Raw genomic sequence first — 71,250 nt, 5'->3', positions numbered from 1 at the left:
AAAAAGTTCGATTACCGTATTTAAAAATTTAAAGTCGATTTACAAAAAAACACCTTTGATTTGGATGAAATTTTGTTCCAAGATAGGTAATTATGTTCCATAGCTACCGTCAAAAATTCAAGTTGGGCACTTTCAAAGAAAAAAAAGTTTTTTGAAAAAAACTTTTCCTTGTCCAAACTTAATTATTTTTCAGTGTATTTTTATCGAAAACTAAACCAATGAAAGTCATAATCATCTCAGAATCCAATAAAATTTAGTTTGTGAGAAAATATTGTCAAATTTAGCAACTAACTATATTTTTTAATCAAAAATCCCATTGAAAAAAAAATTATGTCATTAAACAAATATTCCATTAGGGACCGTTCATAAATTACGTAACGCTTTTAGATGGGAGGAGGGGGTACGGCAAGCTGTGACATGTTGTGACATGTGGAGGAGGGGGAGTAAGCTAGATCGTTACGTAACGTGTTTTTACTGAAGAAAAAATAATTAAAGCATTTGTTACGTAATGGGGAAGGGGGGATAAAGAAATTTGTGACAATTTGTTACATGTGGGGAGGGAGAGTCAATTTTGGGCAATTTTCGCGTTACGTAATTAATGAATAGTCCCTTATTACTTCTGTATTTTTTGTTTAGTTCTGAGAAAGGATCACGTGACAAACCCGTTAACGTACAAATGCTTGACCCCTTCACGACCACCCACGGCACCTACACACGCGATCTCGCAAACATGATTACATCACGGTGATCAGGTCAACGTCTCAGCGCTTATAGATTTTCAAAGGCTGTCTCAAGCGTGAACCTAACAACTCTCGTGCTCGTACGTCATGAATTGGTCACTTCCGGAAGTTTCTATTTGTGGTATCAGCAGACTAGGTCCATGCCTTCAATTAACCCAATTAAAAAAGAAAGCTCTCATATCCACTGGCCAACACATGGCGATATGACCGAGAACTTCAGTGATATGGGGTAACTCACTCCCTGTCAGAATGTGAATTGTACACCATAAACTAAATATCAGAATGACAGTCCGCGTGACCATCCAAGAGCGCACACGAATATGTGAATGGCCACAGGGTTACAAAATCGAGGTTTGTACACACGAAGTCACATGCACGCGAGCACACGCGACAAACACGTTAACATACAAACGTTTAATCCCTTCTCGATCAACCACGCACACCTTCACTCGCGATCGCACAAACTTTATAATACCCCGGTAATATGATAAACGTTTGAGCACTTACGAAATGTCAAACGCGGTCTCAAACGCAAACCTATAAACGTCCGTGTTCACGCCAACATGATTCGGTCACACGCGAAGGTTTTGAAAGTTACATACATGTTAGCACACGCAACATACAAACGCACACGCGATTAAACACGTTAACGCACAAATGCTCGAGCCTTTCGCGGTGATACACGCGATCACAAAATCTCTACGCCCTCACATATCTGAACCTTACAATGAATATCACATTCAGAATCACGGCCCGCTGCAATTAGCCGTAGGGGTTACATACCTTTTGGTGCGAAAAATGTCAAGAAAGTTTGAATTTACGTAAAGGCATAAAGCAATGATTTCATTTCATCAAACTTACAGTATTATGGTAGTACATTTTTCAGTGAAATAAACAAGCATAAGTTTATAAAAATATATTGATCATTGGCAGAATTATGGTTTTTCCCCGAAACCCGTTTTTATTTAAGAAGTTTGTGGTGATCACGATTGAAGACCAATAGATCAACTAAAACCCAAAAACACAAAAAAATCTATTAGTATTGAGTATTCCTCGTACGATTAGTTGAATAAATAATTGTTGTTTCCCGCATTCGGGAACGTTTCGGGAAAAAAGCTCTAAAAATTGTACTAAAATTCTCATCTACAAACAAAAATTTGTGCAAAAAAGGAAATCGTTAAGGTACGAGAAAAATTAATTACGATCAACTGAAAAAAAAATTGAAGAAAATCGCTTGAGTAGTTTTTTGGCAATCGTGATCATGGAAAAACAATTTTTGGAAAAACGACATTTCGAGAAAAGAGAGTTTAAAATTTCAAATTGCCACTGCTCTTGGTAAACGAAGCGCTGTAACTTTCGATCTATTTCTCGGATCTTTATAAAAAATTGGGAAAATATTCTCAAGGAGTTGTACTTTCAGATAAAGTAATAAAAAATCGATTTTTTGAAAAATCAAAAAGGTATGCAACCCCTTAAGCAGTGTTTTAGTGGGCGACGTTGCCTGTCTCGTCTGCATTTCTAGTGTGTGATTCTTACGAAGAGCCCTTCCGAGAACCTAGCTCTACAGCTCCAGTAGGACAATTCTAAAAAAAAGATTTGTAAACATTTCAGTCCCTCAAAATTCTTACCATCAAAGAAATAAACCATTTTATTAAATCGTATAATTTGATATATCGAACAGTTCTTGAGTTATTCTCAAGAAATACTAATGAACGTCTGACAGACAATTGTTTTAAGATGGGTATTAAATTTCGCCTCGATAGTAATGCATCGAGGAAACCGAGAGAGCTTATGGGCCTTTTGAATATGTGGTGTTTTTTCATACTCCTGCTCAAACAAACGACCACTGGTCTGTGTGCGCAGACGTGGCTGAAGTGGTTTTTGCATTATTTTTATTAGGCGTTTGGTTCTTCAAACCAAAAGACAGTTTCGGATCGAAGTCGTTTTTTTTCAATATATTTATTCAAAAAATGGCTAATTTCGTGAAAGTCACTCCGACAACATTTTTGTAGGATTTGTCATTTTTAAACTATAGCCATTTGGAAAAAAATGGTTTCATCGAAATCTAAGATGGTCGATCACGATTTTTAAGATTTTCGGACGGGTCTTCGTGGAATTCCTCTTCAGTTCTTAGCTCTCAGTCGGGTTGGAAATGTAAGGAAACGCTATTGAGAGTATGCACTTCAAACAGATTTAAAAAATCGATTGTTTAGGCCCAGCACTTTAGGTATTCAGTTTTTTCTATGCAATGCATTGATTAAAGAACTTAGATATGTTATTAACACAGCATTAGTAATAATTTGTTTCTCCGTCTATTTTTTGGACCATTTTTCCGCTTTTCCATTGATTTGGTTTAACCTTTGAGATTTCTAGTACTGATGTTATCTTATGCTGATTTTTCTGAGTTCTGCCATTATCCCATAGAGTATGTGTTATTAAAATATCGCGAAACACTAAGTTCTAAATGTTCTCTATCGATATAATATCCGCAGAGAGTGATAAGAGTTATAGGAAATGTCTGATCACACTGTTACGTGGATTAAAAGCGTTTTCAATACTGTAATTTCAACTTTATGAAATTCTAACACTAGGATGTAGATGGTTGAATGATACGTGGTCGGTGTTAAGTCAGACCGGACTAAGTTGCAAACTCTTAAAAATTGAGGATAGCACTGGATAAAGAATTTCTTCAGCTACATTCAACTTTTTTTGAATTCGTTTGTTTGGCACGGCTCAAGGCGTTAGCTTCACGGAGCCGTGGGTCTTATATATTTACATGATGTAAAAGCAGAAAGCACAATGGTATTGTGACTGATGGCTTTGGTGGTTGAGAATAGACTGACATTAAACTTTTGCCAGAATAGTAAAATAATTGTAATATGATGAATCATGGCAAACATAAATTTGGAATTACAATGTGATGGATGCTGTGATTGAAACTTTAAACTCGCTTTTCTCGATATCAACACGATGTCACTTAGTCTGGTCTGTCTTAACACCGACCACGTTGCACTGTAAATTTAATTTTACAAATTATTTTTTAATCAAGAAGGAACAGTAATTGCATCGGGAAAAGTCAATAAAAAACCATATCATGTAAGAAAAATTCGTTAGGGATCTCCAAAATTTATTAAGTGTTGATTTTGCACATAGTGAGTAGCAATTTACTACTAACTCACTTTGTTCATCCAATTGGCGAGGTCATGTAAGTTTTGGTCGACGTGCTCAAGGGTATCATTTCAATCAGTTTAATCAATAAGAACACGTACCAAACTACCATGGCAACAATATTACAAAATGCACTTTGAAACAAAACATGACACTAAAACGATTAAAATACCACCCTACATTTGATCCAGTTTTATCAAGAACGGTGAGTAGTAAAGTCAAAATAGTGATGACTAATCTCCAAAACATACAACGTCTATTCTGCTATTGGTGGGCGCAGCGCTACGGTAATATTCTTATTTCCTCCCTATCAGACAGACTGCTGAATTATTTGCCCAAACTGCGAGTGTTGTTTGCCTTCAATTTCTGTTATCAGGAACGAGTTATACCAGACCTCCTATCTTACTTACACAAGCCCTATTCATTCAGGTCGCTATCAACCTGACGTCGTCGGTTCCAGTGCAGTAGAGTAGCAGCTGCAAAAGTTAAACTGATAGTAGTCTTGTTTGCTTATTTATTTTTGACCATATCTTGGATTAGTACCGACTGAGATCGACCTACCCTGATTGGCGATAACCTTTTTCACACCTGGTCGAGTTTGAATCGGTACACCGAATTTCGTTTTTTGTATTATCTCAAGTCGAGCAATTAGTCGCCAGTTGTCAAGACTGAGCAGTGTGTGTAGTCGAAAAAGGTGCTACATCTAGCGAGATGATAACAGATCTTACTACCCACGAAAGAGATGATTCAGCAGCGAAAGAAGTAACAATTCACAGAAGCAAATAAATGTCATTCATTGCCGGTTATTCTGATCGGTGGTTTCGAAACAATCAGCGGTGACGTAGCATGACAAGTACTATTTGAGTTACGTTATCTAGCCACAATTCGTCACCTGCGAAGCAGTTTGTGCCTTCTGCTATCACATGTAACACATTTACCTACATAGAATACCAGCTGGATCAGTTAGTACAGGTGTAAAACTTACTGCAGACGCATTTCTGTAGGTGTGAAAAATAATTATTACCAAGTTCAGGACGTGCGACCTAAGATTACAAAAATAGTGTAAGTGCCATGAGATGATTACAAGGTCGAAACAATTGTTAACCGCGTGTAGCGTCAAATAAATCTGTAGCATACATATGAATAGTTGAATGCAAGGAAAAACTGCGAAACTGGAACGGATTGCATACAGCGGCTCGCAATTCTAGTCGTCCACCTGCTTTAGGAAAAGATGGGGTAAAACTCCGGACAAAAATGTATTATTAAAAGTTGCTGAAAATCTCCGGAAACACCAGCCGGAAGTCCGTCATAATAAACCTACAATATCAAAGTTCAATTGCAACCGAGATATAAAAAAATAACATGTTCTACTAGTGTAATTATTGTGACTCGTGTTAAAACTTTTAGGATTGTTTAGAGAACAATAAAAATATAACGGAGTCAGAATTTCTCAAACCAATCTTTTTGTAGAATTTGGCATTGTAAAACCAAATCAAGATTAGTTCAACGAAAAATTTTTTTTGATCAAAATATTGATATTTGAATTTTTTAGCCCGTTGATTTTTAAAAACGGATTACGGACCACCTAATTGACCGATTCTAGTGCACTAACCAGCAATATGAAATTGTCGTAGACCTTTCGTGATTTTTTTCCGATCTAAATAGTTACTATATTGTATATTATATTTTGTGCTCTTCAGGCGCAAAGACGGTTTTAAACAATTTTCACCCTAATGGAGAAAAAATAGTTTTTTGAACCTTAGTAAGTTTCCAAAAATATTAAGAATATATCTTGATTTGTTTAACCTTTTTCGCGAAATTTTCATTTCTTAAGAGTGTGAATCTATGCTTAATTTCTTTTGTAGATCCTGATATACATTTCGTTGCAGGATCACGAAAAGATTGTCGTTGATAATAGGAGTATTAAATTTTATGTATTGTTGGTACTGATAAATTTCTAGCATCAACTATAGAATCACTTAAATTTTGTAATGCCGTATCAATGTGAGCTTTATTTGGTAAATCATGATCATGATTAAAAATTATTAACAGCTACTTGAGAAAGTGAAAAAGTTACTGGAAGGTGATTAAAATCTACAGTGACACAATTTTATATTCGTACACCTCTAGTGTATATGTTTAAGATTGTTTCATAAATGTTTGCGATATTTAATACAGGTATTGTTTTGTAAATGTGGTAGTAGAATCATCATCTGTCATTTTCTTATTATTTATAATCTAAAGTGTGCAAGTTTCCCTACACCACACATAAAAAAATCATTACTTGGTGTGAAAATGGCACAATTTCATATTCGTACACTTCTGAAAAGTCAATTAATTTGTAATTTAAGCCCTGTTCTTTCTTCATTTTTTTTATTTTACATAGAAAAATAAATTTTATGACTACAGGAAAGTGTTCATTGGCACAGTTTCCTATACACTAATTTAAGACATTCCCTCAAATTAACGTAATGGTTAAAAAAAGTAAACTAACTGCCATTATGGGATGGAAACTAATTATTACTCACCAAAATGAAGCTAAATCACTTCATGAAATCTTTGAAATTGTTCAAAGGTTGCGTCCAACTATTTAACATGTCGTTAAAAACTTTTATGTGGCGAAACGTAGAGCAGATATTTCTAACAACTTGAACTGTAAAAAAAATTCCATGAGGGATAAAAGAATTTTTTTTAGAAAAATTTGGGAACATCGATAAATTAATGTTATTTACATGGTAAATAAATTGAATCATAGCATTTAAGTATAAGCATGCTCTGGTACGGTACGTAATGTATGGAGTACGGATAATTACAATGCTTGTGTTCTGAGCAAGAAGCCGTTCATCAATGAGAAGAACAAAGAATTGATTTTTTATTTATTAAATAATGTTGAAACATTTTATCGCAATATTGGAAAGATTGTAAACTTTGTCTACGAGTCCAAATTCAACATCTTTGACTCAAATGTCTGTTGTTTCGAATGGAGAAAATCGAACTCAGACCTTATAACAGCAGCTAAGCGCAGGGACAAAGGGAGTTATTGTATGGGGTATTATATGTCCACTAGAAGAGCTAGAAATTTAGTCTTCATTGATGGAATGATGGATCAGAATGTGTATTTTAATATGAATATCATAAAATAAATTTTAAAGCAAAGCTTCCGTAAAATGGTACTTTCACTAAGAAATGGTGGATATTGAAAATACGATCAGGAGAAAAGCATTATTGAACTTTAAATTTATTATAATTTATTATAATTTTGTTAGCAAATTCCCATTCAGATTGAAAAGCTTCAAAGATGGAGGTAGAATTTGACATTTCAGTCATCAGCTGAAACATTGAATGCTGCAAGAAATTAAATTTTAATTCCATTATACTACCTAGATCCATTGGGGCAAAGGAAACGTTGTATAAAAACGAAAATATCGTTCTTTTAGCCGTGCTACCAGCCACTGAAGCATAAGATGACATGCCATTGTAGGATGGTGTGACGAAGATAGACGTTCCTTGCACGGTAGAGAAGTTTTAATTCTATTTAGAAGCGGATTAACACGTTTAAACTTGTTTTCTTGAAGTGCACCTGAAGAAGTTGGTAAATTTTTTATCTGTTGCTTTGAACAAGAATTTATAATTTTTTCTCGAATAGAACATTCCCAGAAATTCGATTTATTGTTGTTACTATAATTAGCGCATTAGAAACTTTCTGTGGTTTCTTTCGCCGGACAAGCGTCCTTTGTGTGCAATTTATCACAGCAGATCATACACTATTTATTTGTGCCGTACCCAAAGCCTTGGCATCTACAACACTGGGTCAGATTTTTAATTCTGCCCCCATGGCGTCTATAATGTTCCCACTTCAAGTCAAGTGGAATTTTTTAAAAGGGCGTTGACGTTTCAACGTGGATAATTTTCAAATATGTTTTGTTCGTTTACTGTATTTTATAAAGCAAAATTTCATGAGAACAAGGAAAGAATATTTCTGTACGCTACAGGGCTACAGGGAAAGAATATTTCTGTACGAAAAAATATACATTGAAAAAAAATGTTTTGTAATTCTTCAATTCAAATTGCAAAAAAAAATTTTCTTAATTTTTAAAATTTCGTCAGCAAAAACCTAAAGAGAAAAGAAACATTTTGAATGTGATTGCATGATGGAGAACTTATCGGTGAAAAAGTTTTTCTAACAATAACTTTATATATGTTTTTAAATGGCATACTAGTTGACATACAAAACTGCAATTTCATTACAGAATATAATTCTAAGTATCATTTTAAACCAAAATGCATTTAACAAATCTTCCAAAATGCGATAGTTGTCGAGATATTTTGAATTTTGCTCCAACAAAAACAATTAATGTCATCATGGTGGTGGTGAGCGTCTAGAAAATATCTGTGTTTTCACCTAAACAAAAATCATTCCAGAAAATAGGAGCCTCAAGGTTTCCAAAACACTCACCTGTTATTTTTTCACTTTTATTTGTTGCTTTAACAACGCAAACAAGTTGCAAAACAACGAAACACGTTGTATCTCCTTTTTACAAAGAACAAAGAATCAAATTCAGCTCTCAAAAATATTGTTTCAGAATAGCAGTTCCACGAATATGTACGATAGTCAGAAAGTCTTGCTATTTTCTGAGAAATCGAGGGGGTCCGAATTACCCCCACTGTCTTAATAGCCCCGGATTTCTCTATTATTTGCTGTCAAAAATTCAATTTTCGTTTTGAATTTTCCCATCCCACAGAACCAAAGGAGTGACATTAACCTTCTTAGCCAAGTCACTCCCAACGATTTATCATACCCCCTTTAAACTGAAACAGTCCTCTTTTCTTCCTCCTTCAAGATTCAAAAACGATTCTTTAATAATTTAATTGCCTTATAATTTTGAAACATCTTTGAACCAAACTCTGCACAATAGACCTGGTCGTTTTAATATTTGAGACATATTATAATATGCCTCAAATATTATTGTTGATAAGAAAAACACTAAAGAATAACTGTAGTGTCTTTCAAGATGCTTTTCAGTACTGGCTGCGTAAGGGTAAGAATAGAATAGAATTGAATTAACATAAATTTTTATTTTTGCTAAAAAATTACATAACATTTTCTTCAATGTATTTTTTTCGTACAGAATTATTCATTCCCTGTACGCCTACGCCCTTTTGAAAAATTGCTCTTGGATCAAAATATTGCGATTGACGGAAAAACATGTAGATTCATAAACCGAACACAACTGCAAAGTTTCGTTCGAATCGATGGTCATATTTTGCGGTCGACCGGTTTCTCATGGAATCCCTCTCACGTTACGTAAGTTCAACTGTATTTTCTCGAAAATGTATGAAGGTTTAACATTTTCACAACACTGTTTCAAAAAGTAGACTCAAAGTAATACGTAAATATGTAGGTTATTCTATGCAAACTGTTGGTGTGGTCCAAAAAACTTTATCGAATTTTCGATCTGTCACGTTTACTTCTGAATTATTATTATATTAGAACGGTTCTTCCGGAATTTATGAAAGTCTACAAAAATCGGAATTTATATAGTTTTTGGCAATGAGAAATAATTAAAAAAAATTATAGATTGTTGCTGTAAAAAGGGCTTTTACTTTTAATAGTGGGTAATTGAAAACTTTCTTCATCATCTAATTTACCTGTATTTAATACAAAATTTCTGAAGGTAGTAACAATTGCTACATTCGAATTAACAGACTAAAGTGTATTATGCTTCACTCCAGTTATATCTGTGCAATCACACACCTATCCTTTTATGTTAGCTTACATGCTACGGGTGTTTAAAGTATTATTATTGCAATGAAAACAAATAAATTTGCTAGACAAAAGGATAGTAAAACTACTTCACAGTGAATTTCCTAACAAATCGCGATAGTTAAAGTTTGGTCAGGATAAAAATTTTAAGAATTTATAATTTAATTTTCACTTTCCTTAAAAAGTTAGTGTCGAGCTATGGGCAATAGAATAACAATTATAGAAATATCGATTTTTTCCAGTTTTAACCACTTGAACCAGAGAAAGGTCCAGATTATGCATAAATAAGTACTTTAAATTACAAAATTGTTAAAAAGAAGAGTTGAGTAACAAAATAAAAAAATCCCGCATTAACATTTCTTTAGTAGTTTCTTTGCAATCAATCCTAAAGAAAATTCGTGTTTTCCATCAGAAGACCCCTTAAACTCATTTAACCTTTGGATCATTCCACGCGAAGTGATCAAGGCACGTGTAATTGACCTTCACGGATTTGAACCGCCGGCATCGGCGGTAAAACATGATGATGAGTTATGTTCTACCATAGACCATGCGGTAGACTTGGGTGCAACGCCCAACTCCTACTTAGCAGAAGGCAAAGAATTCTTCACATTCCCTTTCGATCATGTCCATATGAGCCTGCCTAGTCCTAGTTTTCCGTTCTAAGTTTATAACTGATTCGCTCTAGAATAGATATCCGTCTTTCATTTTCATTGCTTTCGATTCTCTTAGTCTCAAATTTGCCGAAAATAGCCAACAAAATCGATACAGTAGAACCTTGCGGCAATTAAAACATAGTAACATAATCAATGCCATTACGTACGAGTAAAATATGTAATTTAACCAAGGTGCCTAATTTCCAAATATGAAACATATGGTGTATCGACGAATAAACAAACAAGAACCTATTTTTATTTTTATTTAAAGGGTTCCTGTAAGCAAGATAACTGCTTAACCTAATTGCAAACAATATGGGTCCACGATGTGTTCCTATTAACTCATTTTTACAAGCTCTGGGACACGTTTTCCCATCCACACTAGTTTTGTCAAACTAAATCATTGTATTTATAACCTCATGTAGCTTCAAATCACGAATACGGCCACTAAATATAGTATAATCTGCGATAAGATATCGCCACTAGTATCCGCTTCCATGTAGTCCGTTATCGTCGCTGTGTCTTATCGCTGCAGTATCTAAATAAATTAATAAAAATCGACATTTTCGCTCGTCAGATTTCGTACCATTCAGCGCAGAACACCGGCACAGTGCAGCCCGATCGTTTTATCGTACTTCTCGCAAGATGGCCTCGCTTCGCTTGATAACACCGGAACTGGCGGAAAAGGCTAGATTGGAGCTGAATGAAGTTCCCAGCAGAATCCCGGAGGACATTGCTACCCTGAAAGCTTGGCTTTCAAAGCAGCCGCATCTTAACCCACGCACCGACGATCAGTTTTTGGTGAGTTTCCTCCGCGGATGCAAATATAGCCTGGAGAGGACCAAAGAGAAGTTGGATAACTACTATACCGTGAAGTCGGCGATTCCTGAATTTTTTGATAACCGTGACCCAACGAATGCGAAGATTCAGGAAAATGCAATGCTCGGGTATGTTCAGTTATTTGCTATTGCGAGATAGTTTACTACTAAGGATTACCTTTTTCATCAGAGTGAATTTACCACTTCCATACACGATAGGGGTAGCGGGACCTCGTATCATGCTAGTGCGAATGGGATGCTACGATCCCAGTAAATATTCCATCGTGGAAATTATGAAGGTCTGTTACATGATCACAGATGTGCTCCTAGTGAATGATGACATATCGGTCATTGCTGGCCACATGGTACTAGTTGATCTTCGAGGATTATCCTTGTCTGCGCTGTCTCAGTTTAGCCCAACTTTCATCAAGTAAGTGAAACAAATTTGACCAACTCGAATGTTGCATATTCAACTGTTCTATTTGATTACAGAAAAATGACATCAGTGATTGAAGCGTTTCCTATTCGAACGAAAGGAATCCACTTCGTCAACCCATCAACAGGATTCGATGCTCTCTTCAAAATGTTTCATGGATTTTTGAACAAGAAAATTCAGGAGCGAATAGGCGTGCACGAGACATTCGAAACACTTCACAACGTGATCCCAAAGTCCTATCTCCCTGAGGAGTACGGTGGGAGTGGCGGAAAATTGGCAACGATTATTCAAGATTGTAAAAATGAGCTGGTGGCTTACCGCGAATTCTTCCTGGACGATGCTCGGTACCGAAATGATGAGAGAAAGCGACCAGGAAAGCCACGAAACGCCACTACTCTGTTCGGTGTGGAAGGTTCCTTTCGATCCTTGGATTTCGATTGAGGTGTGATTGTGTGTAGTAAAATATTTGATGCTTTCAACGTGCAGTTACAGTTGACAAATGTAATCGAAAGAAATCAATGCGCCTTTCGGTAGGCAATGTTTTGAAACACCTACTGTTGCTCATTAGCTTTTATTGGTACTTGACATTTTTGTCGTGACTATAACTAACCTTTCAATATAGGGGTCCCTTTTCAAAATTTCGGATGAAACGGGAGTGATATTTTTTGAAGCTTTGTAACTTTTATTATACTGAACGTAATTGCACAATGTTCGCAGTTATCAATAGGCAAAATGTGCACCAATTTAGTATTAAATTTCGAAGTATGTACCTTCCATAAATAAAGCAAAAACTTTTAAAAATCTTGTTTTCGGCATGTGAAAGAACCGAAATTTTTAAACCTTTCAGGCAGAGCTGTTAACTACGAGACCCACTCAAACATTGTAAGGTTGCACCCAACAAATAAAAGAAAGAAAACCTAATTAAATAAGAAAATGACTTAGATGAAAGAAAACAAATACTTTGAATTATCCGGTGTGTAATTCCACACACGAAAAATTTTCAGGTGTAAAGTTTACTCCCAACAAGTCTTCCGCTGGTGCTGATTGTCGGTCTCGCGGATTTCGGAACTGAGTTATTTGGATAGTTTGAATAATTTTATTTGTCATTTATTCAATCCAGCTCCAACTTTCTAAATGAACCGTCAATGCCGAAAAAATCATTTTCTCTAAAAGATACCGACTGTTTCAGCGGCAATTGTATTCTTTGCGCTTCCTCGGCTTGACTATCCCGCAATTCGGCCATCTCAAGTAAATAATCTCGGTTGTTTCTGAGTTTCATCTCCCAAAAATCCAAACATGTTTGAATAGGTCCAAGCAGTCCGTCGTACTCCGTGGGCAAAATTTCTCTAGGGAAATGCTTGTGAAGCGAGCTCAAACTAGAACCATGAACGAATATCTACGGTCATAACAAATGCGATTAAACTAACATTTGATGTTCGATTATATTACACATTACTCTCTTGTCCTGATTCTTTTGTGAAAGTAAGCTGTTGAAAATTGCCATCACTGTGTGCAGTCCCGGAGGTGGATTAAGAATATGGATCCCCCGCATCCTGAAAGGACTTGCGTCTTGATATAAAATGGCTACCTGCCTCAAAAATTCCATTTCGAATTGAAACAGATGAGCGGCCGTTACTCTTGCCAGGTCTATTATCAAGCACATTCCACATATTACCACCTGATCGTCATCTCGCATCATAATGTCGTTGATCATTGTTCCGATCTTTATCACATCGGCAAAGGAGCATTTCTCCAAATCAAATTGGGCGACGCGAATTATAAAAATTCTTGGATCTATTGGGCTGGCCGTTTCGGGCAAAGGAATCCCAACTCTACGAATAATTGATTCAATATTATATTTTTAAGTTTAGGTACTAAAATACGATCCAATCTAACCCCAACTTTATAACTTGTAGTACATGTTTATCAAATGGATCCCGATTCTGTACTACCTGTCGAAGTATTGTTCTGATCCGGTAGAATAGGGATAGTTTCTCTTTTGTTTTCACTAAACTAAATTTACACCCGCGTAGAAACGATAGCAGAATCTGATCGTTCAAAGTGCCACACAGCATGGCGCATTCATTCAACCAGCTATTCAAAACTTCTAGCTGACTTTTCAATTGATACGGATCTTCATTTAATTCTGTTTTAGCAACATCAGCCAGATCAGACGAAATTGGACGAATAGTTAACATTTTGTCTATTAAACTTAAATCTTGCTCAGTACGCACTGCACTGAACTGGAAACAGTTGCAGCTTATTGACTACCGTTACAATCTATCACACGGTAGGTTAATGCGCCGATTATCTTATCTGAAGTTGTGATGCGTACAATACTTACGTATCGAAGTGGAATTGTGCACACGACAGTTGCATTCGATGCACAAATTGTCTCAATCGCATGTTAATGTATTTTTTTTTTGGTCGACAATAAAAGTGTAAGCTCGATTTAAGTTGATATATTTTCAATCGGAATTTGTTTGCGACAAGTCAAGCAATATTTGAGATTTTTTTGTGGAAAATGAAAAGTCATACGATCTTCTACTTTTGATCTTTTATTCCTTATTTATCGATATTTAGAAAATGATTTTTTTCGAAAATTGAAAACATCTGCTTCAAAATGGCGGATTTTGCGGCCTCTGCGCCCGAATCATCGTCCTACTTTATCTAGTTCAGGGCTTCTCGTAGTTAATTGATATGTAAAAAGGGGTATAATTTATTAAAATAGATACAATCAATATTAATTCTTCAAAAGGGCTAGATAGATTTTTGTAATAAACTTATAACGCTCATTATTCCGCAGCCGAGGGTAATTTTTGAAAAATACAAATTTGAAATGTTTTCTGTGCTTAAATTAAAAGAAATCAGCAAAACAAAAGTTTGTTTACAAATCTTATTAGCCCTATTCCAAAGTTAATATGGAAATTTCCTATGACTTATACCTAATTTCAATAAATTTCAGTGAGAAAAAATGCAATTTTTAAGACGTTATAGAAAAAGCGAAATTTATCACTATGCTATATTTCACCCTAAGGAGGAAAATTTGGTAAAAACCAAAATTTCTCACTAGGGTGAAAATTTGTTGGTAAAAACCAGTCTTTGTACAGGAGGGCACAAATCCTTATTTCATACTATGTTGCGTTTCGGCTTCGCCTCATCAGAAACCGACACTAACACATTGTCGGAATAGATTAGCGCCGGCTTGACGCAAATCCCTTAAAACTAAAACACACTATGTGTTTCAATCAAACGACTGATCAAACGTGATGTCCCGTTCGAGCAGAAGTTCTGTTTATGCCGATGAGACACAAGTGAAGCCGAAACTTGTCTTGGCTTAGCAGGCCTATGCGAAAGCACTATGCTATATTTCACCCTAAGGAGGAAAATTTGGTAAAAAGTGTCGGTTTCTGATGAGGCGAAGCCGAAACGCAACATAGTATGAAATAAGGATTTGTGCCCTCCTGTACAAAGACTGGTTTTTACCAACAAATTTTCACCCTAGTGAGAAATTTTGGTTTTTACCAAATTTTCCTCCTTAGGGTGAAATATAGCATAGTGCTTTCGCATAGGGCTGCTAAGCCAAGACAAGTTTCGGCTTCACTTGTGTCTCATCGGCATAAACAGAACTTCTGCTCGAACGGGACATCACGTTTGATCAGTCGTTTGATTGAAACACATAGTGTGTTTTAGTTTTAAGGGATTTGCGTCAAGCCGGCGCTAATCTATTCCGACAATGTGTTAGTGTCGGTTTCTGATGAGGCGAAGCCGAAACGCAACATAGTATGAAATAAGGATTTGTGCCCTCCTGTACAAAGACTGGTTTTTACCAACAAATTTTCACCCTAGTGAGAAATTTTGGTTTTTTCCAAATTTTCCTCCTTAGGGTGAAATATAGCATAGTGCTTTCGCATAGGCCTGCTAAGCCAAGACAAGTTTCGGCTTCACTTGTGTCTCATCGGCATAAACAGAACTTCTGCTCGAACGGGACATCACGTTTGATCAGTCGTTTGATTGAAACACATAGTGTGTTTTAGTTTTAAGGGATTTGCGTCAAGCCGGCGCTAATCTATTCCGACAATGTGTTAGTGTCGGTTTCTGATGAGGCGAAGCCGAAACGCAACTTAGTACGAAATTTATCTCTTTTACGTTTCTCACAAAAGAAATGTATAGAATTCGCTCAAACTTTGTAAACCTTTCCCGAGACCCGGAGAGCCGAGTCTCATATACCAATCGACTCAGCTCGACAAATTGAGACAATGTCTGTGTGTGTGTGTGTGCGTGTGCGTGTGCGTGTGCGTGTGCGTGTGCGTGTGCGTGTGCGTGTGCGTGTGCGTGTGCGTGTGCGTGTGCATGTGTGTGTGTGTGTGTTGGTGTGTGTATGTGTGTGTGTATGTGTGTGTATGTGTGTGTATGTGTGTGTGTATGTGTGTGTGTATGTGTGTGTATGTGTGTGTGTCTGTGTGTCTGTGTGTCTGTGTGTCTGTGTGTCTGTGTGTCTGTGTGACTGTGTGTCTGTGTGTCTGTGTGTGTGTCTGTGTGTGTGTGTGTGTACAAAATGTCATGTAATTATCTCAGCAATGGCTGAACCGATCTTAATGAAACTAGTTTCAAATGAAAGGCCTAACGTTGTCATTTGACACTATTATTTTTGTTTTTCGATATGTTGTTTACTTTCTGAGATATGGGTCATTTTGTCAAAACATTTCAGGTTTTTAGTAAATAACTTTTGAAAAAAGCGATGTTGTCCCACAACCTGCGCATAATAAATATATAAAACTTATTATAAACTTAATAACGCATAAATAATAAAACTTGTAAAAATACCTTTCGAACAAGCTATATATTGTCAAAATCCGTTCATGAGCGACGGAGATATTAAACATTTTGTATTTTATTCCTCGCTTACCAATATTCACTAACTAAAAATGAGACCGTTACATACAGAGTATTGCTTTACTGGTGTTGTAGGGGCTAAACTAAACCGATTTTGAATATCAGAGTATGAAAACACATCTATGTAATTCGATTTTGAAAACATTTTGTGAATTACATCTATAATAACTTAACTATTTCTCAAAAATCAATATGTAAGTTCACTTCAAAAACAAAATAATGTGTTAATAGTGATTTTTTTTCTAAAGTTCATGTATTTATCCCTTGGATTAGGCGTTACGTTCAATCGTGAAGTAATGGATAGTATATTAATAAATAGATTATCAAGTAATTCACCTAGTAGTGAGATAAAAGATTTCTCATATAATTATACTCGTGGCATCACCGAAAGAAACTGTATTTTTGAATCCCAAAACTCTAGCGAAAATTTAGCTCTTTGCAAGATTTACGTTATATTGGTTATGGCGCATAAATTACTATTTACATTTACAATATATCACATAATATACCTATAAAAATATGGTCTCGGCATGAACCATCATTTGCCATTCCTCACATTCCCTTTCCATCTCTATCTCTCTCTCTCACTCTCTCTTCGTGTTCGTGTTCGTGGCAACTGTCACGACTCACATCTATCTTGCTATTTCTCTATCCATTTGTAAGTTGTGTGATAAAATCCTCTGCTAATCTTTATTAATATTAAAGCTAATTTCAAGTGTGCGATGTAATTGTGAAGGTTTAAGAAAACAAAACTATTTTTGTCTGCTTTTATTCTATTATTTTCTTTGCATTTAAGTGTAGAAGAGACTCGCGGAAACAAGTTTAATAATATGATGCGTCTGGTGATAGGACCCGATAAAATTACCACTTCTAATCGACACGGACGGTTATAACAGGAAAAAAACAATGAACTGCTGTATACCATCCGCCGCCGGCGGTGACTGAGATGGACTGACAAAATTGAAACTTTATTCAATGCGTATTGTAGGGTTCAATATATCACAGATGAAATTATTTCACATATTGTTGCGTGGTTGACAGTGTTGAGTTTAGGGGACGGCTATAGAAAGCGCTCTGCCGCAACATAATACATCCTACGTGGCGAATTAAATATTTGTAGTCCTGAGAAAATTTGCAAAATATTTGCATTATGAGAAAACTATAGCTATTTTCAAGGTGAAATAGGTATCCTTTCGAAACGTTGCACTATGGGTAGACAGGTGACCATCGAACACTATATCAACTCAAATTTAATTCCGTTCTATTCAAAGCTTGTATATACACTAGGGGAACTGGTGGTAAAATGAACACGTTAAGCAAAGTCATTATTTTCTAACTAATAAGTGATTGAGATACTACAATCACCTCATACGTTTCTTTTTAGACATGTTTTGTACATATTTGGTGAAAATATTTCGACATAAACACAAGTTTTCAAACATTATTCTTGATTTCAAAACATGTCCAAAAAAGAGACATGTTTATAGCGTGTGGGTAAAATGAGCATGTGCTGGTGGTAAAATGAACACCTTCTAGTGACCTGCAAAATGTTCTGTATGTATGCAATGCTTAGCGTTGAAAAGCAATTTCCGAGCAATGCTGATGTCCCAGCGACTCATGAGCATTGCATAAACACAGGGCATTTTGTAGACAAAAAACCTTGTTACGGAAAAATTAGATTTTCATGTAATACTAACCAATTTACAATTCTGTGACATGGAAACACATCTACAAACTTGGGGTTATCCATAGGTGTTTAAAATTTAAGGATCTGTTAGAGAACAATGAAAATATAGCAACTTGAACTTAGCGATTAACTTTGAGGTTTGGTACTTGGAGCAGCAAGATGGTTCATATTACCCCCACTCCAACCTGTTCATTTTACCCCCTAAGACATTTTATTTACAAACAGCCGTTCCGATTGAGCCGATTTGTCCTGATCCCTACTTATTGCTGTGAAATATCTGCAAGAGGTTCAACTACTGTCATGTAACACCATTTTCACAATAAAATTAAAATTTCACCACAAAAGACCTTATATTCTACATGCCGAATTTAATATCAGCGACAAACATGAATGCCGATTTTGGTTTTCATCATATTTATTTCACATTCGACAGCTTTTTATCAAAAGAAATTATTTCAATATCCTTTGAATACTTGGCAGGTCACGTTTCTGTGAAGTTTGTTCTAAATGACTTGATTTGGCTACCTGTTCATTTTACCCCCCCCCCCCCTGTTCATTTTACCCACAAGTCCCCTATAATTAAGGAAATTCATGGCTTTCTCAGAAAAATATGTGGCTTAACTGGGTAATATGGATGCTTGACGATGAAAATTTTCAAAAGAGACATTCCACGTGCGATATTTCAACTCTTCGTATCTCTATTGAATTTTGAAGGAAACATACGCTCAAGTATGTGATGTGAAAACTGTGAACACCTTTTTCGTGATGATATTATTGAAAATGCACATAGGGGAACGCGGGACAAGCCCGACACCTTAAGCGCAATAATTTTTCTAAAATTCCACAAAGCTCCTAAAATTCTATATTCTGTGCATAATCTTTGTTTAGGTGGTTCTTTAGAAAACATATTTTTTTTGGAGTTTCAAAAAATTGAATTCATTAAAAATTATTGGTTGCCACAAAATGGAGAAAAATGACAGTTTAAACCCCCTTTTGAACTTTCTTTTTGTCTATTTTTTCCATTAAAAATGTATTGTGTATGTGTGATAAAGCGCAATTATATGTATATGAGTATGTGTGATGCAAACGCATGCTTTCGGTAGTTTAATTGTGTAGCAAGAGGAAGAGCATTCGAATGCGTGGTGTTATGAATAAATAATGTTTAACGCATGGTTTATATTATGGTACGGGTTTCTCAAGTAATTCTTTTGAGCTTTATTGCCACTTGTATAACCATTCTAACGAGGAAGAGCTGTTCTGCAAGCAGATTATATACGCTGTTACTAGGACTCATTCACTTAGAAGTGACGTTCGCTTCGTAGTAAGCTATCCGGTTCGTGTTGTGATTTTTCGGAACATTGTTAATCAACAATCCGACGGTCAATGAAAATTTTTCATCAATATCATTTCAAAATCTCATATTGGATTATACTTTTCGTTTCTTTTTGTAATGTAACTATGAATCACGTTCAATTTCAGCTTGAGACAATACTGATAAATAAAAGCAAAAAACATAGTTTCCGTGTATTTCAATTATTAACATGACGTAATTATAGTATAATTAAACACAACAAATATACCCAGTCGTTTGTATCGAATCAAAAACGAATCCAATCATCTAAACACCATGTCGGTCTTACCCCACCCAAAAACTGTCGGTCTTACCCCAACAGGGCACATTTTTGTTAAATGCTCAATTAACCCTTGTGAAGGCAAGCTAAAATCCTAACATTAAAGGGCAAGCCGGGCTCTCAGGCCCATCTAAATTCAAGTTCCTTTTTGTCGTTCTCAAATAGAAAGGTTATGTAATCGGTCGAAATTTCGACTTTTTAACCGAGACCCACAGGGCCAAATCTCTTATACCATTCGACTCAGTTCGTCGAGATCGTAAAATGTCTGTATGTGTGTGTATATGTATATGTATATGTATGTATGGATGTTTGTATGTGGCAAACAATCTCACCGATTTTTCTCAGAGGTAGCTGGACCGATTTGTACAAATTTAGTCTCAAATGAAAGGTACAGCCTTCCCATCAGTCGCTATTGATTTTTTTATTGATCCGACTTTCGGTTCTGGAATTACGTGTTGAAGAGTACAATCACCCAGCAAATTTCCATAGAAACTGATACCACCATGATGTCCAAATGATGCAATATATATTAAAATATGTGCAACACTACTTGGCTTTGCATGTCTAGATCATTAATGACCCACCGAAGGCACTTCGACCACATTGGCCAGCTATGGCGGTTCTTGATGCCCCGGGGAACTTACTAAGTTCCTAAGATAATGTCATACCTATTTCTCAGCGAATTCTTTACCGATTTTTACAAACTTGGTTTCAAATGAAAGGTACAGCATTCCCATTGGCTGCTGTTGAATTTCGAATTGATCTGACTTCCGGTTCCGGAATTACAGGATGATGAGTACGAACACGCAGCGTATAAGGCGATGGATGTAAAAAGGTCAATTTTTTCCAAAAGGTGAGTACTCGGAAGATCACGTCGACTGTCAATTGGTTCTGAGCTCCATTTCGTTTGAACACCACCAATAAATTTTTCTGGGTTGCTATTAATTTCTTCTGATGCATAACCGGAGTACATATTCAGATTTTTCTTCCGAGTCTGCATCAGATTCATCGTCGGAAGCAATATCATTCACATCTTCTTCCTCGCTTTGCAAATCAGGTTCGGAATCGTCTGCTGTTGAATTTGCTAGAATTTCTTCCATTATTTAAGATTCTTTGAGATGATTGAAAACACGGGCATATCGTCTTATAGCCATTTCAATTTTTTGTTGCTTTGAGATCCTACAATTTGAATAATTACGTCAACTATGACACAAAGAATAGACAACAAAAATAGACAATAACGACAGAGTTAGGTCCGTCATCACTGAGAAATCGGTGTAACTGTCACTCTGAATTTGGACACTTCCGCCGGGGATTAAGGAACCGTCGGTGGTGGCCACAGAGACTTTGAATGACTGTTAGTGACCTAGAACTACAAATTCAAGTAGTTGTGGTCACATTTTGGAAAATTTTCACCTTTATACATTCATTGTTGTATATGGTGAAATCGGGATTTGCTGCGTGTTTGTATTCATCACCTTGTAATTCCGGAACCGGAAATCGGATTAATAAGAAATTGAATAGCAACCAATGAGAACGCTATACCTTTCATTTGAATAGAAGTTAGTAAATTTGTATGACATTAACGTAGGGACTTGGCAAGTTCCCTGGAGACCTCAAGAACCATCATAGGTGATCAATGTGGACAAAGCGACTTCGATAGGTCATTAGTGATCTAAACACGCAAATCTAGGTAATGTTCTACACATTTTAATATGTATTGCATCATAGCATAGCATAGCATAACATGAATACCTGGACAAATCGTAGGGTGGAGTTGCAGAATTGAGCATATCTATTGTCATATCAGTTTTCGCCACGATCTGCAATGATGTAGACCCGCTTATTTCCACACACCTGGCTACGTCCTTACAAGCATTTTTATTTTGATAATAGTCCGATCATCTACTTACTACAAAAACGCTCGGAACCGAAACAGTTTTCATAGATGACGGAGATAACAAATGGCGAAACGAATATATCTGAACATATATAACATATAGGGGAACATGGGGAGAATTGACCAAGCGCAAAATTCTTTTTTCGGCTATGGCGTCTTCTATTCGATTCTTAATTTTTTTTCAAAAATATTTTTATACTTGTTTCGATCCCTTGAGGTAATTTTGAAAGTTTGGAGTAAAAAATCCTTTCCTTGCAGAAAATATTACGTGATTAATAAATTTGCATTAAATTATGTAATTTTTTATCAAACTTTGTATGGACATATCTAATCGACTACTAATTACTATTAAAGGACTAATATACCATCTTAATCCTTGTGAAGTAGTGAAATGATTTTACATAAACTAGAACATTGGAATAGTTATTACTAGAATTCGCATGAAATTGAACGCAATAACTCATGTTGGGGAGACTTGACCAAGATTTTATGGGGAGACTTGACCAAGTGGCGATCAGCTGAAGAAAGATACAAAATTCCTAATATTTATTATGCTTTGGTATCTACTGTTAATGTTAATCACGCCATAAAAAAAATTCCACCCCAAACATAAGTCTTTATAGTTTAAAATTTGTAAGCAAAATTAGCAATAGTAGAACTGATTTCGTGACGTGTGAACTTGCAATGCAAGCAGTACAGTTAATCCTTAAAAAGAAATGCATTTAAAAAAATAAAAATTTATCAAATGCAACCCTTTTATATTTTTTACTGCTACCTAAGGATCTCGACAATAGGGAAAAAATAATTACAGTATGTTTTATGTCATTATTTTTTGTTATGATTTTTCAAAATTCTCTTGGTCAAGTCTCCCCACGCCTTGGTCAAATCTCCCCGCAATGGGGAGACTTGACCAGAAAAAACGATCACAGAAAAACTTTTTTACTTTTCAAAAATTAAATTAAAAATTCTGCAAAAAATCATGAAGACGCGCAATAACTTTGTGCATTATATCTGAATGATTTTTGGGGGATTGAAGGCTTTTTTAGAGATTTATGCAGTTTTAGCTGAAAACCTGGTCAAGTCTCCCCATGTTCCCCTAAGTTATATTCAAACTAATAAAATTACAAATGCATACGAAACTTAACTACATAATTAAACTATATAATTAAAATAACATGGAAAAAATCTCAGCAGGAACTCCGTGGTATCTTCAAAACTTCCGGCGAAACGCTGGCACATGCAGGTCTCCCAATATTCCAACTTGGGGCTAAGGAATAAGCTCAGGAATTCGCTCAATTGATACGCGTATGTCTCTCTTATGGAAAGGGATTTTATCCGGAAATTTTCATCAAGGTGGTTGCTACGCACTAAAGTGTTTACTAGTAACTACCGTAGTTATAGTGACCCCACATCAGATGACGACGGCCCGTGTCGCGGGGGGTAATTTTTTTCAGCAAATTTTCACTGCTTGTGTTCGTTGAGGAATACGTCGAGAACAGGATATTTACACTTGGTGTCACTGGTTTTCACGATGAAACATGTTTTAAGCGATTTGGAGGGAAAGTCTGTATCGAAAATGATATAATTTTTTCGAATCAAAAAGAGCTGCGAAAAAAGTCAACCACTTGCTGAAAAGATATAGCCTACTCATTTTCATTTTAATTAGGTTTTACACCAACCGACATCCCAAGTAACAATTGAAGTTTTATAGCACGCTACAAGTGCAATCTAAGTTTCATGAAAGGCTATAAAACTACCATAAAACCTCAATTGTTACTAGGGATAACCCCACAAAATAATCCGGATGAACTTCGTTTGACAATTCTCGATGGTTTGTTTACATGGAAGTTACGTGAGTTCGAATGTAATAGATGAGCACCCGTTGCACTCACACTCGCACAACTGACAAACTAAACCTAAATCCAAAAAAGTGAATATACGACAATTTTTTTTTTTGAGTTTGCATCAAATCTCGACGTTTTATGCACCTTAAAGACATTTAGCATCAAAAATAAAAATTCTATTTTTATTTTTCCTATAGTTTATATGGGAAATTTTTGTGCAGCCGCACTCTTAAACCCGTAGTTCCGGAACCAGAACTCCGATCGATCTAAAATTCAATAGCAGCCGATGGGAAGGTTTCACCTTTCATTTGAGACTAAGTTTGAGCAAATCGGTCAGACCATCTCTGAGAAAAATGAGTGACATTATTTGACACATACGCACGTACATACACACACATACAGACTTTTTCCGATCTCGACGAACTGAGTCGATTGGGATATGGACTGATTCTATTTGTTCTTCATGTGTGTGTTGAGAAAGATAACCAAATTTTATTACAATAATCCTGTTGTGAGAAATGAATCTTGCAATAAAATTGTTATTGTCACAAAACATTACAGTTTGTAAGCTGTTATCAGAAGACACAACCAAATATGTCGTTCTGAAACTAAAGTACAGAAGTGCAAAACAACTTCTTCTGTGTCGTAAACCACCAATCTTCGTCGTCTCGGCCACTAATATTGGACCTTAAAAATTTTAATATGATTTCCTAACTACTCCATTTTACATCTTAAGCTTGCCAATAATTTGTACCGACTTTTATTCATCAAAATCTGTGTTGTATCTGTATTATCAGTCATTTTGACAAAACAATTTTGAAGTCCGATAGAAGCTACAAAGTTAGCCAATATTACTTGAAGCACATGCCTTCTAGGCGTTGGTTGAAATGTCAAGCTTCGAATTGATTGTATAGCTTTTCTAAACGATAAATACTTAAAACAATGTTTTAAGCGGTTTAAATGTATCGCTTTCAAAAAGGAACGAATATTCTACCAATTCGCAATAATACTAGCCCTTATCTAATCTTCTGGTATAGATTTCGTCCACCACCACGCTAGCTCAGTATTACTGATTGATATAAACCAGCTGAGCATGTGGCCCAATCAAAAGTCAACAGTTAAGAAGTTGCAGTTTGGAAAAGTGAACGTATTTTCTGTTGTCCCAGTCACAGGTAAGTTCATTGTTCTATCATTAGAAAGACGCGGTATTGGGTGAAGTTAATTTTACTTTTTGCTATCGATCAGCAGTGTGCTGGAGCGAAAGACACTAAATATCTCGCGAGCTTATAAGTTTCAATAATTGTAAGACCCTCTAGAGAACGATGATTTGCTAATGTCGCTGAAACTAAAAGTCGGTCTGCCCCCAAAGATGGCAACGTAGTCAAATCCTGCATGACAGTGCTAAAACTCAACTTTATCAACGCCAATAAAACCATAAAACCGTCAGTGAGTGCAATCAATCTTTCTTTGTTTTCCAGCCTGCAACAGTTATCGGTCTCAGCCATGCCAGACATTCGTCCGCTAAGTCCTGAACTGGCTAAAAAAGCCAGAGATGAGCTTCACGAGATACCCGAACGATTGGACGATGACCTGGCGGCACTGCGAGCATGGTTGACTAAATGCCCTCACATCAAATCGCGTACCGATGATCAGTTTTTGGTGACCTTTTTACGAGGGGGTAAACACAGTTTAGAACGAGCCAAGGAAAAACTTGACCTGTACTACAGTGTACGTACTGCTTTACCCGAACTGATCAAAAATCGTGATCCGTTCGATGAAAAAATTGCCACTCTCATGCGATTGGGCAGTGCTGTCCCTCTGCCCACGACATCAACGCCGGATGGTCCTCGCATTTTGTTAATCCGACCGGGGGCTTATAGTCCCGATACATACACTATACAGGAAGTGTTCAAATTCAACTCGATGTTGGGAGAAATACTACTAAAAGAAGACGATCATCTGAGCATTGCGGGACAAGTTGGTATCCTTGACTTGGCGAATACAACAATGGCTCATTTTCTACAATTCAACCCGACTTTTGTGAAGAAAGTCACAATGTTGAGCCAGGAGGCTTCACCGTTGCGCTTGAAGGGTTTTCATTACATCAATACGCCAACCGGATTCGAAACGGTCTATAATCTATTCAAAGGATTTATGAATGAGAAAAACCGATCACGTGTAAGTTCAGTGCAGCAGACGCTTTAGAATTATTCTATTTTAATTTATAATACTTAAAAAATATTTGTAACTTTAGCTGTACGTCCACGGAAGTAATATGGAATCACTTTACAAACACGTTCCAAAACGGCTTCTTCCGGAAGAGTATGGCGGCGAGGCAGGTCCTCTGCAAACAATTGTGGATGAATGGGCTAAGAAAATCGAGAGCTATAACAGTTTTTTCAAAGAAGAGGAACAATATGGTACTATTGAAAGCAAACGACCAGGGAAACCAAAGAATGCGGACAGCCTCTTCGGAATTGATGGATCTTTCAGAAAATTGGAAGTATTTTGATTGTGAATGTGTTTGATAGTTCTCTTTTGGGCGAATTTGTTCAAATTTTCAAAGAATTTTATACTTAGTATTTTGTATTGAAAAATAACATAATTTTTTTTGAAAATTTTAAAGGGATTTTACTTAGTACGAATAGGGTTCCTTGTGAAGCGATGAAATTCTTGAGTTAACACACTTAACACACACAAATATTAAATACTATTTAGTAATTAACTTAAAATTCCTCAAACAGGCCACCCAAATTACTTAAAATTAGAATTTCGATAGAAGATGTCATTTTCGGTGGTAATTGGCATTGCAAAATTAAATCCAGATTGGTTTTGCGAAAAAAATATGTTTGACCATAGAGGGATTCCATGAGAAACCGGCCGACCCCAAAATATGACCATCGTTTGATACAAGAGCAATTTTTCAAAAGGGCGTAAACACTTCTATGGGCATTAATTTCAAAAAAAAATTGTTCGATTGCTGTATTTTATACAGCAAAACTTTCGGAGAACGAGTTTCTGGGAATAAATATTTATGTACGAAAAAAATATACACTGAAAAAAATGTTGTGTCATTTCTCACAAAAACAAAAAATTTCGTTAAAATTTTTTTTTTACATTTTAACGACATTCAATTAGCTAGAGATTACTGGGTAGGGAAAGTTATGAAACTTAGAGCCATAGTACTCAAGTGAGAGCAAGGATGTGAAGTAAACAAATCGGAAAACTAGAAGTGGCAGGGTCATTAGAACAGGCCTAATATCGTACGGGCTTAATCTTTGTCTTTTGTTAAGCTTAGGCAGAATAACTACGAATCACCCCAGTTCACTAACACGTGTCCAGATAAAGGTAAACGTGTCTATCTTTACCGTGACAACCGGTAAAGTCAGACACGTCGGTTGTCACGGTAAAGATAGACACGTCTACCTTTATCAGGACACATGTTAGTGAACTCGGGTGATTCGTAGTTATTCTGCCTAAAGCTCGACCCTCATTAACAGAAGACAAAGATTAAGCCCGTACGATATTAAGCCTGTTCTAATGACCCTGCCACTTATAGTTTTCCGTTCTGTTTACTTCTCATCCTTGCTCTCACTTGAGTACTATGGCTCCAACTTTCATAACTTTCCCTACCCAGTAATCTCTAGCTAATTGAATTACGTTAAAATGTAAAAAAGAAAATGTGACTAACATAGTCGAAATAAAAAAGGAAAAAAGTTAAAAATTTAAAATGGCAAAAAAATTTAAAATGGCAAAAAAATTTAAAATGGCAAAAAAATTTTATATTTTGTCAAAAAAACCTAAAGATAAATGAAACATTTTGAATCTGATTGTATGATGGAGAACTTAACGGTAGAAAAGTTTTTATAACAATAACTTTATACATGTTTTTAAATTTCATGCTAATTGATATAAAAAACAATAATTTTATTACAGAATATAATTTTAAGTATCATTTTAAATCAAAATTCATATAACAAAAATCTTCCAAAATGCGATAGTTTTCGAGATATTTGGAATTTTGTTCCAACAAAAACAGTTAATTCGTGTGATTGTTGCAGTCAAAAATACAATTTTCTTTTTAAATATGATTCTAAACGCCATTTTAAATCAAAATGCTCATAACAAAAATTTTCTGAAATGTTGTGGTTCTCGAGGTATTTTAAATTTTGTTTTAACAAAACACTTCTTTTGTTTTATTACGACCTTTCCAGAAGCTATTCGCGTTTCTCCATTAACACCAATAGGTTTTCAAAAGGCCCATTTAAAGGCCAATTTAAAAGGGCAAAAATCCATATTACGATCAACAATTTTTTTCGTGGGGCATCTGGATTCCTTTTTGTAATTTCAAATGCTACCAAAAATGGCATTTTCCATCGAAATTGAAATTTACCTAACTTGGATGGCTCGTTTGAGAAATTTTGACTCAATTGTGTAATTGTGCTTTGTAAAACGTCGTCACTAGCTTCACGAGTCCGTAGATACTAGATAGTCTTTATTCTTTGTCAACGGGGTAAACTCTTTGAGTAGGGCAAACCAGATGTTTACCCCGTTGACAAATTTCTAAAAATTTGGATTGCTAGCTAGCGGCAGATCACCTGTGATGCATTTTTAAAAATCAACGAAATTATTTCTTTCCATCAAAATAGAAATTTAAATTGTATTTTGCGTTGCGTGTAAGAGCACTGCAAAAAAACTATCTCTACATCCAATAAAACATCGAACGAAGTGGTTCAGCGTAATACGTTTGTTGAACAGACTTTAATACGAGGGAATGCAAAGTTATTGCAAAAATGGAAATGAAATGATTTCGTGCAGAATTTTTGGACGAAAATCCGCACCAAATTTCGCATAGAATTTGACACAGAATCTCCCATAGCATTTCGCACCGAATATGGCCGGAATTTCGCACGGGACTTCGCACTGGATTTCACTTGAAATTCCACATGGAATTTCGCGCGATAGTTCGCACGGATTTTCGCACGGAATTTAGCGCAGATTTTCATACGGAATTTCGCACGGATTCGCGCGGAATTTGGCACGGATTTTAGAACGAAATTTCACAGTGAATTTCGCGCGAAATGTCGTACGAAATTTCGCATGGAATTATACTAAATTTTGCATGGAATTTTGCGTGGAATCCGCACGAAAATCCCACAGTATTTCGCACGGAATTTCGTATGGAAATCAGCATAGAAATTTTTGCATGGAATTTTACACGGAATTTCGCACGGAATTTCACACGCAATACCGCATGGAATTTCACGTGGAATTTTGTGCGCAATATCACGAAGAATTTCGCGCGGTATTTCATACGGAATTTCACTACTCAGTGCAATAGTGCTCAGGGGGGAAGAGTAATGTTAAGACGTCTAAACCCGATGTGTATTTTCAATACTACTCTACGACGGAAACATGTAAGCACGAAGGTTGCATGATCAATTTCCATTGCAAGTGAACTTGAAAAAAGGAGACATATACTGGACCCGAGGTTACTCGATTTAGATTTGTTCCATTAGGTCTATGATTATGTTACGAATGCTTCAACAACTAACTAACCTCAGAATTTGTACTTCAACCCCTTATAAGGCGGTGGCAATTATATTGCCACCTTTTCGTTTCGTTCTTAACGCAGGAATATGAAGTTAGAAGTGTTCAAATCTTATGAAATCTGTGAGTTCGGAAACTCTAAATATTACTTTTTATTCAGATACAGTGAAAAATGTCAGATTGGTAAAGAGCATTTTCGAAAAAATACGGCGATTTCCTTGTGGACAATAAAATTGGCTCGATTTTGAAAAAAATACTTTAGACCCTATAAGTTGGTGATACAAATTTGTAAAAACAACTATTTTAATTCCGAAAATTTGGTTTATGGATGGTAAAAATTGCAAAGAAAAAAAGTAAAATGAATAAATGAACGTCTGTAATCTGTGGTCTCATTTTTCAACTTATCCTCAGAATCCAAGAGTTATTTACTGTTAATCAGGTAATAACCAGAAACTCACTTTAATTTCTTTCTGAATCTCTGATCCAGCGAGATTTGTCCTTATATTTGCACTAATCTAGTTGGAAATACATCAAACATTACGAAGATTGACGTTTTCTAACGGGCGGTAGTAAGTGTATTTTCAAAACAGTTTTTAGTACGAAATAAATGTAAATATATTCTAAACTAAGTGAAAAAACGTGTTTCTATTAATATCATTCATTAATAGCCCCAAACTCTTATACCCACTGTATACCTACTTTCAGAAATATTACTAAACATAAAATTAAACCTAATGTGAAAATACTAAATGCTTTCACTGACCAAAAATAATTTGGCTAAAATGGCCCTTACCGGTACCGAATTCATGCCTGTTGAAGTGCTTCTGAACCGTCTTCGATTTTTTTGGGTTATTTAAGTTTTTGTTAAAAACCTTTTGACAACTAATCTTAGTGCTGTCACTAAGTTAGTGTCGGATTCTGATGAGACGAATTCGAAACGTAAATTCCATAACTAATATAATTATAAATTTTGTGCCCTTAATGAGGTATTATACAATTTTATCTTTAGTTGAGAAAAAATAGGCTTTACCTAAATTTTTCTACACTAACGAGAAATATTGCATAGCGCATCAGGTAGTGCCTTTCCAGTCATTTGAAAAGCACAATTTGCAATGAGTATTGCAAATTGTGCTTTTCAAATGACTGGATTTCATAGCTGCACCATGGGCCACAAATCGATTTTTTTGGTCGAAAATCCAGAACTTATAAACCGTTAGTACTAGACTTTCAATGTCTTTGGAACAAATTCTCTACAATAAGTGCTCTTCATTTTAGGGAAAACAAAATTAGGGTGGCCCTCTCGATTTTTGAAACAAAAAAATTATCTCCTGAATGAAAAAAGATAGGTGAATATGACCTTCCAAAAAAATGTAAAAAAATCAATTTTGAGTAACTTTGCTGAAGACGTTGAAACTCTATCTTCAACGGTTTTTATTTTACAGCGATTTCCCTTGTTCCGTTTAGGGTGGCTCTTAAAAATTCAGTTTTTTTAATATAACTTCTTTGAATGTCGACTTCAGACAAAAGTTAGCTCTTACAAATGCGAACATTTCTTCTTCAGAGACCAACTCATTAACTTTTATATAAACAGACTTATTGACGATTTTATGCTCAAAATTCGACATTTTCTAAGCTAAATAACTCCGAAGGTGGCAAAAAGTGGGAATCAAAATTATTACCATCTGATAGTACTTTAAAAACACTACAAAATAAGGGGTACATGGTTTGTCTCCTAGCGACTGTTCATGTGAAATGTTTGCTTATAAAGTACCTCTGTTCCATGAGCCAAAAATCGTTTTTTTTTTTGTTGAAAATCCATTTCTTATATCCCGTAAGTGCTAGACATTCAGTGTCTTCAAAAGAATTTCTTCACAATAAGTGCGCTTCATTTCGGTGTAAAAACAGGGTGGTTTTCTTGCTTTTTGGAATGAAAATAATTTCTCCTGAATAATAACAATAGAAGTATAAAGACCTACTGAAAATTAAAAAATAATCATGTTTGAGTAACTTTGTTGACAATTCCTTAAATATCGTCAGAGGCATTTATTTTACGGCATTTTCCATTATTTGGTTTAGCTTGACCTTTAAAAATAGTGTTTCAATAAAATACTTTTGAAGCAAATTTTCCAAAAAATTTGAAATTTCGTTCTGATAAGTGCCTATTTTTTCATTGGAGACCAACTTATTAGTTTAAAAAACTAATATGGGATCATCCAAAACTGACGTAGCATTATATGGGGGAGGGGGAGTATTGTATTTTGTGATCATGTGTGACGACAGAGGGGTAGGGAGTCATGTCGTGCTGCGTAGCTTTTTTAAAGGGGACTAACTAACATCGTTTTTCATTTTTTTTATATTTTTCGTGGACAAGGGGGGGAGAATTACCGTCAAGCTACGTAATTACCAGGGCGGGTATTTAGAGGTTTGTGACGAAATGCTACGATGGGGGAGGGGGGTGTTAAAAATCACTAAAAAAATGCTACGTCATTTATGGATCGTCCCTATCCCTACCCTATCTCAGTGGTACATTTTTTTCTGCGCGTTTCAACAATTTATACTCTGATAAATTAAAGTACCTTTTAATGCATAGAAAACTGCACATTTTGAATAAAAGTGGAATAACCCACTTAATAAGTAAAGAGCTTGTACGTCAACCTGGTTACGTTTTACCTATTGTTTCTTGTGGAAAACTTACAACGAAATGCGTAAAAATACCCATTAATGAAAATCGTCCCAGAATGAAAAATACTGAAAATTTATATTATACAACACCAGTTTTATATTATTTCCCTCGGTGAAAAGTTTAAGAATCCTGATAGAATCTCTATCCTAAAAGCCTAAAAACAACATAAAAACTGTCACTTGACAGAATCCCTGAATTTTCCAGAGAAAATTGTTGAATAATCGCATATTTGCACCATCCTTAGTAGTCTAAACTTCCGTTTTTAATATGTAGGTTATCTCGCTTGAAGTAATTCATAAAGGACCCATTATTAGCATCAATTAATCCATCGACATAACCTCATAGAGTTGTTATGAAATGGATAATGGATTGATATCATTGATAAAGTTTTTTTGCCGCGTATGGAAAATAACTCCGAAGTAGGAGACTGCCAATCTATCCGTTTGATAATAGTAAAAATACTAATAATGAGAGCTGAAGCTTGTCCCCCAACGTTCACGTGGAATTTTTTGACGTAGGACTTACGTCTTTCTTTACTATACTGGGTGTCATTTCAAAATTCAAAACGGATGCGTTACGTACACTTTGAACCTTAATAACTTTTCTCCTACTAAAGGAATTACTGATATTGTTTCATAAATCGAAAGGAAAACGTTCAATGCTTGCTATTGATACCTTGTTTGCTATGTAAAACTTGTTTAAAAAGTTCAAAAACTACTTTTAATGCGAATCAACATTAATACTAGAACCTATAAATATGGGTGTCACAGTTTTTCTTAAAGCCAGACGTGTCTAAGCCACAGAGCAGAACACACGTACGTATGCTGCTCAACAAGAAGCTGCATTTGGACCACCAACCAAATCATAGCTACTGCCTTATCGCTGCCAACCAAGAACTGTCGTCGCCCAGCGTGAAATTCATCGCTCTCAGAAGTGGACAGAGTGCTTTGGAAAATAACTTCCCTCTTATCGGGTTAGTTATTTTCTATAATAATATCCGAAAAATGTACGATAAAACTAATAAACTGACCAATTGGACGGAAGCAAGAAAATACCTATAAAAATTTGAGTCAGAAAAGTGACATTGCCGGAAAAATGCTTCGATCGTTTCTAAGTGTTTGGCAGCTGAAGTTGCCGATTTGTTTTCCAACGTCAATTATTTGCGCTGTGCTCTACGGAACAAACAGATTTTTGCGTGATTCGTTGGGAAATAATCAAAACAATTGTGTAGTAGATTCCGTAGATTTTACCGTAAATTTTGATAGAAATGATTTTGTAAAAGCATTAATTAGCCTACTTTGATTGGTGGTTTTTGCAAATCTTTCAAGAACATTAGTGAATGTGGCAACCCTGCTACTAAGCGAAAGCCACATCAAAAAGAATGATGAAAATATTTACATTTGTCGCACAAAAGGATGGACTTCCATCTGCACTAAGAAGTTTATAAAAGAGATCGCATTGCGATATACAATGCTCATTCGATGTGAGCTGCGAAAGAGGAATGTTCGTGTATGTACGCAGCAGAAGCGAATTCGGGCAAGGTTCGAATCGTTAGAAAGGATTCTCGTCTGGTATCACCAAAAATAGTTATCTGCAAACCGTTCTTATTAGGATGAAAACATAATGGAGAAAGAATTGAATTAGAAAGTTCCATTTAATAACTTGAATTGAGTTTGCGCCTGTCAATTCTTCTGTACATGTACCAGTGATTCATATAAGCAAATGTTTATCAAATTAATCTACAAACCCGAAGGTTTTTGCAAGTCCTACACTCAAAAAAAAGTAAACGTTATGCCTATTGATTTTACACATAGATTTTTGCAATTAACGGAGGCATATAGACACTATTTGCTGGCACATAAACCTAATGTGTGTATTTACAAGAAATATTAATCTTACATTCACATTTCATAACTATTAGCCACATAAAACCCCATTCTATAACAATATGCACATATAACTTATGTGTGTGCATACATAGTTTATACAGTTGACACATAGAAGGTATGTGTGCGCGTGATAACAATAGCATTTCTTCTTCATATGAATTTTAAGCGGTTTGAAGCAAATAGAATTAACGTTTGGATTTTTTTCAGTGTAGAAAATCAGTGAATGTGACAGTCTCATGCGACATAAAATTTTCAGTAAACATTCATTCAAAAAGTGCATTGGTTTAAATTATCCATGAATGTCATATGATATGCCCAAGTTTAGTCCTACGTCAACACCGCGGTTATGTCCCGGACATTACCCGCTCCTAGTTTTTCATACTAGAAAAAATCATATAGTGCAGTAAAACATATCGTCACAATATTTATTTGCTATAGTCTTGTTACCGAGACAATGCGAAATTCATAATAAAACTGTATATAGGGTAGTGCTCCCGGTTGCGGGCTACCAGACATTTTTGGCGTGTGCGTTTGTTAAGCGCTGTGAAACTTTGCACACAACTTCACAAGCTAGTTTTTGAGTACACTCCGTACCGAAAACATTTAGGTATTTGGACTCTTTGTGCTAACAAAATGTTGAAAAATCAATTCAAAAGTGATTTTTCGAATGTCAGTTGTCCTTTAAAATTATCGCAAGATGGTGCATAAACTAAGTGCGTAGTTCATCAAACAAAAATGATTTTTGTAAAAACATTTGCGCGAAAGAAAAATCTTTTGTCTTTTGCTAAGTATCAGTATTCTCGCTTGTAGAGCCCTTTCTTTCATGCTCGGAAAAAGTCTTGGAGAGTTATGACTGTATTTTAACTTCTTTAACGATTAACGATGCAATCAAGGCTGCAAGAGAGAATACACAAAATAAAACGCCGAATGCAACCGGTGGAATGAGCAACCATAAAGTCACCATAGAGAATCTCATTTTCCGATGGGGATGAGTTTTGTATCATTTGCCACGCAAATGTTCTGTAGGGGAATTATGGGTAAAACCGACACTGTGGGTAAAACCGACACCCCACAACTTTCACTAGAAATCAAATTTTTGTTCATTTTATAATAATACTTTATTATTAGCAAGATTATGTAAAGCATTTGAACACAAATTGGATTTACGTTAGTACGTCAAATGTCATAAAAATAAACAAAACATGCGACGGTAGCGTTTATACTCTACTGGATGTAAAATTTTGTTGATCGATTGTAAGGTTTTAACCGAACAAAAGCTTTTCAAATCACCATTTCTTTCAGAATCTATTATTATCGGCTTTTCTTATGATTAACTGAGTGTATTGAAGACGAGTTTGAGGTATTCAATATTTTTTATTGCTTTTAAGAAAAAATGTTCGCTGTTGGGGTAAAACCGACACCCTTTTGTTAGGGTAAAACCGACACGCTGTTAACATGGTTGTAATTATTTGCAATTCATTACAAAAAGCTGTGATCTTTAGTGAGACTTCAATTACACTATTAGCACACTATAGCAATAGTAAAGATACACAGAAATACTTTTATTGTGTTTATTTCTTATGAGTCTCATTAAAAATTAAAAATCTTGAATTTTTTCTTATCATATTTATTCTATTGAAGCTTTTGCTATTTCTGCAAAAAGCTCATTAAACCGAATTTCTAGTGTTCTCTTGGTTTCTCATAGATGAACTTTATCACAGTGATGATAATGATCTTTTGTATACCCCGGTAGATCGTGGATTATCAGAGTCCCGTAAAATGAAAGTCTGAACCAGGTAATTTTACTAAGAAGTGTGTGTCACTCACAAATAAATGAATCCTATTAGCAAAATGTAGAACACTTGCAAATCTTCTCTTACGAAATAAAATGACACTGACGGTTGCAATGGTGTGCATAAGGATTACTTGGAAATATCAATACCAAGAAATAATCCTATAGCATAAAATACTCTTGTTTATAATATTAGGCTTTCGAACTCTCTTCTCCTCACTACATGATGAAGCTACAAAAAGCACATTTTTGCATCACACATAGGGGAAAGAGGGTAACAGTGGAACTATGAAAACAATTGTATTGTTTTCATAGTTCCACTGTTACCCTCTTTCCTCTACTCTCACTTTATTAATCACGCGTATAACACATTTTTAGTAAAAATAAAGATTTTAATAAAGTGGAGAGAAAATAAATTAAATGGGGTGTCGATTTTACCCCTATGGGGTGTCGGTTTTACCCGCAGTACCTAAAAGAATCCACTTTGTTTTCCAAGTTTTGCAATCAATAATTTTTAATGAAATTCTTTTTTTGAAGCGCTGACAAAATTAAGCCTTGTTAAGAATTTTCCGAATTCTGTGTATAAATTATAATTTTATTGATTTTGTGGTAACCCAAAAAAAGAGTTAAGCTTAAGGTGTCGGTTTTAACCATAATTCCCCTACATGATTCTATCGTCTGTAACTCACGAAAACAGCTAGTACATTTCAACAGTGGCAATATGCACAGCTATTACCTGTTTCATATGTATCCATTGCGATTTTCATATGTCAAATGATTAAAATGTTGGATGATTTATCCAATATCATATTCCTGCTTTTTTGTGTTTATGTTTATGATCATTAAGGCTTAGAGGCCATTCGCCTGAATATTTCTGCTTGTTACATGCTCAGAATATTAATAAAGGTTACTATGGTAATTCTGCATTGGTCATACTTTTGCCTTTTTAGTGAAATTTTCTAGGTGGCCATAACCGTGGACAAAAAAAAATCGTTAACCAAAAAATATCACCTCATAAAAAACTTCCTTCGAGGGGAAGATAGCTGTTTGTCCTACCTTTCAAACCGCGTACAGAACTTTGCATTCAAGTGATCGATACGAATTTTATAGGTAGAAAACAAAACGTGGCCTACAACCGGGGATACACCCCTACTAATACATGCACATTTATTGATCTCTTAACGAGGCGAACCTATCAGCTATCCTATGGGTTCAAATTTTGCAGTCTTATCTGAACGACTTATTCTGATTGTGTTTTGATATCACTGATTATTACTTAGCAATAATAATAAGCTCAGTTCGTGTGGCGAAGTGGAATGAGTAGAACGTAGTTCAAGTTTTCCGTGTTGAAGGTATAGTTAACAGTTTATAATATCGATTAAAAATCATTAGGTATAATATATTGTTTAAAACGTTCAGCGATACTCAAATTTCAAGTGCACATTTTGGAAAAGAGATTGTACCTGTACAAATTTGTTAATACATATTTATCATCACATTAGAAGTTATACCATGCTAACGATTATTGAAACTGTAAATCTTGTTTACTCCTTCTAATATTATTTAAATGAATTCGCGTACGTATACACAAATGTTTGGTCTGAAACTAACTACGGAAACTGTTCCTATTCCTTAACTCTTATCTGTACCTTGAATTTCAGTCTACTATCGTTATCGATCACAAAAATGCCGAATATACGACCACTAAATCCAGACTTAGCTAGAAAAGCTAGGGAAGAGCTAAACGAGGTACCGGAGCGAATTGACAACGACCTGGCTGCGCTTCGAACATGGCTGGCAAAAAGTCCCCACATCAAAGCCCGAGACGATGATCAATTTCTGGTAACGTTCCTACGAGGTGGCAAATATAGCTTGGAACGAGCGAAAGAAAAACTGGACATGTTCTATACGGTGCGATCGGCTTTGCCAGAGCTAATGAAAAATCGCGATCCGTTCGATAAGGATTTAGCCGCTATACTTAGGACCGGCTGTTTCCTACCACTTCCCCAGACGGAAACACCGGACGGTCCTCGATTGATGCTCGTCAGACCCGGTGTTGGTGATCCATCCAAGTTTTCAATGGAACAGGTGTTCAAATTACAGTCGATGATTTTTGACATAATGATGAAGGAAGATGATAATCTATGTATTGCTGGTCAGGTCGCAATCGGGGATTTGTCGGGTACAACGATGGCTCATTTCCTACAATTCAGTCCGACCTTTATGAAAAAGATTTCTCTATTAAGCCAGGAAGCGTCACCACTTCGTATGAAAGGAGCTCATCATATTCACACTCCACCTGGATTCGAAACAATATTCAACATGTTCAAAGGATTCATGAACGCGAAAAATCGATCTAGAGTAGGTTTTGTACGCCTGCATCGGCTACTACTAAATTTATATTAATTAATTGCAGCTATTTGTACATGGAAGCAATATGGAGGCTTTGTTCAAAGAAATCCCCCAGCGTTTATTCCCAGAGGAATACGGTGGCGAGGCAGGGTCTATTCAATCCATTGTGGATGAATGGGTGAAAAAAGTTGAGAGCTACCAGGATTATTTCAAAGAAGAGGAACAATACAGGACAGATGAGAAGAAACGAATTGGGAAACCCAAAAATGCAGAAAGCCTTTTTGGTTTTGAAGGGTCGTTTAGAAAGCTAGAAGTGGATTGATGCATTCTGAATGCATTAAGTGTGATATGAGCTGACCAAGAAGCAAGAGAATAGCTAAAATTGAATTGTAGGAAGGAATCAAGACTTGATTCATTGGTAAATAAAAAGTTTTTATTAAATATTGTTCTTTTGTCCAGTTATACTCATATCGTATCACAAAAAAGTCATATATAATACAGTCGATTTATTAAGCCATATATAGTTTAAATTAGTCTGCGAATATTATTAGATTATTATTAATAGGATGTTAAAAAACACATGTTTTATATTTCTCCCTTACCATTCTTACCAGCTAAAGATTTAGACTATTGGATAAAGAATATTACCTTACTGGCATTTCAGGGGCAAAAATAAACCAATTTTTAACATCAGGGTATGGAAACACATCTATGTTATTCAAGAAATAGTGCTGCATAATCATTTGGTGAATTTACTCAATAATGATTGAGCTATTTCTCAAAAGGTAATGTGTAATTTCAGTTGAAAGCGAAAATTTTTTCGGAGTTAGGGTATTTACCCCTTGGATTAAGCGTTGCGTTCAGCCGTCAGGTAGATGTTGGATGGTAACATCTGGATGTATCCAATTTCAACATTGGACAACTCCGTAATTTCCAGCCGATTTTGACAGATAAACACAATTCTGAAATGTCATTTAGTGCCATTTTAGCTATGAGTCGATTTACACCAAAAAGACGCGCTGAAATCTTAGCGCTTTATATTGAAAACGATCGTTCAATAGTGAAAACTGTGCGTGCTTATCGTAAAAAAGGCAGGCATTCGGCGCTTACAAACAAGACAATCCGTAATTTTAAGAAGAATTTCTTTGAGTACGGGTCTGTAGCAACTCCTCAGATTGCTATTCGACAGCGCCCGCAACGTTCTAATGAAGTTGTCGTAGCTTTAAAAAAAGTGTTTCCGATAACCCGAATACGTGGTATCGCCGCCGATCTCAGGAGTTAAACGCGACCGTTGTATTCTAACGCACTTTGTCTGTCCACAAATGCAGCAAAAAGCTCTGAAAAACTTCTATTTCTAACAAGACGGGGCTCCTTGTCGCTACCAAGGCTATCAAGTTCTTGCAGAGCAAATTCCCAGGACGTATTGTCTCAAAAAAATGTTAATTTGGAAAGGCCTCATCGTTCTCCGGATTTAACGGCACCAGACTTTTTTCTGTAAGGTTGCTTGAAAAGTAAAGTTTATTCTAGCAAACCTAAGAACTTTGATGAACTCGAAGCTGATATACCAGCTGAAATTGCTGCGATTAGGCCCGAAATGCTGTCCAATGTCATGCAAAATGCCCGCAAAAGAGCTGCAGTTTGTGTATCAAATGAGGGTGGTCATTTAATCGATGTTGTATTCAAAGCCTAGTTTATAATAAATGACATAAAATATCATAAAAAAATTGTTTACTTGTGAAAATCGGCTGAAAAAGGATACATCCAGCTGGCGTACCCTGTATCGTCGCTGTTGTGCTATCTTATGACAAACGCCATTTTTGGGTACACTGAGTTAGATAGGCCACCTCACTTGTCTACAAAATCTCTACAAAGTGGCGTTTTCAGAATTTTTACATTGTGCTTGGTTACTAAGATATGGCGAGAAACGTGCAGAGAAATTTTTAATTTTTTGCTTCAAATGACTGTGTCTGGGGATTGGCTCAAATTGTCTTGATGAATAAGTTGTTTTTATATGTATCTGAGAAACACAATAAAATAATCGTTTTCAAAACAAAAATACACGAATTGTGAGAAAAATGTGATTTTTTAAGTTTTAAACTGGCAACACTGTAACCAAAAATAATTATTTTTTTAAGACTCCCTGACTCATTTCCTTCAAAATGCATCTCACCGATTGTTTATAGACCAAATGAAGCCAAAGATATGAATAAAAGTTAATAATTGATGATTTTTCCTATGAAAAATTTTCCATGCACGATTATGACATGCCATACAAATTTTGTCATTAATTCACACCTATGACACCTGTGAGTGCAACTTTTGTTTACATTTATAGTAAAAACTCGCAACGTAGTCAACCGATCTTCCTAATATTCGAGAGAAAAATACAAAATAGATAGAAGCATCAATTGTCTTCTTTGAATTATTTACACCATTTATAAGTTTCAAGATATTCAATCTCAAACTTTAAAAATCGTTTTTCTCAAAATGTGCTAAATGACGCTTGTCATAAGATATCACAACAGCGACGGTATATGAATAGAACATCAAGTATAATTCATATTCATATTATACTCAAGGATGCAAAATGCCTACCTTTACTGCGGCTGTAATTTTTCTGCCTACATTCTCATTTCTCTTTCGACGCTGCTGTCGTTCGCTAGTGCAGGACGCCCAGCGCTGTACGGCAGTCTTTAAGCAAAGCAGTAACATGGCAAAAAATACTGCCCCCAGTACAGCCACCAGGCGCTAGCGGTACAGCCGGTACAGCTCCTCTTTCCTTATTTTACACTTTTTAATATTTATAATCTATTCAATATTTTTAATCACAAACGACGACAACGAATGCGGTTCGTTTACGCCACGACCGGCATCAACGCTTTCGTGTGCGGGCCTCTCCCTTTGACTATGCAGAGAAAAGTGTACAAAGCGAGAGAACAAACTTTACTGCGCCACACTCTCGCCGAGCAGTCGGAGTACAGTAGCAAAACAAAAATGTATTCTACTGCTGTACGGGAAAATGTACTCGTTTTGGCTACCGTTCTGGCAAGAGCTGTAGTGATGCGTCGCTGTAGCGGGCTGTACGGCTTGTGCAAATGTAAATATACCGAAAAAATGTAGTTTACCGGTACCGTTGGCATCCCAGCTCATGGCACTACCGATAGCAACTGTAATTTTTAAACTCAGGTTTGTGGTACACTGAAAAACCTAAGGGACCTTTTTCATGATCAATGAGACTAAAACATATTAATTAACACTTATTCTGATAGTTGAACCAATTCTTTTTCGTGATATTGGTTTGTATTGGACTCATTAATCCATATCTCCGGAAAGATAATTCCGAACGAAACAATTTTCAGGTTGCAATGGTGACTGGAAAGATACTTCATTGTAATCGACTGAATGCACGTGTTTTGTGCTATAGCCAATAAAATAATCGCCAACATAATCCTGACACTTCACACTTCCTTCTATTTACTTCAATGCAAATGAATACTTTGAAATACCTACCTTCTCATTCAAGAATCGCATTCTCTCTCTCGCTCTCTTTTTAGGTGGTTAGAAAGCGCATATAACCATACCTCAGTTTACTATTTCCAATTACGCGTTAAAGTAGTGGGTCTTAAAATACTATTTTTTACAAAGGATCTAAACATAAGTTTTTAATAATTTAATCATATTAAAAAGTCCCTTTACTAATGTCGTTCATGAATGTTAACTCGAACAAACCTTTTTCGCAAGAATATGAGGCAAACTATTTGTAGTCACCCATTTGTAATAAACCTGCCCATAGTGCAGTACCGTCTTTCCGCATGGGCACACTGGTCCAGGGCCAGGGGCCTCGGGATTTTGGGGGCCCCGCACTGAGGATGGAGGATACTAACGTCTGTCTTCGAAAAAAAGGTAAACTCGAATATTTGTAACTCCGCAGTGCGTTGGGGATCATTAATAAATTACGTAACGTGAATGGTCCCTTGCTAAAATGACAGAAATTTTAATTGAAAGTGGTTTACTTTTTAAAGTCTATTGCTTCATCAATATCCCAATGCATCATATCAATGAATCGGTAGCCAAGCGGAATCGCACATTGATTCATATTTCATGTGATCAAATCACCAAAAAGCATCAGACAACCAAGCAGACTGATACTAGCGACAGAAAACGCATCACAGCAAGGTCAGGATAACATTGAACCAATTCAACTGTTGCACAAACATTTCAGTTCAAGTTTCAATTTATTTTGAGCAAAACCAAGGAGGTATATAAAGTTCGGAAGGGACTGAGCCGTACCGACAAACAGAACACGATGGCCAACAAATCTCTATCTGGCAGCTTTTTGCGGATGTGGACAAATGATTTTATTTTTGTCTCATTTAGGACTGTCAACGGACAACGGACTCTTAAACTGGTACCGAACCAATAATGTTATTTTTGGCCTAAAAGAGGTCAATTTTCAAACATTCTAGACCTTCGCCTTATCTTGCTCAAAAGGATCGAGCCCATTATCTTTGTCAAGAACACTATTTTTTCCTGATAATAAGAAACTTTGTAATCCTGAAACAAAAATATTTGAATTTTACAATTTAGTTTATATAGATTAAATTTAAAACCTCAGTTTGCGGTCATGCGAGAAACGGTGTAAAATGTGAATCAAGCTTAGACAAGCTTTGGTAAACAGCTGTCAGGTCTATTAGTTAACCACCGTCGTCGTCTATAAAATGTGAGTTGGTAGTTTGTTATTAATAAAAATGTATCGTTTAGTTCACTTTCTACATACGTCTGCTCAAGGTGGTCATAATAAGGAAGTATACAAGACGTCTCTTGAATTATTCAACAAAAAATCCTGCCTGCACAAAAAAATCATATACAAAGGGATATTGCAAAGAGTCGTTATTTCTATTCGTACAGCGAGGATAAAACATGAATGAACCTCAAGATGATATGCACGCTTAGACTCAACATTATATCGATTGATTTCAAAGGTAGCAAGACTCGGAGAAGTGGAAAGTTAAATGGAAGAGAATATGTGGCTTTTTCTGAGGTTGGATGTCGACTCTTCGGAGATTTTAATGGATACAATATGCCCTTTCTTTTGGTATTGTGATTTTACTGATTAACCTCCCTATGAGTGAGATATTTTCATAAATTTTCTTGGAAGTGATTGTATTGAGATGGTGCCTTCAGCTAATTTGTAGATCTTACTTTTGCGAATAACTTTACTGAAGACATCAAATGTCTATTTCAAATACTTCAAAAGTTATGGCTTGTTGTTTGTGGAGCACCCTTTGTTTCATATAAATCCATTTAAATAAGCCAAATATAATTGCGATAAAACGAATTTCGTTTTGAATTTTTCTATCTACAACCGCTAGAAATAACCACCGAAAAATTCCAAATGGTCTAGATGGAACTTGATCACTTATCGGTTCAAACGTTTTCATTTGCAGACTTTATGAATGCAAATTTTCTAACTTATAACCATCGGATCGATCTTAAACATATCTCGGAAAATAAAAGCGAAATAAATAACTCCAAGCAGCGGTGTAGCCAAGATGGGGCTTTGGGGCTTAACACCTCCCCCTCCACCCAAAAAAATGGATTGAGGTGTAACATTTATTGATGCTGACTGATTTAATTCAATATTACAGTAATAATGATCTGATCAGTACACTGATAACCTGTTGTTTTAAACATCATGAGGACCTTTGAAAAATTGTGGGAATAGGATCCTGATCTGTAACTGATATACTGGTCCATTCCAGAGTTCTGAAATCAATCATAACCCTCAGATTTCCAATAATATTGAGTTCACTTTTGAAGGGATGTACTGTAATATGGATTAGCATCTTTTTTAATAGAAAGCGAAATTGGAAACATAGAACTGCTCACCGAAAAATTGCATAACTTTCAACATTTGTTTAAAATGCTTTTATTTTGGGAATACGTCGAGTTGAGACGAAAGTGTAATGTGATTAATAACGAGAATAACGCTTTCCAAAAGTAGGGGAATTTATGAAAAATGGCGTTTACCGTTCGACTCTAGCAGATCCTGATCGATTTTTGTTAGCATTTGGTTTTTGTTCTATTACCAATAATATGAATAGGTATAATAAATGTTCGAAAACAGTTATTTAAGGTCAAGATCACATCATTTTGAACTCGCCAATTTCGGAGGTTTAGTATCTGTAATGAATTATTCAAACGTTGAACAACATATCATATGATAAAATAATTTAGGCGCTATATCCTCCAAGCAGTATTGATGGAGAATTTACTCTTCAAACAAATTTAGTTCCGGACTTAATGTTTTCAGCAAACTTTTGCTATTACAAACCACTTGCTATTTGTATTTGCCTTTAAAATAAATTGTTATGATGTTACATTTTATCCAAAGCATGAGTTTGTGAAACTCACAATGGTAATTTATTTTAGAAAAATAATATGTTAAGGAATATTTCGTAAATATCATTTTAAAACTCGATATACTCCAACATGTGGTATTCATGCCTGCAATAAAGTTGTTTTAAATGATAGTCTCAACAAATTCGCTAAAGACAGGAACTCTGTTACAATTTTTCAAAAAATTGATTCTCCATAATTTTAAAGCTTTTAAAGCTAGTAAGTTCAATTATCACTAAACCCCCACCAAACCGAATTTCTGGCTACGAACGCTGACTTCAAGCGAGTAGAAACAAAGTCATTCTACACTCGTCCACCAGAAACTTCTTCAAATTCTGCCTATCTATTATAATACATTAAAGACCCGACCCGATTTGATCAGTCGCCAATTTTTCACCCTCATATGAAAATGTTTGATTGGCATTAGGCTGATTTCGAGTAAATCCTTTCTTAAACATGATTCCCTTATCATAAAGATCTTAAAGAGCAAAAATCAAAATTCAATTTTTTTTAATTTTTGCGCTAGAAGACTATATTAAATCATCAGAAATAGTTATCAGACTACATCAAGGGAAGGGAAGAATATTTTATGTCCCGATTTTGGCAATGTCCCCGTTTTGTCAGCCTTAAGGGTTTATATGTTGCAGACGGAGAAAATACAGAAACTTTCAGCTTTTTTCCTGAACTATATTACAAAAGCTTATTAAACAACTTTCCTAAATAAGGTTGAGAAAATTATAAAGTATTTGAAAATTATTAATAGATTTTCAGAACAGCATGCACTCAGTGCACTAACGTAAGTGACGGAAGGTTACCGAAAAGTTTCGCGAAAAAGAAAATTCCACTAAAGAAGATGAATTTCACTAACGGGTTTCCAAAGTTTTTTGTTCTTTACTAGATACTATTGGTTAGTCACTTTTAGTGAAAGTCGATATCGAAGTAAAGTTTGAACTATGCACGCATGTACTTCAGAGGAAGCGTGATATCACGGGCTGAAATTTCAGTGCTTAGTTCTTAGTCGTGTTGAATATTTGAGTAAGCGCTATTGAGAGTATAAACTTCAAATTGGTCCAAAAAACAAATTTCGATTTTTTTCGTCTAGCACAACGTATATAACCGCTTTAGGAAAATTCAGTATTCCCTATACAATGCATTGATTGGAGACTTTAGATATGTTATTAACAGAGCATTAGCACTAGTTCGTTTGTATGTCTATTTTATGGGCCATTTTTCCGCTTTTCCGTTGATTTGGTTTAGCCTTTGAGATTTCTAGCACTGATATTGTCCTATGCTAATTTGAGCGATTCTCCCTGCCACTATCCCATCAAAAACATCGTGGGGCATCAAGTTCTAAATGTTGTCAATCGATTTAATCCCCAAGAAAGTGATAGGAATTATAAGAAATGTCTCATCACACTGTTAGGTGGATTAAAAGCGTTTTTTGTACAATGTTCGTGAAAATTTGATAATTTTTTTTCGTGACAAAAACCATTTCACAGCATTTTAGAAACTTGTCGCAATTGATAAAAATGATTTCATCAATTATTGAATGGTTTACTTTGATGCAGGATCGATTTTTAGAAATAAGCGGCATCTCACCCCAAATTACCCTACTGCTAATGTCATACAATTCAGCGCATTCTCCGGAAGGTTAAGTATAGAAGATCTTTTGAGTTAGTGAATTTTATCATTTATGATCATTACATTATATATATTTAAATACGCTAAATACGCTTCGATTTCTTCCTTCCGGGAAGGAATCGAATGTTTTACTGTAATGTTAAAATCCAATTGATACAAACATTACATTAAGGCGGGGCTGGTTGATGGAACGACGACCTCGTAACATGTCTGGCGCTGTACACGAAATGGGTTATCGGAAAGCCAATTGAGCTAACACCTACCTAAATCCATTGTTCAAGTTATTTGCATGAATATATTTAAATGCATTCAAACATCTTTTTCTGTAAATCACTACTAACTAGTGGGAGATAGGATGGTTAACACACACATGGTAGAGTCACTTACTAATAAATTTTCAAAGCAACTCAGACCATCTTGCGTGTATAATGCGACCTGGTGGTGGAATCTGTAACTATGTATTTTCTCCTTTTATTTTGATAATTTGTTGACCTACTTGGCTCAAATTTGGAAGTCTTAGAGTGGCATAAAGAATCATGCTAATATTCATCTATTTACACCAGTTCAATGATAGGGGCCCCTAGTTCAATAATGCCCAGGGGGCACGAGTTGTCTCAAGATGGCCCTGCCATAGGGTGCAGGCTATTTGACACAAAATAAATATTTTTTTCAGAAATCTGTGACCAAAAAGTCATCTTTCAGAACAAGTTGAATATTCTAGTTTCCTGGTAACTATTGAAGATCCATCAATAAAGTAAAAACACCAGGGACATGAAGACGTCCTAGAAAGTACACATGATTATCGCATTGGCCACTGTAACCGTACTCTGTCAGTAAGGTGAGATCACACACAACTGCAGCTTCCACCCAACGCATTTGACCTATTTAATTTCCTCGCTAGATACCAAGAGCCAGGTGTTTATTAATTATGTCGATTTCTGGTCCCTTGTCCAGTCAACAGAGAGTCATACCAGCTGAGCGAACCGGCCATGAATTATTCTGAATTATTTGTTTAATTTGAACGGCGGGTTCGCTCTTGTCATATATCTTTTAACTGGGCAAGAGACCAGAAATCGATATACATAAATAATAAATACTAGGATCTTGCTATCTAGTTATCGGTTGTGCGTGATCTCGCTTTACAGGCCAATGCGATAACCATGTGTTCTTCCTGGGACGTCATCATATCCCAACGATAACATAAAGGTTTGTGCATTGGGCCGGAGTCCCAAGGGTTGCAGATTCGAATCCTGTCTCTTGGGTGATTTTTTCACATAATTACTTTCGTTTAACTGACACTTTAGATCTGTTTTCCCCGTTGTATACCACCAAAAAAGTTTTAAAAGGTATTGGCACCCTCGTCAAAAACTAGAAGAAAAAATTACTTGCCTAATTAGTGCCAATCTTGGTGCTAATTTAGGTTTATCATCTAACTAGCCAAAAACCTGGTGAATGCGTTTCAACTATTCTTAGTTTTGAATTTTTAGAGAATATTCCTAGGTAGCCACAACCGGGAACAAAAAAACTTGTTGGCCAAAAAACATACTTTCTGTTTCAAACAGAACCAGAAAACTTTTTTCGACGAGAAGATAGCTATTTGTCTTACCTTTCAAACGGCAAACAGTACATATCATTCAAATGATCGACACGAACTTTACGGATATAAAACAAAACCTGGCCCACAATCGGGTATACGCACCTAGTAATTTATTCACATTTACGGCTCTCTTAGCGAACCGAACCTATCAGCTATCCTATGGGTTCAAATTTTGCAGTCTTATCTGTACGACTTATTCTGATTGTGTTTTGATATCACCGATTATTACTTAGTAATAATAACAAGTTCAGTTCGCGTGGTGTAGTGAAATGGAGTAGAACGTAGCTCAAGTGTTCCTAATGTTGTTTTTGCTTGAAGCGAAACTGAGTCAGTTTCTAACCCCAACTGCTGTCAAAATGAATGAACTGACAGCGGTTGGGGTTTGAAACTGACTCAGTTTCGGGTTCAAACGAAAACGCCATAATTGAAAGTAGAGTTAATAATTGATAAAGTCGATTAAAAATCATTGATATCACATATTATTTGAAGTGTTCATTGAGACTCAAATTTCAAGTGCATAGTATCATACATATTTTGTGAAAGAGATCGGAGCTGTTCAAATTTGTTAATACATATTCACCACCACATTGGAAGTTGTACCAGGCGAATGATTATTCAAACTGTAAATCTTGTTTTCTCCTAATCATACTTAAATGAATTCGCGTATATACAAATATTTGATCTGAAACTTACTATAGCAGCCTTCCCCATTAAGACTTAAATGTTATCTGTACCTTGAATTTTAGTCTACTATCGTTATCGATCACAAAAATGCCGAATATACGACCACTAAATCCAGACTTGGCTAGAAAAGCTAGGGAAGAGCTAAACGAGGTACCGGAGCGAATCGACAATGACCTGGCTGCGCTTCGAACATGGCTGGCAAAAAGCCCCCATATCAAAGCCCGAGACGATGATCAATTTCTGGTGACGTTTCTACGAGGTTGCAAATATAGCTTGGAACGCGCGAAAGAAAAACTGGACATGTTCTATACGGTGCGATCGGCTTTGCCAGAGCTAATGAAAAATCGCGATCCATCCGACAAGGACTTAGCCGCTATACTTAGGACCGGTTGTTTCGTACCTTTTCCTCAGACGGAAACACCGGACGGTCCTCGATTGGTGCTCGTCAGACCCGGTGTTGGTGATCCATCCATGTTTTCAATGCAGCAGGTGTTCAAATTACAGACGATGATTTTAGACATAATGATGAAGGAGGATGATAATCTATGTATTGCTGGCCAGGTCGGAATCGCGGATATGTCACATACAACGATGGCTCATTTCCTACAGTTCAATCCGACCTTAATGAAAAAGATTTCTTTATTAGGTCAAGATGCGTCACCACTTCGTATGAAAGGAGCTCACCACATTCACACTCCACCTGGATTCGAAACTATATTCAACATGTTTAAAGGATTCATGAACGCGAAAAATCGATCAAGAGTAGGTACTGTACATCTGCATCAGCTACTACTAAATTTATATTAATTAATTGCAGCTATTTGTACATGGAAGCAATATGGAGGCTTTGTTCAAAGAAATCCCCCAGCGTTTATTCCCAGAGGAATACGGCGGCGAGGCAGGGTCTATTCAATCCATTGTGGATGAATGGGTGAAAAAAGTTGAGAGCTACCAGGATTATTTCAAAGAAGAGGAACAATACGGGACAGATGAGACGAAACGAATTGGGAAACCCAAAAATGCAGAAAGCCTTTTTGGTTTCGAAGGGTCATTTAGAAAGCTAGAAGTCGATTGATACATTCTGAATGCATTATAGCTGATATGAGCTGACCAAGAAGCAAGAGGATAGATAAAATTGAATTGTAGTAAGGCATTAGAACCTGATTCGTTGGTATATAAAAAGTTTTTATTAAATAATGTTCTTTGGTCCAGTTATACTCAAATCGTATCACAAAATGTCATACCGAATACAGTCGACTTATTAAGGGGGAATCATCATAACGGTCAAAATCATACTTAATCTTTGCACGTGGCTCAAAAAAAGTTTTCATGTTAAAAGCTTAAATTATTTTTTTTTATTTTGAAGACTTTATTATAAACTTGTTAACTTTTCTTTCGGATTGCAAGAGTAGATCGATTTACTGATATCAAAGTAAAAGTAATTCAAAGAACTTCAGTGTGAAGTTTAAGAAAATTAATTTTTTTTTAAAGTAGTTTTCCCTAAGCATATTAAAAGAAATAAATTTTATTGTTTTTAGCCAAAACAGCAAAAAAAATTTAGGCTGGGCCGAACCCGTAAAACTAAAATGTTGATTACGGTGGCATTTTTAACCGATGTGAACCTTTCCGATAATTTTAGTGTAGAAACTCATCCAATTTTAGAAGCTCTATGAAAATGATCCGAATGAAATCATGGGCTTCCCGAAAATTCAAATTTCCCTAGTTTCCCTAGTTATGTACTTGGAGTATTTGTGAATTTCAATAGAATCCTAGCTAGAAGAATGTCAACATTCTTGGAATTACCTCAGAAGACTGCATCTCATCATTATAAGATCATTTGATGATGATGATCAGTACGGTCATTCCGGAGCAGGTTCCCGTAAGGTCGTAAGTAACGGTTCAGAAATAAAATTTGTGTATGGTCTCGTAACGATTACAAAGAGACTTTCGAGATAATTCCAAAGATTTTGATATATGCAATGCTAGGATTCCATTTAAATTTACTATAGTTCACTAAATATAAAACTTATTAAAGTTTCCTGTTCATGTTGATGTTGATGACGCATAATTTTTGTTACTATCTTTCAATGGATTTATGGTAATTCTCATAAAAGTATTTTCAACAAAAAAGTTCAAAGGCTGACTGTTTCATTTTGAAGGCCGTATTTTTTTCGTTCATAGCAAGGTGCTATTCTGTATAAAATATTTGTTGTTGGTGTGGTCATGGCACGTAATATTAACTCTCTGCTGCCGAACCCTGTCATTTGGCGGGGTTCAGTAGAATCGCTGTAAAATCTACAATACACGATTTTGTGTTGTCAACTCAACTAGAACCTCTTCAAAACATTCCCACCTATCATACAAATACGTTATCTGCTTGTTGAAATCATGATATAGAATGATATTTGAGTTAAAAGTTGGAAATTTGAGGGAAAAGAGAAAAAAATATTTTGCATGGGGTATTACGAGTAAATTGGAAAATTATCTCACATTTTGGAGTTTTCAAAAAAATAAAAATTATTGGTAAGTTAGTTTACAATAATACTTTGCAGTAGAATTGAAATTTGATCTTGAACTAACTTGAAACTAAACTTATGGGCGATAGAACTTACGCCGCCAAAAGGCGGCGTTGTGCAGCTGGGGGAAAAAAATTTCGTCTTCGAAGTACTTTTGACTTTAAAGTTTATGTGTTTATTTGGCTCTAGTTTTCTCAATTTTCTACCGATTTCAACTAAACCACTTGCAAATGATCGGGAAATTATTCAAGATTGTTTAACTATACTTGTTGGTCAGGTCAGAGAACGGGTTCTGGTTCATAATTCCCGTGTGGTCCGTCAGACGGCCACGTGAGCCATATTCAATAGTCATACAACTTCTAGCTCAAAGTGTGTCTTAGCATAACCTGAGTATTAATAAAAATCATAAATTTCAACCTTCTAAATGAAATTGGAGACATTTTATCTTGTTTTGGGAAAACTAGAAATGATTCCTGCTTTGGCGGTTCAGAGGGTAAGCTGCTGGTCTCATAAACCATTCGTCGTATTTGCAGAACTCATCCAGGAAAGATTTGTAGTGATCAGTAGCATCGTCGCACTAGCCCCGTTATTGTCATGTACACTAAGAATCGGCTACAAAGTTTGTTGAAAAAGGTCAAATTCCAAAACGGAATGATAATATCAAAACTTTGTTTTGCTTTTATATACGGTTCCAGATCGTAGTTCTATTAAAAATTATATTTACTATATACATATTTTATATTAAATTTATAAATTACATCTTATTTCTTCAAAGTATTTCATTACATTTTATTATTTCTAATTGAACTATATTCATTACATTCGTTATATGCATTTTTCCAAGATATGTATTTATATCATTATTTGGGCAGGGAGGGTGCATCAGGGCATCATACGAACTGTGTCATGGATTAGGGTACGTGGATCGCCTGTCTCTAGTCAGAAAATAGTAATGTCTGCACTAACTTCCTAATTTTTTGGAATTATGTAGTTGTTGTTGAATTTCCTATCTATCATGGCATGGTAAGTTTTTCGCGCTTTTCTCACACAAACCATCAGGCAGTGCCTTAACAAGTATCGCAAATGTTGCTATTCAAACGTCTGGATTTTCTTGTTGGAAGGAGATTCTTTGTCCCTGTGGAGTGCACATAAGAACTTCTGCTTATGGATCCAACCCTTTTTGGCCCTTCACTGCCGTTATACGCTTAATTGTCCCATGTCCTATGGGATTCCCTATATACATGGGTCAAGTATGCGTAGAACGGCAGTTCATACAGCGATAAATTGAACGTCGTTTGCTAACAACATTTGGCTTTGCTGTTAAAAGCAACTGCAGCCACTGGCGTAGCCCTTGCACTGATCGTGGGTTCACTACATCATCATCAGTGAACGTCAATACTACCCATTAGAATATCGAAACGATTTTTTCGCCTGTCTTTGTATTAGTTTTTCACGTAATTCAATGTAATGCATACTATGATGCTATAATGCAAATACAACAATAAGCTACTTTTTACCACCACAACTAAGATTGATTTGCATTTGAGCCTTAAAATATAAAATATTCAAAATTTCAAAAAATTTACCTAAAATTTCAAGACAACCCAAAATGTTCTTAAAAACAAATTGTGAAAATAATTCACCAACGAATAAAATCAAATCAAATCGAAAGCCAATTGTCCAAACAGTTTAGATTCCATTAGGGATAGTGTGTGACTAGTAGTCCAGTACGCCCGTCGCTATAAATGAATATTGTTCACGAGAACTATGCAGATCTTATTATTTGCCTTTGACATAGTACCTTATCGGACTAGAAACTTAGTTCAACCCGTTTTCATCAGGCCAAAAATTGCATGCAACTTCGTAGGCGCCAAACAATATCCCGTTGTATCATATGAAACCCATCTTCATTCGCTATTTCCAACAAATGCTTTATCACCGATAAACCACATTTCCAGGTACTGTGCCTTATCAGCGCAATCGTCACTGCGCGTCATACCACCCTGACCGGCATATTCGTGGCCCACGCATGCAGTATTTCAGTTGTTGTTCAAAGGTTGACGTATAAAGAATCCAGCTGTACTGGTTGTTGTATAGGCATCAATAGAGCCAATAATCTTGGAATTGAAGCAAGTAAGATTATTATTAGGAGTGTAAAAGATAAATTCAACATTCACTTTATTTTGAGCATGAACTGCTCAGCCGAATACATATGAAATTAAATTGCCTTAAACTACACTTAAACAATTCGGATAATGTTGAGACTACATGCAATAACTTAAAAAAAATAGAACAAATGGGAAGTCTTTACTTTCGGATTATCACTAGTTGTGCGTTAAAACCTGTAAATATAACATGACATTGCAAAAAAAATCATTCGTATCAGATTCAGCTGATAAGCGCGATCCAACGTTTATCAACAGCATGATACTAGCTTATCGTATACGTTAACTGTACGAAACGCACCATTAATTTGGCAAACTCATTCCAAGAGGAGCGGCCGTTGTGACAGACAGTATGGTGAAAATTCGCCCTCTTTCGGATGCACTCAGCAAGAAAGCTCATCTGGAGTTGAACGAACGACCCGAACGCATCGAGGAAGATTTGAACGCCCTACGGCAATGGATCGCCAAGAGTCCCCACATCCGATCGCGGATCGATGATCAGTTTCTGGTTTGCTTCCTCAGAGGATGTAAGTACAGTCTGGAGCGAGCGAAGGAAAAACTGGACATGTTCTACACTGTCAGAACAATGTCACCGGAGCTGATTCGGTCCCGGGATCCGCTGGATCCAAAGATTCTAGAAATAATCCGGCTTGGTGTCGGACTTCCGCTTCCGAACACGGAAACTCCCGATTCACCCCGAGTGCTGTTGATTCGGCCTGCTGCCTACGATCCGAGTTGCTTCACTATTGAGGAGGTGATACGTATTAGTACCATGGCAAATGATATAATGATGATTGAAGATGACAATTTTGTAATAGCTGGACAGGTGAGTGAATGTGTTGCGTAGCAACCGAGATACTAACTAAAACCTACTTCATTCATAGATTGGAATTTTGGATCTGGCCAATGTGACAATGGCTCACTTTCTACAGTTTACGCCGAGCTTTGTGAAGAAAATGACAATGATGAGCCAGGAAGCATCCCCGTTGCGGCAGAAAGGATTCCACTATATCAATACTCCACACGGGTTTGAAGTTGTGTTTAATATGTTCAAAACATTCATGAGCGAGAAAAACAAATCTAGGGTGAGTTGATTTCTGTTTGCTTCTGTACATTTTGTAGGTAATGTAGTTTTTTTCAAAAGCTTTACGTTCACGGACATGATCTGGACTCACTGTATCGACACGTTCCCAAACGATTGCTTCCATTAGAATATGGAGGAGATGCCGGACCAATACAGGACATTATCGATCAAAGCGTAGAAAAAATGTTATCCTACCGCGACTACTTCCTGCAAGAAGACCAGTATGGAACTGATGAGAGCAAACGACCAGGGCGACCAAGAAGTGCTGAAAGCCTGTTCGGTGTTGAAGGATCCTTTCGGAGACTCGAAGTGGATTGAGTTTCTAGACCCGGCGTACTCTGTAATAATATACTCATGTTTTTAAATATATCCAGACGACTGTAGTTTGCTGTTTTTAAACTGGGGCTGTTCCGCGTTTATCAGGTTAGACGCGAAGAACGATCCTTTGCCGGTATCCTCGGTAGTAGGCTTCAGTTGAGATGATCTCGTTTCAACGGAAATCGCGGTTAAAGCATCATTTTTTGGGTATGCAATCCAGTCGGAACGGTTAACGAGTTGATCATTTGCACAGGGACCCCGAGGTTGCAATTTACTGATGGCAACCACTGCAGGTTGTTTTTGGGAATTCATCTAAAAGAACAAAGTGTTATTGTCAACCAACAATAGATAATTTTTTGTTGAGTACCTTATTCAAACGATCATTATCCCAGAAGCATCTCCACACTTTGGTCTTATTGTAAGCCCGCCGGAAGTTGTCATTAGTCAACCCATATATCAAAGGATTGATTGCTGCGTTGAGGAACATCAGATAATGGGACGTGTACCAAAGGATTGAAAAGTCCAATCCTAATTGATTAGTTCTTTCGTTTACAAAACGGTTATAGCGTATGAAAACTAATGTTGTGAATGGAATTCGAAATAAAATGAACACCACTAATACTATGAACATGGATTTGACCACTTTTCTCTTATAGCGCACTGAAATAGGGTGTTCCCTGTTCAGAACCCTTTTTTCGTAACGATCCAATTTCAGGAAAATTAAACTGTAGCAACAAACCATTACCAATAGTGGAAACCAAACGAGAGCAGTGATCAGCACGTGCCAGTACTGAGGTAAGAAATTGGTATTTTCTGCACAAAATGACTCCAGATAGTTGTTCCACTGCCGCTCCTTATAGGTACGGAAGACATTCAAGGGTAATGCTAACAGAAAACCGAAAAACCATGCACAAAACACTAGGACCGAAACTCCTCGAGTAGTTAGTCGGGAATGTCTAGGAAACACAATAGCTGTCAAACGATCGTAACTGATGGCGCTTAGACATAGTACAGACGTGATCAGCAATGAACCTAAAAATACACGTAGTTATATTCGTCAACCATAACAGTTTCTATTAGACAAACCTTCCAGAAAACCTTCTAGTTTACATCCAACTTCTCCCATTACATAGTTTTGATAGAAGTCATGCACCATAAACATGATTGGACATATCACGACAGTTGCCAAATCCGCAACAGCCAAATTCGCAATCAAAATATTCGTCGGTGTCCTCAACGGCCGGATGGTACAGATGATGCACAGTAGAGCAATGTTGCCGAAGATGCCAAACGTGATGACGGGAATGAAGGTTAGAGTTTTGAGAAGTAGCTCCCAGAATGGAATTATGTACCACATCTCTCGTGGATAGTCGTAAATGCTGACGTTCATCTGAAAGTTTAAAATATTTAACTGCCAGTTACTAAACGGCACTTGCGATTATTGCTTTTTTCCTAGCTTGTAATTTACCGATGCCGGGTGTTCATTCGTGATACAGTTTGCGAGTAATCCTGACAATATTGCTGAAAAATTCATGTTACCCTTTCAGCTAATTAGAATTCAAATATCACGAACTGATAGATACATTTAAAGATACGATTATATTCAAATCAATTGAAATAGTGTTTAGTTATTCCAATAACTTTTTGCAATTGATGTGCATCTTTTTTACGGATATTTCTTTTTTTTGTAAATGTGGGCATCAAACACTCTGAAGACATTTTTTATCCCTTCCTAATTTTCATAACTTTGAGTAAAATTTTCGTGCATAGGCCCGTACGCAAAAGGGTGAATAGAGGGAGAGGAAGAGGGACTGGAGCGGTCAAACTCCCGCCCAAAATGGTTTTAAGTTACATTTAGAAATCGAATCCTGCTCAGAGTTCTGATGCCATCCTTCTATCATAATCCAAAGAAGGATTACAACGAAATTCTTAGCTTGAGTTTGTTCGATCACCCTGGTTACAATCGCGTTATTTATCTGGACTATCTGACGGTGCACAGAGAATGAATGAATGATATTCATTGATTATTCCACAATATCGACGCCGGCTATGCCCAGACATAGATCACAACAGGAAAGTGAAGGCAAATGTCATGGGACGAGAGAAAGTGTTAGTAGAGATACGGATTTGATTTGTAAATTGATCTGGAGTTCGCATGTATGGGACCATTCATAAATTACGCAACGCAAAAATTGCCCAAAATTGACTCCCCCATGTAACAAATTGTCACAAATTTCTGTATACCCCCCCCCCCCCCCCACTTCCCCTTTTACGTAACGAATTCCTCGAAAAAAATTTTTTTTTTTCAGTAAAACATGTTGTTCAATACTCACCTCTAATTCTCCAATACGAACCTGAAATGAAAATGAAATTTTATGTTTTGTATATACTTGTAAATACTTACCTAGATTTAAGAATAAGTGAACTAAACTAACCCTAGAAACAAATGCAATGTTAAGATACTTACCATAAGATTCACACTTCAAACCCATTGTGCGAGCATAAAGCAGAAATGGATTCTGCATCGCGAAAACCGCTGTCAATCAGCTGTACCATAAAACAGACGACGAATGTAAACAAACAACATAGAATAAAAACAGATAGTAAAACGCAATCGTTGGTGTCGGTCGCAGAAAAACAGTTTTTCGAGTTTTCATTTTCGCGATATCCAAAGTTCCCTACAAACCCGTTCATTTCGCGCGCGACAGCTGAAAGTGCAGTGGATGCAGAAAAAGTCCTGATTCAGCAGGTGAAAACGGCAAAAAACTTTCTAAAAGATCCAGAAAGTAAGAAGAGTGGTGAAGTGCGTGAACATAAATTTGGTCCTTCGAGCCGGATCTTGAAGAAAAAGTGCCCGCGAGTGAACAGAAAACTGCCCAGAATAGGCAAAAAGTGAACGAAAGGTGCCCAGAAGAGGCAAAAAGTGATTGTAAATTGCCCAGAATAGGCGAAAAAATCGCAAAGAACGGCCCCGCTGAAGACGGGTAGAGCCAGAAAAAGTGCGCGAAAGGTGATTTTCGGTAGCGTCCCCAAGCGGCAAACTAGCCATTTTACGCGGTAGTGCAAACAAAACCGCATAGTGTTCCCTCCAAGAATCCACCATCGCAGAATATTTACATCGTCACAACGAGTAGTGCGTGCGAGACACAGCCAGCTGACGATAGCGTAGGTAGTGTGCATTGTTTACCTACTGCCTGAACGGTGCGCGCCGTGCTGGAACGTAAATATTTCTGAAGAGAGATTTTCGAAAAAGTGTTAAAGTTTCGCGGTGAAATTTTTATTTGGCAAATTGACTGCTCGGGTGCATTTTGGATTCTTGGAGGTTGAAAAGTGCGTGAGTGAACGGGAATACGGCGCTACCGAAGAAGAAAATGGCCGACGAGAGGAAATTCAGTGAGTTGGAGCTGACGAAGCAGAATATTGTCGATTCAATGGCTTTGTTGGAATATTATGCGAAGGAGTTCGACAAGGACAGTAAGTTTGCGGGCCAAGTAGAAGCGTGGGCGGAAAAGTTGGAGAAATTTTACGACGAGTTTCACCGGACGGTGGTGAAATTGGAGATGTTTTCCACCGATAAGGAGCCAATCGACCTGAAAAAGGAACGGCAGTTGTTCGACGGTCGCTATTATGCTCTTCGGTCCTTCTACTTGGCCAAACTGGCGAAGAAAACACGTTCTCCCCCTTCTGCCAACCCCGCACCATCGAGACCAATGAACATCAGGCTTCCGGAGCTTAACCTACCCAAGTTTAGCGGTAAGTTGGAAGACTGGTGTGTTTTTCGCGATTCATTTGAATCCGCAGTAGGTTCCCGGAGCGACATCAGTGCGGTCGAGAAGATGCACTATCTGAAGGGCCTCGTTCAAGGAGAGGCAGCGCGCATTCTCGACCCTATCAAAATAAGCGAGCAGGGCTACAAGGACGCTTGGCGAACGTTGCGGCTGCGTTTTGAGAACAACCGGCAGTTAATCAAGTGTCACATTCGGACGCTTTTCGACACTCCAGCGATGCGCAAGGAATCAGCTGAAGATCTGCTTGCGCTGATCGATCGCTTCGAGCAGCAGATCTCCGTTCTGAAGAGCTTGGGTGAACCAGCAGACCGATGGAGCTCTATCCTGGTTTACCAGCTATCTATACGCCTCGATCCTTGTACGCTCCGGGAATGGGAGAACCACTGTAGCAAACTCGATGCTGACAACATCGCTTCGGTTCTGGGAGGAACCGCCGGCACATCAGAGGACACAAGCACTGGTGCGTCAACTTCAATGCCATCATACGTGACGATGGTAAACTTCCTCCAGAACTACGCTCGAGTTTTGCAAGCAGTTTCTTCAGCCACTTCGAACACCGCTCCTCCTCGCAGCAAGCCAAATCCGACATCCAAGCTAGCAGCCTTTCCAGTCGCAGCTACACAGCAAACTGCAGTATCCAGTACACCCTCTTCCAGCGCCAGCAAGCCGAAGCCGTGCGACAAGTGCGGTGAGAGTCACTACCTGTACAGCTGTCCGGAATTTCGGAAACTCAACCTTCGCCAACGGATCGATCTGGTAAGACAGAAAAACCTTTGCATTAACTGTTTGAGATCGAGTTCCCATTATGCCCGGAACTGTTCTGGGTCAAGATGCCGTACATGTACCAAGAAGCACCACACGCTTCTTCATACTGAGCCCTCTGACGACAATCCCGCTTCTGGTCAAGCCACCGGATCAACTTGCTGTGTTGCCCTCCAGCCGACTCTCACCGCAGCATCTGCGCTGCATGCTCCAAACTCACTGTCACCCCAGTCTGTTTCGCAAGCTCCCATCCAGCAACCGTCTACCTCTACCTCAATCGCAAACTTATCCCACATGCATGCGCCTTCCATGAGTTCTCAGACTGCCCTCGTATCACATACTGGTGAAGTGATTCCTGGAACCGTTTTCCTTCCGACGGCGCTAGTGAATATCCGTAACGGTAGAGGTCGCATCGTCACTGCTCGTTGCTTGCTGGACTGTGCTTCCCAACGCAACTTTGTTTCTGGGGCTCTTTGCGAACGACTGCAGCTTCCTCGCATCCGATTGCCGCATGCTATCCCGATAAGCGGAATCGGAAACACTACAACGCTGGTTGAATACCAGGCCACGATAACCATCTTCTCTCGAGTCACTCCCTTCTCCGTACAATGCTCCATGCTCGTTCTGCCTTCCATTACCGTCAAGCTGCCCCAGTCGGCGGTAGAAGCCCGCCACTGGCCGATTCCAAAGCACGTGGAGCTTGCAGATCCAACATTCGCTGTTACTGGCGACATCGACATGATTCTGGGTGCCGCCCATTTCTTCCAAATTCTTCGATACGGCAGGATATCGCTCGGGGAAGAGTTACCGCTTCTGCAGAATACAGAGTTCGGTTGGGTCGTCTCCGGAGAGTGTTTATTGGAAAACCACGATCACAGCGATCCACGCAAGTGCCAGTTCAGTAATCCCTGCACAATCGATGAATTGGTCAACCGATTCTGGCAGCTCGAAGAAGTCCACGATGCAAAGGGATGGTCTCCGTCGGAACGATACTGTGAGGAACATTTCTTGAAGAACACCACCCGCAACTCCGAAGGCCGCTACGTCGTCAAGCTTCCCAAGCGTGACGAGCTGCTTTGGCAGTTAAAGGACAACAAATACAACGCCACCCGCCGCTTCTTCTCTCTAGAACGCTCACTCGGTGCGAGTCCCGATAAGAAGGCGATGTATCAGCAGTTCATCCACGAGTACGTGAGATTGGGACATATGCGGGAGATTGGCCCCGATGAAATCGACGCGCAACCGCAATACTACCTTCCACACCACGCTGTGATGAAACTCGACAGCACCACTACAAAGCTTCGTACCGTATTCGACGCATCATGCCGCTCGAAGTCCGGTATCTCGCTGAACGACGTCCTGCTTCCTGGTCCCACAATCCAGGACACTCTCGTGACGATTGTCCTCCGTTTTCGAATCCACCAGTTCGTGATATCTGCGGACATTGAAAAAATGTACCGGCAGATTTTGGTCCATCCCACCGACCAACCGCTGCAGCGAATTCTCTGGCGCGACGATCCCGAGGCTCCACTGAAGAGCTACCAGCTCCGCACCGTCACATACGGCACAAGCAGTGCTCCATTTTTGGCAACTAGGGTGCTGCAGAAGCTCGCCGATGATGAAGGGCAACATTTTCCGCTGGCGGAACCCGCTGTCCGCCACGACTTCTACGTCGACAATTTGCTGTCCGGTTCTGACGAGGCTGAATCTCTCGCCGTTACCTGCAACCAGCTCATTGCAATGCTCGCATGCGCAGGACTTCCTCTCCGACAATGGTCTTCGAATTGTCAAGCTATTCTTGATACCATTCCGTTGGAGCTCCGAGAGACGAAAACACTACTCGATTTGGACCACGAGTCCTCCGTGACTGCACTTGGCCTCCGCTGGGAACCGTCGACCGATTTTCTTTCGTTCAAGACGCCGAATTGGAAGGAATGCACGGTTCTGAACAAACGAACGATCCTCTCTCAGATCAGCAGTCTTTTCGACCCCTTAGGTTTGATTGGACCGACCATTGCAAAGGCGAAAATCATGCTGCAGAGTCTTTGGAAGCTCCATCTCGACTGGGACACACCCGTGGCTAACGGATTCGCTCACGAATGGCAGGAATTTCACCATAAGTTTTCAGCACTTGCCCACCTTCGAGTTTCTCGCCATGTGTTACGTCCGGGTTACGACCGCTTGGAGATTCACGGGTTCAGCGACGCTTCAGAGTCTGCATATGGTGCATGCATCTATCTCCGGTCAATACCTGCCGAGGGCCCTTGTACAGTTCGCTTGGTGATTTCTAAGTCCAAGGTCGCTCCGATGGGGACTCAAACCATTCCACGCCTCGAGCTATGCGCAGCTCAACTCCTGTCCAGACTTCTGAAACAAGTTCAGGACAGCATCGACATCACCGCAACCACATATCTGTGGACCGATTCTTCCATCGTCTTGAACTGGATATCCGCAACTCCATCGACATGGAAAACGTTCGTAGCCAACCGAGTGGCTGAAATCCAAGAGCTGACGTCTCACGCCGTTTGGAATCACGTCCCATCCGAAGACAATCCCGCTGATCTCGTTTCTCGAGGAATGGACCTCGATGAACTCCTTGCCAGTGCACTGTGGTGGAACGGACCGCAGTGGCTGAAACTAATATTCGGTCCTTGGCCAGCGAAGTACGTCGTAGCGACCTCAAACTCAGACCAACCGGAGGTCCGACAGACTATTGCCCTTCCGGTCGTGAGCGTAGAACCGTCAGATATCGTCGATCGCTATTCCAGTCTTCGTCAGCTACTTCGGATCGGCACACTTCTTCGACGTTTCGCCGCTAATTGTCTCCACCGTAAGAATCACCAGCCTATTCTTGTCGGCCCGTTGACGGCTCTTGACATTGATCGCACTCTGCTCAATCTGGTCCGTCGCATACAACAGCAGTACTTTGCCAACGAGATACGCCAACTTGAAACCGTCGGAAAAGTAAACCGTAAATCCAAGCTACGGTATCTGCACCCGACACTCGTAGACGGCATTATTCGTGTCGGCGGCCGGCTTCACAATGCAGCGATACCTGTCGACGGAAGACACCCGATCGTCCTCCCCAAACATCGTCTCACCGACATGATCGCCACGAGAGAACACCATAAGACGCTCCATGCCGGTCCCAGCTTACTACTATCCTCGTTGCGCCAAAGATTTTGGCCCCTCGGCGGACGGAACTTGGTTCGCAACATTGTTCACGGCTGCATGGTATGCGCACGTGCCAAACCCAAGCCGTTGCAGCAGCTGATGGGGGATCTGCCATCTGTTCGGGTCAACCAGGCGTACCCGTTTCAGAATGTTGGCGTTGACTTGGCTGGGCCAATGTACGTGAGAACGTCACTCCGAAATAAGAGATCGCCATTCTTCAAAGCCTACATCACCGTATACGTATGTATGGCTACCAAAGCCGTGCACTTGGACCTTGTGTCGGATCTGACCACTAGCACATTCATTGCGAGCCTGCGAAGATTTGTTGGCCGTAGAGGAAAGCCTGCGCATATCTACTGCGATAACGCCACTAACTTTGTTGGAGCACAGCGAGAACTGGAAGAACTGCGGAAGCTTTTCCGAACTCAAGTTCACCAAGATGCCGTAGCAAACGAATGCGCAGACAACGGAATACAGTTCCACTTCATCCCACCTCGCTCTCCCACATTCGGTGGAATCTGGGAAGCCTGCGTGAAATCCGTGAAGACCCTGCTTCGCAAAATCCTCGGAAATGCCCACCTAACCGAATCCGAGCTGCAAACCGCATTGATTCAGGTCGAGTCAATGCTAAACTCTCGCCCAATCACGCCGTTGCCGGACAATCCATCCGATGAGCTTGCTCTGACTCCAGGACATTTCCTGATTGGTCGTCCGTTGAATGCGGTACCTGATCCAGATTGCCGTGAAGTTCCTGAATCCAGGTTGTCTCGATGGGAACGAGTACAACAGCTAACTCAGCATTTCTGGAGTCGTTGGCACAAGGAGTATCTCGCCACCCTGCAAAGTCGCTACCGCTGGACAGAAGCCATGGACAATCTAGCCGTTGGTTCCATCGTCGCTCTCAAAGATGAGAGAGCACCGCCGTTGAAATGGCCCCTGGGACGCGTGCTCAGCGTTCATCCCGGCCCTGACGGCCTTGTTCGTGTCGCCACCGTGAAGTCGACCTTCGGCATCGTTCAACGCGCCATCCCGAAGCTCTGCTTACTTCCAGTTGAAGTAGCGCCACCCATCGTAGCACAGAGTCCCGCACCAATTAGCAGCCCTACGTCAACAACGCCAAATGAAGGCCCTTGCTCAGGGAACCGAGCCGCCGGACGAGATCCCGGCCCTTGCTCAGGGAACAGAGCCGCCGGACGAGATCCCGGCCCTTGCTCAGGGTACAGAGCCGCCGGACGAGCTCCCGGCCCCTACTCGGGGAAATGAGTCGCCAGACGAGATCCTGGCCCAAGCTCGGGGGTATCGAGCGGTTCGTGGTTCACCTGTAAAGAACCAAGCCTCGCCGTGCGGGTTCCTAGAACCCCCGGCTGGGACTTGACTCAAGTTAAGTACCCCATCCTAATTTGTCAAACCAACAGTTCGCGTACAGATGTTCCTCCTTTACAGCACACCACTCCCGGACAGTATCCTGCAGTCGGACCCGACGCACCTCGAAAAATCATCCTGGAAGCTGTAAGGAGGCCTGTACCGAGAAGACGAATCCAGGTCTTCATATCCCGTTGAACGTCAGTCATCGCAAGAAGCTCGAACTTCCGCCGCTAATGCCCGTTGAATTCCTTAAAATTTCATTGGCGGCCGGAATGTTCAATACTCACCTCTAATTCTCCAATACGAACCTGAAATGAAAATGAAATTTTATGTTTTGTATATACTTGTAAATACTTACCTAGATTTAAGAATAAGTGAACTAAACTAACCCTAGAAACAAATGCAATGTTAAGATACTTACCATAAGATTCACACTTCAAACCCATTGTGCGAGCATAAAGCAGAAATGGATTCTGCATCGCGAAAACCGCTGTCAATCAGCTGTACCATAAAACAGACGACGAATGTAAACAAACAACATAGAATAAAAACAGATAGTAAAACGCAATCGTTGGTGTCGGTCGCAGAAAAACAGTTTTTCGAGTTTTCATTTTCGCGATATCCAAAGTTCCCTACAAACCCGTTCATTTCGCGCGCGACAGCTGAAAGTGCAGTGGATGCAGAAAAAGTCCTGATTCAGCAGGTGAAAACGGCAAAAAACTTTCTAAAAGATCCAGAAAGTAAGAAGAGTGGTGAAGTGCGTGAACACATGTTACGTAACGAACTAGCTTACTCCCCCTCCCCCTATGAAACAACATGTCACAATTTGTCGTACCTCCTCCCCCCTAAAAGCGTTACGTAATTTATGAATAGTCCCTATACAAGATTTAGGTATCTCTGGGCGTCCGGTCACCAGGAGACTCAAAAAATGCTTTAAATGCGTTTTAAGAATAACGTAACGATAAATAGCGAAAAAGCGTGTCATGTACCATTTGACTCAGTTCGACGCGATCGGAAAAAAGTCGGTATGTATGTGTGTATGTGGCAAATAACGTCACTAGTTGCTCTAAGAGGTGACTGCACCGATTTTCACAAACATAGTCTCAAATCAAAGATACAACCTTCCCATCGGCTGCCATTGATTTTTTTTCCTGATTCGTCTTGCGGTTCCGAAGTTACGGGTTGAAGAGTGTGGTCAAACAGCAAATTTCCGTATGAACTGCCACCGCCATGATATAATGCAAAACTTATTAAAATGAGTGCAAAATTAATTGGATTTGCCAGTTTAGATCACTAATGACTAACAAAAGCCGCTTTGACCACATTGGCCACCTACGGCGGCTCTCGAATCAGTATAAGCAGGAACTGAAAAATGTTCAAAGAGGAGAGGAAAGGAACATTTTAAAATCAAATTCTTGGTGCCAAAAGTCATCAAAAAGCATGAACGGCGAGTTTTTATGTAACCACGTATTGTAATTATTGTATGTATTTTCATATATAGTGGCTTTCGTGAGTATTTTTTGCTCTCGAAAAAACACTATATTTGAAAATAGATTTTCAAGAACTTAGGTGAAGTGATTTTTTAACGGAATAAACGATTCAATTGTTGGCACGGTGTTCCTAAAACCGTTATTAACAAAAAATTACCATAAATTTGGCATACGGCATTAGAAAGATACAGTATCCAAGCATCTTCTCAGTGAATTTCAAAATGATCCATCGAGAGATTCGAGAGATATGGCGATTTGAAGTTTTATGATACGTTTCATAAGGCTACCAGCAAACACCCATGGCTTTGGTACTATCTTTATAAACAAAAAAATATTTGTCTACTTATTTGGTACTTGGCATTCGAAAGATATAGTAATCAAGTATATCCCCTGCAAGTTTGAAAATATTTCATTGACGGAATCGACAGTTACAACGGTTTGGATGTGGTATGCGGTCATAGATGAGTTTTCTACCAGACTTCAAGCGTTTGTCCCATGGATTCCCATATTTGTCCATAGACTATTTAGATCGTTTATACGTGTCGCGGTTTTAAAAGGAAAACCTCACCATTGAATTACATTAATATAATGCACAAAAGGTGTTATTTATATGGCGCACTGAAAAAATATGAAAATAGGGTTGTCTACCAAACGTTCAATATAATGCGTAAATTAAAAAAAAATAAATAAAAGTTGGAATGTTTACTTCAAAAGGCCATATCTCAATTATTGAACAGGTAGACGTTTCAATAATTTTCATTAGGAAGATTATAAAATAGAGTTGCCTACTTCAAACAATAGACAACATAATTATCTTCAACTATATGTATTATCACTATTTAATGAATATCTTTATATTCAAAACGACTACCTATCAATTTCTATACATTAGTTGAATGCACCGAACGCAAACTACAAATCATGGAAAAATAAAACCATAAATTCAATACATATATACAAAAATATGAAGGTATTTGCTGATTCAGATTAATTTATGATATGATACGCTTTTGTTGGAAATTTTGTACAATCGTGATTCGCTGGTTGGGTTGCCAGATGTTAAAACTGGTCAAAGAAGATGTTATTAGTACAAGTTCATCTGCTCATATCTCTAACTATTGTCAGGTTTATTGTCGAATTGAATTTAACATGAATTCGACATTCAGATGTTTTTAGTTCGACAATGGACTAACTTGTGGAGGTCCAACTAAAAAGCGGCTCCTGTTAAAAATTGAGCGACCATCGAATCACGACTGTGTTAGTTTCAACATTTCATATATCCACAATTCGTAGTATATAGAAATTGCAATCAACTAGTATATAAAAATGGATAGGCCGCTATTTTTAATACAAAAATATTAACTAAATAATGATAATACATATAGTTGAGATCAATTATATTGTCTATTTATTGATGTAGACAACTCTATTTTATATTCTTCTTAATGAAAATTAACGATGAAACGTCTACCTGTTCAATAATGGAAAAATAATTACAATCGGTCAACAAACCATTGAGATATGGCCTTTCGAAGTAAACATTCCAACTTTTGTCCATTTTTTTAATTTACGCATTATATTGAACGTTTGGTAGACAACCCTATTTTCATATTTTTTCAGTGCGCCATATAAATAACATCTTTTGTACATTATATTTATGTAATTAAATGCTAAGGTTTTCCTTTTAAAACCGCGACACGTATAAACGATCTAAATAGTCAATGGACAAACACGGATTCACGCTTGAAGTCTGGTAGAAAACCCATCTATGACCGCATACCACATCCAAACCGTTATAATTTTCGATTCCGTCAATGAAATATTTTCAAACTTGCAGGGGATATACTTGATTACTATATCTTTAGAATGCCAAGTACCAAATAAGTAGACAAATATTTTTTTGTTTATAAAGATAGTACCAAAGCCATGGGTGTTTGCTGGTAGCCTTATGAAACGTATCATAAAACTTCAAATCGCCATATCTCTCGAATCTCTCGATGGATCATTTTGAAATTCACTGAGAAAATGCTTGGATACTGTATCTTTCTAATGCCGTATGCCAAATATATGGTCATTTTTTGTTAATAACGGTTTTAGGAACACCGTGTTAGGGTAAAGTGGTCGGTCGCGGCCATTTTTGTGGCAAATTCTGAATTCTCTATAACCAATCAATATGAGTGTTTTCGAATCGGGCTTGATGAGTAGATACTAGAGATTGATTTTTGCCACCATTTTGAAAACCAAGATGGCGACATCCGGTTTAGCAGAACTCTCTATATCCCAATCAATATGGATATTTTCGACACCGTTTTTATGAGTCGATGTCAAAAATCGATGTCTGATGCCATTTTGAAATCCAAGACGGTAACATCTCTATTTTAAAAGTTCCCAGATTGAAGGTTTTCAGATTTATCAATAGGAAAAAAATCGTTATATCTATTATGACGGATTTTCGACTATAGCTTCGACATGTTGGATTTTTGTATGGATTTAGAGACATCCTACTATTACAACCTTTGCAAATGAGAAATATCCACATTGTACGGATTCATATGATAACTTTTAACTAAATTTTTAAGACTCCGCCATCTTTGTTTTTAGAATGACGGCGAACATTACCCAAATAACCACCAAGTATGTACTTGTAAATGCAGTAAAGTCCTCTGTGCGATAATAGAAACATGGTGATAATAGGTTCATCACCCTATGTGTGAATACATTCGTTCCTGTTTCTGTTTCCTCGTGTTGTTGCTTCGGTATCAATAGTGGCAATTCATTAGGTTGGGGCGAAGGTAAGTGAACCACTTTCCCGAAGCATCCGGTCCCGCTGAAGGTGACCAAAGTGGTCAATGTAGGCTTGATTGAGCATCAGTGAGCTGAAGCTAAAGTTCAAAGCAATTTACATTTTATGCAGTTTTGTATCTTTTAGATGAGCGACCGAAAATAAAAGTCGCAAAGATAGAACATGCTTCGCAAAACCCGTTTCAAACATATTACAATATAAAAATCGGAAATAAACTTCAATAATAAAAATCGAACAGAAATCCTTCAGCATAAGAATCGCTTAAAAAGTTTTCACCCATAATTTGTATCAAATCACTTGAGTCTGCGGTATGCCCAGGAAAACGTAAAGTGCACTTTATTTGTGCTGTCGGAACAGACAAAAAGTTAAGTCACGTTAAGAAATTAAACTGCTGAAGTAAACACAATAGTCAATTAAATAAAATACTTCGGCAGGCAATATGCGAACAATGAAAACTATAGTTCATTTAAGAGTTTGAACGACGCAAAATGCTTGGTGTAGAAGCTTTCCGTGACTTAACATTGTGTCGGTTCAGACAGCATCAATTACTAAGTCACATTACAATTGTCCGGGCATGCCGCACACTCCGGTGATTGGTATTTGATAAAAATGCCAAAACATACTGATTCCTGTCGTAGAAGACAAAGAGCTAGGTCGTCGGGAAACTCGAAGTTTATTCTTATGATCCTGTTTCACTCTTTTCTAAACTTTCTTCCTTCACCTCTGTGCTCTGCCTTGAGTAATCATATTATGGCTCATAATATAAAAAAATACTGCACACCTTCCAGTTCCTTGCTAATTGAATGTCGTAGCAAATAAATAGAAAAAATGGATTCACTCTTAGTCCTTAATAAAAAATGAAAAAAGTAGCAATTAATCGAATTTTAATATATTCACAATTGCATTATCACTAGATTTTTTCCATTATGCTTATAGGGAAGGATATATATATATATATATATATATATATATATATATATATATATGTTTCATTATATTTGAAAGTTCAACTGAAACTCCAACACATTTTTTTTCTAAGAAAACTTCTAACAACGGCTTGAATGTATCGATACTATTGTGATTAGATTACACCCAACAATTATTTCCACCGCACAATAGAAAATCTGTATCGATATTATTCCACCTGAATTAACTGCTCAATGAAAACTGACAGTTTCCAACAAAACAAGCTAATTATTCAGTTTACTAATCGATAATTTGCATTACAAACAAACGATATGATTTTTAATCTTATTTACCCTAACTGAAAACGATGATCGACTCTACCAAGAGCGGGAAAATCTAACCACGATAGTTTACTTCAATGTATTATACGGTTTGATACAAAATTGCGCACTGAAGAATTTCCATTACACCCGTTCGGTAACAACAGCCGTTGAATAGAACCGTTTTCGTACTTTTTCATTCACTTTGGGAAGGCTTTCAATATATGCGTGAATATGCCAATAAGAGGAATACTACTGTCATGAAACTCGATAATAATCTGATAAGCTGTGATATGCCCCTTCGCTTATAGAACTATGGATGTGATCATAATTTATGCCACGATTATATACAGTACCTGACCATATTATTATACTTATAGTGTCCATTTTATTCTTGCTGTAGCGAGTTTTGTTTTCGGTATGAGTGAGGCGCACCAGTGAAGTGTTTTATTCGGAGCAATACAGGGGCCGTTATTTTTGAATATTGCTCAATCCACCCTAGGGTTCGCAAAGTAGAACATTTATTAAACGAGCGAATCCAGATTAGACTGACGGAAGTCTTCGTCGTGTAATTTCATCAATTACGTTATGCTGTACATTAAACATCTCAGCCATGGCGAAATGCTTTATTATGCAAAACGTAGTGAATTATAACAATGCTAAAATCAAGATCTCCGCTTATATGGACGATGACAAAATTGATGTACGTCCACTTAAGGAGAGTGACCAAACCAATTCCTTTAATGCGAAATAGAAAGCGTTATCAGTTCTAAAATAACGCTGTTTACATAAGGTGCCAGTTCTGTAACAAGAAGACACATCACGGAAAACTTTACACGAGAACTACTAATGAAACAACATCAACTGCAAGCAAATTAAACACATACCCTTCATCAATATCAACTAAACCACAGACAATCAAAGCTGCTGGTCAGTAAAACAATAAAACTCACGGAAAGTTTTCCAACCCCCGTACTACACCTATTACTTCTAAATCAACTGCCAATACCACCAACGATAAAGCAAATGACAAAACACACGGACTCACGATCAAGTCCACTCCAACAAATAATCAAAATCAGCCAAGTGTGAAAACCTATACAATATGAATTACGAGGACAGCACGGACGAATATTGTAACTAAAGAGCAGACTAATTAACCCTCAAGCAGCAGTAGGCGACGCAGCTAAAGGATCTCCTCAAAGAAAGTGAATCTCTACGCGAGGGAACAAATCGCGTACACCGATCGGATGACACGCAATTAAGTCGTTTTATTCATTTTTATGTACACAGTGTAAATATTGTAAGACCCGCGGTTCAGTTATACTAATGCATTGAGCCGTGCCAAATAAACGAAATAGTGAAAACAAATAGCAATATTTTTTCAAAATTCCATGCACGATTACAAAAAAAATTGTAAATTCTATGTATACAAGTAAAACACTGCTTTTAGATAATTAATTTGTGCACAGACTGACTTAAAAATGAATTGAAAATATCTCATTTTATAAGATTATTACAGCACTAACTACTAAAAAAGGCCGAAAACTCGAGCACTTTTTTAAAAAATGAATAAGATATTTCACCATTATGATAGTACCATCCTGTGCAGAAATAAGGAAATATTTAACTTTTTTGTATCAGATAAAAATTACGGCTTGAATTGGCAGTGGACAGCTATTTTCGTCCGAGTCCCTTATCACTTATTTTTATAAAGTAATAATCAGCAATACCATCTTTGAAAATGATCCAACTGGTTATGCAACTAATTTTTTCCAATCTTATTTTGATGCAACTTAAGCAGTCTTCATTTCGCTATATTCTAAATTGCAAATATTTTGTGGTATGTAATTTTAAATGTTCTTTGTTTTGATGACATTGCAAGAGAACACTTATTCACCGGTTGATGCTAATGGAGCTGACATTACTTTAGACTGAGCAAACTAGTGTCTTTGTTTGTTTAGTGTTTAGTTAACCAACTAGAAAACTAATCTGGTGGGAATTTAATGCGCCTGAGGAATACGCATGGTCTTGTCTGAGTCAATGATGTCTTTTGAATTATGTATGAGGGCTCAGAGTTCACAATTCGCGAGAGAAATTCAAAACCAGTTACCAATTTTCGGCAGTCATATCAACACAAAGAACAAGTCATACTCATTGGTTTACTTTTAGTCTATTAACTCATCAATCAATTATATTAATTGTTCTAATTGTTCTTATAGTATTGAGTACCTGCATATGCTTTGGAGTAGTACATCCACTATATTATTGTTATGTTAATCATTTTTCTTCATGAGTATAAAAATATTATAGTTTGATTATTAACCAAAAAAGTGACAAGTTAGTTTCTTTTCGCACTTATTTTTTATATCTTGTTTTAGTACTTAGCATAAAAAACCGCACACGTGTCATCGTTTGTATATCCGACATACAAA

The 71,250-nt window shown here is 37.5% G+C and overlaps 7 protein-coding genes across 11 annotated transcripts; 5 read left to right on the top strand and 2 right to left on the bottom strand.

Moving 5' to 3' along the window:
- The first annotated feature begins 4,662 nt into the window (after positions 1-4,662).
- LOC131692649 (alpha-tocopherol transfer protein-like) lies at positions 4,663-12,479 on the top strand. The gene is made up of 4 exons (XM_058979808.1): positions 4,663-4,970; positions 10,903-11,272; positions 11,334-11,573; positions 11,636-12,479. Exons 2-4 carry the CDS (start codon positions 10,971-10,973, stop codon positions 12,018-12,020), a joined length of 927 nt encoding a protein of 308 aa, XP_058835791.1. The 5' UTR covers positions 4,663-4,970; positions 10,903-10,970; the 3' UTR covers positions 12,021-12,479.
- Positions 12,480-12,690: 211 nt separating this feature from the next.
- LOC131692751 (alpha-tocopherol transfer protein-like) lies at positions 12,691-13,800 on the bottom strand. Its single transcript, XM_058979988.1, has 3 exons — positions 13,476-13,800; positions 13,036-13,411; positions 12,691-12,975 (listed from the first exon to the last, which is right to left on the bottom strand). Exons 1-3 carry the CDS (start codon positions 13,775-13,777, stop codon positions 12,691-12,693), a joined length of 963 nt encoding a protein of 320 aa, XP_058835971.1. The 5' UTR covers positions 13,778-13,800.
- An 11,240-nt stretch (positions 13,801-25,040) lies between these two features.
- LOC131687145 (uncharacterized) lies at positions 25,041-38,214 on the top strand. The gene is made up of 5 exons (XM_058971196.1): positions 25,041-25,715; positions 25,792-26,040; positions 26,861-26,916; positions 37,113-37,812; positions 37,868-38,214. The coding sequence occupies exons 1-5, from the start codon at positions 25,041-25,043 to the stop codon at positions 38,123-38,125; spliced, it is 1,938 nt and encodes a 645-aa protein (XP_058827179.1). The 3' UTR covers positions 38,126-38,214.
- LOC131691182 (retinol-binding protein pinta-like) lies at positions 36,759-49,321 on the top strand. Of its 5 annotated transcripts, none has more exons than XM_058977388.1 (4): positions 47,702-47,721; positions 47,930-48,062; positions 48,187-48,886; positions 48,942-49,321. In XM_058977388.1, the coding sequence occupies exons 3-4, from the start codon at positions 48,212-48,214 to the stop codon at positions 49,197-49,199; spliced, it is 933 nt and encodes a 310-aa protein (XP_058833371.1). In that variant the 5' UTR covers positions 47,702-47,721; positions 47,930-48,062; positions 48,187-48,211; the 3' UTR covers positions 49,200-49,321. The 5 variants fall into 5 exon arrangements, with proteins under 5 accessions (XP_058833374.1, XP_058833371.1, XP_058833373.1 ...); XM_058977389.1 differs by having other exon boundaries at positions 47,717-47,741; XM_058977391.1 differs by lacking the exons at positions 47,702-47,721; positions 47,930-48,062 and adding an exon at positions 36,759-36,803.
- A 3,358-nt stretch (positions 49,322-52,679) lies between these two features.
- LOC131689631 (retinol-binding protein pinta-like) lies at positions 52,680-54,287 on the top strand. Its single transcript, XM_058974862.1, has 4 exons — positions 52,680-52,773; positions 53,133-53,631; positions 53,690-53,890; positions 53,950-54,287. Exons 2-4 carry the CDS (start codon positions 53,158-53,160, stop codon positions 54,205-54,207), a joined length of 933 nt encoding a protein of 310 aa, XP_058830845.1. The 5' UTR covers positions 52,680-52,773; positions 53,133-53,157; the 3' UTR covers positions 54,208-54,287.
- On the bottom strand, positions 54,250-68,907 carry LOC131689630 (somatostatin receptor type 5-like). The gene is made up of 4 exons (XM_058974861.1): positions 68,849-68,907; positions 55,294-55,597; positions 54,575-55,239; positions 54,250-54,519 (listed from the first exon to the last, which is right to left on the bottom strand). The coding sequence occupies exons 2-4, from the start codon at positions 55,595-55,597 to the stop codon at positions 54,250-54,252; spliced, it is 1,239 nt and encodes a 412-aa protein (XP_058830844.1). The 5' UTR covers positions 68,849-68,907.
- Positions 57,579-63,194, top strand: LOC131687144 (uncharacterized). Its single transcript, XM_058971195.1, has one exon. The coding sequence runs from the start codon at positions 57,579-57,581 to the stop codon at positions 63,192-63,194; it is 5,616 nt and encodes a 1,871-aa protein (XP_058827178.1).
- Positions 68,908-71,250: the final 2,343 nt, after the last annotated feature.

Source organism: Topomyia yanbarensis, chromosome 3 (assembly GCF_030247195.1).
Source record: "Topomyia yanbarensis strain Yona2022 chromosome 3, ASM3024719v1, whole genome shotgun sequence".
NCBI classification, from domain to species: Eukaryota; Metazoa; Arthropoda; class Insecta; order Diptera; family Culicidae; genus Topomyia; species Topomyia yanbarensis.
This window is presented reverse-complemented; position numbering and strand designations above follow the sequence as displayed.

Excerpts from the sequence above, each read along its gene's own strand:
- LOC131692649 (XM_058979808.1), top strand. The coding sequence starts at position 10,971 with ATGGCCTCGCTTCGCTTGATAACACCGGAACTGGCGGAAAAGGCTAGA. Across the intron at positions 11,273-11,333 it reads CAGGAAAATGCAATGCTCGG|AGTGAATTTACCACTTCCAT; the intron begins GTATGTTCAGTT and ends CTTTTTCATCAG. Across the intron at positions 11,574-11,635 it reads TTTAGCCCAACTTTCATCAA|AAAAATGACATCAGTGATTG; the intron begins GTAAGTGAAACA and ends ATTTGATTACAG.
- LOC131692751 (XM_058979988.1), bottom strand. The coding sequence starts at position 13,777 with ATGTTAACTATTCGTCCAATTTCGTCTGATCTGGCTGATGTTGCTAAA. Across the intron at positions 13,412-13,475 it reads CTACAAGTTATAAAGTTGGG|AGTTGGGATTCCTTTGCCCG; the intron begins GTTAGATTGGAT and ends AATTATTCGTAG. Across the intron at positions 12,976-13,035 it reads AAAAGAATCAGGACAAGAGA|ATATTCGTTCATGGTTCTAG; the intron begins GTAATGTGTAAT and ends TTATGACCGTAG.
- LOC131687145 (XM_058971196.1), top strand. The coding sequence starts at position 25,041 with ATGCCAGACATTCGTCCGCTAAGTCCTGAACTGGCTAAAAAAGCCAGA. Across the intron at positions 25,716-25,791 it reads ATGAGAAAAACCGATCACGT|CTGTACGTCCACGGAAGTAA; the intron begins GTAAGTTCAGTG and ends TTGTAACTTTAG. Across the intron at positions 26,041-26,860 it reads GATCTTTCAGAAAATTGGAA|TTCACTAACACGTGTCCAGA; the intron begins GTATTTTGATTG and ends GAATCACCCCAG.
- LOC131691182 (XM_058977391.1), top strand. The coding sequence starts at position 48,212 with ATGCCGAATATACGACCACTAAATCCAGACTTGGCTAGAAAAGCTAGG. Across the intron at positions 48,887-48,941 it reads ACGCGAAAAATCGATCAAGA|CTATTTGTACATGGAAGCAA; the intron begins GTAGGTACTGTA and ends AATTAATTGCAG.
- LOC131689631 (XM_058974862.1), top strand. The coding sequence starts at position 53,158 with ATGGTGAAAATTCGCCCTCTTTCGGATGCACTCAGCAAGAAAGCTCAT. Across the intron at positions 53,632-53,689 it reads ATTTTGTAATAGCTGGACAG|ATTGGAATTTTGGATCTGGC; the intron begins GTGAGTGAATGT and ends CTTCATTCATAG. Across the intron at positions 53,891-53,949 it reads GCGAGAAAAACAAATCTAGG|CTTTACGTTCACGGACATGA; the intron begins GTGAGTTGATTT and ends TTTTTTCAAAAG.
- LOC131689630 (XM_058974861.1), bottom strand. The coding sequence starts at position 55,597 with ATGAACGTCAGCATTTACGACTATCCACGAGAGATGTGGTACATAATT. Across the intron at positions 55,240-55,293 it reads ACTAGAAGGTTTTCTGGAAG|GTTCATTGCTGATCACGTCT; the intron begins GTTTGTCTAATA and ends GTGTATTTTTAG. Across the intron at positions 54,520-54,574 it reads ATAATGATCGTTTGAATAAG|ATGAATTCCCAAAAACAACC; the intron begins GTACTCAACAAA and ends TTGTTCTTTTAG.
- LOC131687144 (XM_058971195.1), top strand. The coding sequence starts at position 57,579 with ATGGCCGACGAGAGGAAATTCAGTGAGTTGGAGCTGACGAAGCAGAAT.